We start from the raw sequence: 72089 nt of genomic DNA, 5'->3' as shown, positions 1-72089 counted from the left end.
TTTTGGCTACATGGGGATAGTGTAGGCAATAATATCCATTGGATTCCTGGACTTCATTGTATGAGCACACCACATATTTACTGTAGGGCTAGATGTTGATACACGAGCATATTTCATATCAGCCACAATAATCATTGCTATCCCCACAGGTGTTAAAGTGTTTAGCTGATTAGCTACACTACACAGAGGAAACATTAAATGATCCCCAGCTATACTATGAGCCCTAGACTTCATTTTCCTTTTTACAATCGGAGGATTGACAGGAATCGTGCTCGCCAACTCATCCCTGGCCATCGTCCTTCACGACACATATTATGTAGTAGCCCACTTCCATTACGTACTATCTATGGGCGCCATCTTCACAATTATAGGAGGCTTTGTCCACTGATTCCCACTCTTCACGGGCTACATACTAAATGACCTATGGGCAAAAATCCACTTCTCCATTATATTCGTAGGTGTCAATATAAGCTTTTTCCCACAGCACTTCCTAGGCCTTTCAGGCATACCTCGAATTTTATACTTTCCAAAAGTGTTTTCCCATTATTATTTCATTTAATTCTTAAAGCAGCCTTATAAGGAAGGCTGGACAGAAATTTGAAACTAAATTACATAGAGGGGTCATGACTTGCCCAAGATAGAGGAACAGGAAAATCTAATACAACCCACCACTGATTGTGGAATTATGCCCAGCCCCATTATACACTGTTCAATAAATAATAAGAGCTATTTTTTTCCTTGAAGAAATTTGCATCTGCTACTACCATTGGCAACAGGGAACAGAAATAGGGCAGCCAAGAAATTCAGAGTATGCTCTATTGAGGACACCTAGAAAAAAAGCAGGTGATATAAAGTGTAAGCTAGATAGGTTGAACAAAAAGAAAATTGCACAAATTCCTTAATTAAGGATTAAACTTAAATCAAGGGAAACCCACTCAAAGAGATCTTTGAGCCTCACAAAGATCACTCTCAAGACTCCTGAATACTGACAGAATAAAAGAAAGAGCTAAAGACTGGGGTTCAGATATTCCCAATTCATGATTCACCATCTTACCTTTGCAGCCTTATTCTTTGGCAACCAAAAAAATCAACAAGGATCTATTAAATACATAATATATTTTACAGTGTGCAAATAAGTAGCACAGTGGATAGAACACCAAGTTTGGAATCATGAAGACCTGAGATCAAATTTGACTTTATGCTCAGCTGTGTGACTCTGGGAAGTCACTTAATCCATTTGCCTCATTTTTCTCATCTATAAATGAGCTACAGAAGGAAATTGTAAACTACTCCAGTATTCTTGCCAAGAAAACCCCAAATGGGATCACAAAGAGTCTGACATCAATGAAATGGTTGAACAACAATATGTTTTAGTCACTGTGTTAGTTACAAGGGATAAAAATATAAAGAATAAAACAATCTACATTCACAGAACTAATGGGGAAGACAAGTAGATATCTATTAAATATAGAAAGCATTAGATGTAGAGTGAATAAATGCAAACACATTCAAAGAAGTTAAATACAAGATAAGTGGGGGAACTGGGGGATCAGGATCTTCTTGGTGAAGATGCTCCTTGAACTGTGGCTTAAAGAAAAAATGAAACTTCATGAAGTTTAAGCAAGGAAGGAGTGAGAACCAGGTACTAGGAACAGTATGAGAGACTTTCAAATATAGGTAAGAAAAGTAAGAACAGTTAGAAAAAGTGAGGAGTCAAAGATGATTCTAATGTTAACAGCCTGTGTAACTGGGAGGATGGTGGTATTCATGAAAGTAAAGGGAAGTTAAGAGGAAATGTAAGTTTGGGAAGAGAGATGAGTTCAATTTTGAACATGTTGAGTTTAAAATCTATATGACATCCAGATTGATATGTCCAATCCCCAGATAGAAAATATGAGACTTGAGGTCAGCAGTGAGGCTAGAGCTGAATAAGTAGATTTGGGAATCACCAGCATAGATGGGAGCTGATGAGATCACCAAATAAATGTATGTGCATGAATATGTAGTTAAATATTATACATAAATATACACGTACACACACATATAAACATACTTAGATATTTAAACTTATAAATTAGAAATTTTACAAAATTATGTCATGTTATGGGTCACAAAGAAATAGAAATGCAAAAATTTTAAATATGACATTTTCATATCCCAATGCAACAAAAATATAAAAAGTAACAAATGCAATTTGGTAAAAAGGTGCAACCACACATGGAAACTAAAAAGGTGACTAGAATGATTATTAAATTAAAACAATTATTTCCAACCTGTGAGATTTAGACTTGTTTTAAGACAGAATAATTGCTGGGGGCACTTTCCATTAAATAGTTCAGTATAATGAATTAATAAGTATATCTTCAATGGGATAAACATTTCACACATATTTGTGTGTATATACATGTATATATGTATGTATATACAGATATACACATATATTTCATTTTTTTCCAAATATATGTGGATTCAGTAGTCATTAATGAGGTACAAAGTAATGTAAAATATTAACTTCAAGTGATTTCATCATTATGTATTTTTAAAATCAACACTAAGAGTTATTGTTCAGTCATTTTTCAGTCATGTCTGACTCTTCATGGTCCTTTAAAAAACTTTTTTGGCAAAGATATTGGAGTAGTTTGCCATTTCCTTTTTCATAAGAGGTATTGGTATAGGACTAGTGGATAGAGAGTTGACCTTGGAACCAGGTAAAGCTATCTATCTGATATCCCATCCCATCTATGACATGTGTTGGCTGTATCATCCTAGGTATCAACCTTTCACTGCTCTGAAAAAATATTTAAAAAGCTAAGTTACAGAGAAAGCACATTTCTGTATTGCTAGAGTAAATTTCTTCATTAGGACATTCTCTATGTTGGTGAAATTACAGGTTCAGACTTTATGCTATTGCTAGTATTAGACATACTAATAAAAACAACTGTTATAACATTGATAACTTTTCTCCAAATGGTAGAAATATATAGGGTTAAAAAGTTATAGAAAAAGTAACAAATTAAAATAATTTAACCATAAAGTATAAACACTTGTGGGAAGCAACAAAAAAAGGACTGAGTCAAAGAGTTTGCAATAAAAGAAAATGGAATAGCAATGAAAATAATGGAGCAGGAAAAAAAAAACATATCACCAGAATTAAAGAGAAAATGAGAAAATCAAAATAATAAAAGAACAATGAAATTAACCAATGAAACAGTTGATTTTTTAAAAAGCAACTAATAAAGTTCTGTCATCTTATTATTGAGGGTACTCCCTCTAATGTCATAGTTTAAAATCTATCTATGCCTTCTCAGTCTATACCACTATTGTCCAAATTTTCCTACAACTCCCTCCTCAATATGTATACTTGATAGGAGATTATTGTTTGTCTTTCAACATTAGGGAGTTCAGCACCTGGACAGTTCCACGGTTATCTTCACTCTGACTAGTTTATCCTCTTTTCCAGTCTTTTGTCCTGTTTAAGGTATACTTTACACTGCTTCTTGTGTGAATTTCCTTTTGGTAATATAATGTGTTACAGTCAATTTATGAGCATAATACAGCTGACCCACAATTTTGTGAGTGACCCACAATTTTGACTTTTAAGATTATACTCTACCATAATTCTAAACCCTAAATATGAATAGGTAGAAGGATGATTTTAGGAAAAATCTCTGAGCCATTGAAAGTGCCTTTGCAATTTCCCAAGTGTCATTTACTATATTCTCTTCCTGCTATCAAACTTGATGCTATTTCACTGTCTATGATCAGCATCTGCCCAAGAGAAATAATTGCTTAATGTCCATCAAACCTCAAGAGATCATAATTCATATTTAGATAGCACTATTAAAGTTTGCAAAATATTTGAGATACACATATTTCATTTAAATTTCATATACGATCACTTTTGTATCTGATAGTATCAGGTACTATCGGTACTATTTTCCTAGTTTACTGATGAGGAAACTGAGGCTTAGAAAGGTTATATGGTGACACAGCAAGTAAGCGTAAGGGATGGGATCTGAACCCAGTCTCCCTAGTTCTAAATCCATTGTTGTATTTGTTTTATGATGCTGCCTCTCATTCACTTGGATTTTCCTGCAAGGAATTAGGTTTAACTTTTTTGAGCAGTCATAAATCTCATTTAGGACACTCTGAAATGCTCTAGGGATTCATGTGATCAATTCAATATCATCTTAAAGCAGAAATTTCTCACCTCACTAACCATAAGAAATGAATCCTTTATTTGAACTATGCACTAGAGTTCCTTCATAACAAGGCAAACACCTCTGACAATTCTAAAGTGTGCCTCATTTTAATCATAGAGTTGCAGAGTCATAGGATCATGTATTTGAGCTGGCTTAATCAATCTATCAATAAACATTATTTAAAACGTACCAGGTACTGTATTAAGTATTGAATGACCTTAGAGATGATTAAGTCTAACCCCTTCATTTCACAGGTAAGAAATGTAGGCTTGGACAAGTTAAATGATTTCCTTACAGTCACACAGTTAAAAAGAGTCTGAGGCAGCATTCAAAATCAGGTCCTCCAGATATATTAGGACCTGAATTAAAGCCTCTCTATAACATTAAAAAATACTGAGTTTAATTTCATTTTCTAGGACCATAAGCCTGGCTTTGCATAAATAGCTCCATTTTATATTTGACATAAACATCCACCCCATGAGCTTATTTTCAAGAACAAGAAGTTTGGGCATATATATGATTAGCCTGCCAACTATTAGCATAGAGCTAAGGTATGATCAATAATGTGAAATGAATTAATGAAACATTAATAGAATTGGGTACATACCAGAACTGATAAACTAGGATTACCAGATTTTGCCAAAGCAGGCAAAATCTCTACTGCAATAAAAAATGGCAGTTCCCTAATACCCTGAATATGAACCTCCTTGATCAGATAGCCAGTGTGATGACAAGCATGGAACCAGGGCAAGGATGCTTCCTTGACCTCCAGGACACCAGTATGTTGATAGCCAAGCCAGCCCTTGGGCAGACACAGTAGTTTACCCTCCAGAAGTACTATTGCCTTAGGGAATGGCTTAAATCTCTTTGCGAAATGTTTGCCAAGTTTCCTGGATTATATCTGAATCATTCTTCAAGTAATGTTACTCCAAAGACTCTACCCATGGACATAGTTTAGCTTTTAAAGAACTTATTGGACTAGGACAAAGGAGGGATTCAGTGTTGAGAAAGGGACCTAATAGGTGGCATTTCTCTACTCTGGGACTCTTGCTGTCAAGGCTTGCCTGGGAAGGTGCAAAGTTCAAAAGATAGCATGAGTTCAGATTTCTCTGGGCATAAAGTCACTTAATTTATTTTCAAAAGAACTTCACTAGAACAGCTATGGGACAGCTAGGTGGTACAGTGGAAAAAATGCTAGGCCTGAAGTCAGGAACGTTCAATCTGGCTTCAGACACTTGCTAGATTGTGAGCCTAAGCAAGTCACTAAACTTTGATTCCTGTACTTTCCTCATCTATAAAAATGATCTGGAAAAAGAAATGGCAAATTATTCCAGTATCTTTACCAAGAAAACACCAAATGGGGCCATAAAGAGTCAGACACAACTGAAATGACTAAATAGTGACGGGCTCACTGTAAAATATACTATTGCTGTTATTTAACCTAATAAGAAATCTTGCCTGACCTTAATATACATATGGGAAATATCTTGATAAAACACAGCTTTTAAGACAGAAATGTATTCTTCTAAAGCACAAGTCTTACTCTAATGTCTCACAATGGCATGGAAGTGATCCTGGATTCTCAAAAGTTATATTAAAAAAGTATAACTTCTGACAAGTCCTAAAAGGCTGGAGAGGCTCTGAGAACAATATGACTAATTGACTTTGATTTACCTTTGCGGGACCAGCCCAGGCAATGATGAAGAAGGCTGTCACTAGTAGGTGAGTGATCAGTAGGCCATTAGGTGAGCTCTGGTCATGGAAACCCAGGAAACCAGGGAAAATACAAAAGGCCCCTGATCTGTGTGAGACCTTCTGCCTATACAATAATTTAGGCTGCCTATAAATATTAATTATAGCTGGTTCATATATGAAAATTTTGGTCAATAAGCAAGGTGCTGATCCACTACTAGAGGAACTGAATCATACCAATATTGGAATTTTTGCGATTAAAAGACCTGAAGTCATAAGGCAGTTGCAGCTATATGGAAAGATAACTCATAGATTATTTTTGGAGAGGAAAATAAAAATTATGGAATTTGGTTTTATCAACCAGGAAAAAAATAGGATGTGAGTATATGTACATGTATACATATATATATATATATATATATATATATATATACATACATACACACACACATATATATGTTGTCAGACTCTGTGCTTATTATTTTTCTATGTCACTCCAAAGGGGGAGGGAAATAATAACAACACAAAGACAAAAGGCATCAATACAATGTATTTCTTTAAAAAAAAAATAAAGTAACAACAACAAAGAGCCAATATGGCTTCAAGAACAGATCATGCCAAACTAAACTTATTTCCTATTTCAACAGGGCTACTAAACTGTTAAATAAGGAGAATGTATCTCATCATTTTCAGGACCAACACTATCTTCCATTTATCTAAACAAAATAAAACTTCATGAATTCACTCTCATAGCAACCATTTAACAAAATGTATTCAGCCAATCCTCAATTGATGGTTATTCCCTCAATTTCCAATTCTTTGCCGTCGCAAAGAGAAAATCCATAAATATTTTAGAACATAAAAGTTCCCTCCATTTCCCCACCCAGATCATCTTAGAAAATATACCCAATAGAGGAATTACTGGGACAAAGGGTATACATAGTTTTATAACTCTTAGGGCATAATTCTAAGTTGTTCTCCAAAAATGCTTGGATACACAATTCCACCAACAATGTATGTAATCTGATTTTTCTACATTGCTTCCAGTATTTGTTATTTTTCTTTTCTGACATTTTAGCCTATTTGATAGGTGTGAGATGGTATCAGGTTTTTTTTTCAAAATTTGCATTTCTAATCAAATGTGATTTAGATACTTGATAGGTGTGAGATGGTATCTCAGTTTTTTTTTTTCAAAATTTGCATTTCTAATCAAATGTGATTTAGATTATTTTTATATGACTACAAATAGGTTTGATTTCTTTTATTTCTTCTTCCAGAATAACCTGTTCATGTCCTTTGACCAATTGTGAAATGATTTATTCAGTCATTTGGGGAAAGATTCTTATTCTTATCAATTTGACTCAATTTTCTACATATTTGAGATATGAGGTCTTTAACAAAGACACTTGCTATAAAAATTGTTTTCCAGCATTCTGCCTTCCTTCTAATCTTGATTACATTGATTTTATTTGTATAAACCCTTTTTAATTTAATGTAATTGATTATTGATTTTATATTCCACAGTGATAACTCTTGTTTTATTCATAAATTCTTCTCTTATCCATAAATCTGATAAGTAATATATTCCATGCTCCTCTAATTTACATATGATATCCCTCTTTATGTCTAGGTCATATATCTATTTAGTATAAGAAACTGAGCTAAAATTAGTGTCTGAAAGACTCCTTTTCAATGATCTTTGTATTTATTATAGATAATTTACTATAATCATTTACTACTGCATAGCATATTGCATATGCTATATGTTGCATAACAACTCTAGGGTCACACACCTAAGAAATGTTAAATGTTTGAGCTCAGATTTGAACTCAGGTCTTCCTGACTTCAGGGCTGGTATTCTATCCACTGCACCATCTAGCTGCCCCAGCCATTCACTGATTCAAATAGTTTTTTAGTTGATTCTCTAGGATACCATCATATTTTCAAAGAGTGATAATTTTGTTTCTTCATTGACTCTTCTGATTCCTTCCCTTTCTTTTTCTTGTCTTATTGCTAAACCTAATATTTCTAGTACAATATTGGATAATAGTGATGATGATGGGAACCCTTGCTTCACTCCTGATCTTATTGGAAAGGCTTCTATCTTAGCCTCATTACAGAGAATGCTTGCTGATAGTTTTAGGTAGATGCTTATTATCATTTTAAGGAAAACTCCATTTATACCTATGCTTTCAAGTGCTTTTCTATAGGAACAAGAACTGCATTTTGTCAAAAAAAAAACAACTTTTTTCTACATCTATTGATCTTATATTTAATCTTTTCACGTCTTTTTTATATAGATATTCAGTTATGGCTTCACAGCCTATTATGAGACTTTTCACCCCTGTGTAATATGCCAACAAAACACTCAATATCTATATAGAAATAGTATCTGCATATGTTTTGAATCAAGGAGCAAGGTTTGTCCATTACCCATGATCAGAAACAAGTTCATCAAGTCTCCATGTGAATATTCATCAAGTAGCAAACATTTTGTGTGGTCCAAGGACTAAGATTCTACTGACCAATCTATATCATTACTTCATTTCTTTTTGGTAATGGAAAAAGGAATAGCTGTTTTCTACTTCTATAACCTAAGAAAACCCCTTTTCCTTTTTTGTCTCAATTTTCCTTTCTCTACAATGAAAAGGTAGAATAATAGGTGATTTTGAAGGTATTTTCCACCTAAATCATTTTGCACCAAAAAATATGCTAATACATGGATGAATGTTTAACAATATGTGAAGAGAAATTCAAAGGGAAACCACAAAAGGGAAATAAGGGCCATTTTCCTATCTCAGAAAAGTGTTTCCCAATTTACTATACCAGCTGGGAGACCTCACCCAAAATTCTTAGAATGCTGACTTAGGAAAAAGAAAGTTCATGATTTTCACTTCTCCTATGACAGAAAGCATGTACGAAAAATAGGACGTTGGAAGTCATAGCTTCAAAGTGCTACTAGTCATCTAAAATTCCTCAGGTCATGCTCAGGCTCATGGAAGTTGCCTCACTGATGAGAGGAATATAGAAAATGTTGTAGGGAGAGGCACTGAGCCGGTAGGAAATGAGAATAGATTGTGTGGGTTTGAGGAAGAGTACCTTATTTCCTTCCTACATTTCTCTTTCCCCAAGCCACTGCAAACCCATCCTGGAATCCAAAGGAGTTGCTCTAAGAGATAATGCTATTTTGAACTGTCAAGGAACCATTTTGCTTTATTGCTTTAAGGAAGGAAGATCTAAGCAGCCAATTCCCATTCATCCTGGTTGAAATCAGTGTTCCAAATACAGACTAAGTTGATGCCCCAATCTTGGATGGTATGAAATGGGCGAATTCTTGGTGACTTTTGGACAGAGTAGAGCTCGAGGTGAGGAAAATAAGAGTTTTTTCCTCGGGAAAGACAGAGATATTCCTCTTGAATAGTCACCCCCACCTCTAACCTAATACTTAATGGATTAACTTCACCAGTCCTGAAGGTGTTGCTTAGAGACTTCTTTAGGGGAGAGCTGAACTGATCCATCACTCTAATACCCTCTTGGCATATCGAAACTGATGATAAGGCCCAGGTACCACCTATTGGTAGGCAAGTCACTCTGGAAATGTCCTTTTATTGTTTACTTTAAGGAGAGTAGGAATTGGAGGTAGAGAGGTAGACAGAACAGGCTTTGAAGGTGTATTACATTATCTTGATACCAAATATATGCGCTGTCTGGTATGTTTTTAAGGCACTAAGCTCTACATAATGTAAAAGAAAAAAAACTTAATGAAAGATTTTTACAAATCCATAATAAGAAAAATGCAAATGAGCAACTGTGAGATTTCACCTTAAATCCAGCAAATTGTCAAAAATGACAAAAACTGGAAATGGTTAATATTGGAGTATGGGAAGGACATCTAGAAGGTGAACACAATAATATACTATTGGTGGAGTTATGAACTGGAAAGCAATTTGAAATTATGCTTTAAAATATGTTTAAAATATTCAAACCCTTTGAACTTCTAAACTATTATGCTATATCTCTTCTGCCCTTTGTGGTAAAACTCCTCGAGAAAATTGTCTACAGTGTGTCTCTATTTCCTCTTCTCTCACTCTCATCTAAACTTTCTGTAATCAGGCATCTAGCCTAATCATTCAACTAAAACTATGGTTTTCAGAGTTACCAATTATCTCCTTATAGCCAAATCCATTGAATGTATTTCAATCTCCATTCTTCAGCCTTTGACAGTGTTAGTCACCCTTTTCTCTTTGATTATCTACCCTCTTTAAGTTTTTGGGACACAACTCTCTTTAATTCTCTTTTCATCCTCTCTGACTGCTCCTTCTTAATCTCCTTTTGCTACATCCTGATCCAGATCAGGCCCAAGAACCATGGACGTCCCATAGGGTTCTGTCCTGGGCCTTATCTTCTCCCTCTTTACCACTATACTTCATTTGTTGTCCTTATTAGCTTCTGTGAATTTAATGATCATCTCTATGCTGATAATTCTCTTATCTAGCTCAGCTTCTCAGAACTCCTCCAATCTTGCATCTCTAACAGCCTTTCAGACATCTTGGATTGTATCTGCAGTAGACATTTTAAAATCAACACATTCAAAACTGAACTCATCTTTTCCCTTCCCCCTTCTAAGCTTTCCCATTATTGTTGAGAGCAACACCATCTTCTCGGTCCTCTAGACTCACAATTTAGGAATCATTCTCAGCTTCTCACAATCTCTCAGCTCCCCACCGCATCCAATTTCTTTCCAAGACCCATTAATTTTACTTTTGTGCTATCTCTCATTTCCAATCCTTTCTCTCCAACACTGCCACCACTCTATTAGAAGCAATCATAATCTCATGCCTAGATTATTGCAATATCCTTCTGTTCTGTCTGTTACAAGTCTGTCTGTACTTCAGGCCACCAGAGGCAAAATGTTTTTTTCCAAAGTGTTGGTCACCCAAACATTTAATAAACTCAGTGGCTCCTGTCAGGATCCCCATGATAAGTTCACCCCTCTTTTCACTCCTCTCTTTTGACTATTAGGAGAGAACCATTGTTTTCCAGCGCTAAGGCAAGTTGTGCCCTGAGCTTGGCATAACAATAATCTTCTGAGCCTATTATAGATGAACTTTGCTGCAGCCAAATCCCAGAATTGTTTCCCACCTGCCTCAGATGGTCCCTCAGCTCAGACAAACACCTGTAGGAACTACATTCTGGTAATGATACCCCATAGGAATCAAATTTGCTTCAATGCTGCTGTTACTCTCGCATTGTCATGGCTACAGCTCACTGTGTGTTTCTTTCTCTCACTACTAGTATATGTGTCAAGGCTTAGACCCTCTGCAGTGGGCCCTCTCTTAAAGAAGATTCTGGCATATCCTTTTCCCAATGAAACAGAGTGCTTTTTGTTTATAACAACTGTTAGCTCTGGTTTTCGTCTTTTTATTTTATTTTTCATAGTTAACAGTAGTTATGGTAACTCTAGGGTTTTTTCCCATTTAGCAACAGCTGCACAACTTCTTTGGCTCTTTGGTCATTTATTTTCTGCATTTGCTACTCCCTATCACTTTCAGGATCAAATATGAAATCCTCTATTTGAAGTTCAAACCCTTCATCATCTAGGGAATTGCTCCCATAATTTCAATCTTTTTACATCTTACACTCCCCACAAACTCTTCAAAACAGTGACATTAATCCCCTTATTATCCCATAATCAAGACACTCCATTTTTCAGCTGAGACTCTAGGCATTTCATTATCCCCAACATGCCTGAAAAGCTCTCCTTTTTCATCTCAAGCTCCTGGCTTCTGTGGCTTCCTTCAAGTTACAAATGCACCATCACCTCTGATAGCCTCTTAGTTCTGGTGCCTTCCTTCTGTTAATTATGTTCTATATACCCTATGTATAGCATATTTGTGTATATATATATATATATATATATACACATATTTTTGTTTGTTTTCTCCACTAAAACTCTGAACTCCTTGAGGACAGGGTTTGTCTTGCTTTTCTTTGCACCCTCAGTGCTTAGCACAGTGCCTGGCACATAGTAGGTACTTAATAAATGTTTATTGACTGACTAACTGAACCAATGATCCCACTTCTGGGGAACTATAAAAAGGAAATCAAAAGTAGAAAGGTCCCATATAGTTCTCTCCCTTGTCCCCTCAAAATAATAATATCAAGCACATCTATAGTAACTAAGAATTGGAAGCACAGTAGAAATCCATCAAATTGGAAGATGATTAAACAAGTTATGGTACATGAGAAATGAAAAATCACTCTTTCACAAATGGGAAATATGATGAATGAATTCAGAGAATTATGAGAAGAACATGGATTAAAGCAGGGCATGTAGGAAAGGATGCACTTGGTAAGTAGAAGGTTAAATTTGGAGGGAATTTAATTTTAAAATTAAAACATTAATATAATTTTTAAAATTAAAAAAATACAGAAATTTGGTTCAAAAGTGTGGTTTTGAAAGTAGAAAGTCTTGTTCTAGTTCCATAAACCAAGTGTTAAAGTTGGTCATTTAAGGAAAGGGAATTAGCACCATCTATTGGAAACCGTGGAGCAAAACGTGGAGAAAGTAGAGAATGTTTCAAGAAATTTATAGGATTCAATAACTGGGAGTAGAGGCATCTGCAAGATCTCTAGCACAAAGGTTACTGCAATTCTGATTCATTCCCACAGGACTTTCTCTCCTATGCCACAGAAACCTTTTCTCCCTGAAAATTTATTTTGGAAATAACTTCCCATCCTGAAATCTCTCTATTCCTCTATTGGCTGGTTCCTCCCAGAATCTTCATTTTAAGGAGAAAAGCTAACCAAATCTTCATCTTTCTCTAATCTACTGTGTGAACTCTCCAAATTTGCGCACGCACACACACACACACACACACACACACACACTTTTCATACTTTTCTTTCATTAGAATGTAAGCTGCCTGAAGACCAGCCTTTGTAAGTGTTTTCAGGACTTAGTGCAGTGGCTGGCACAAAGTAAGCACTTCATAAATACTGATTAAACTGACTCCAGTATAAATGCCATTTCCTTGAACTTGTATAAGGAAAAAACATTACTATTTTGAGCCTTATGTGCCCAAGAGGTTAGTATGTCCATCCTGGATGCAAGATTGGATAAAAGAGAAGAATATCTACTCAAGCCCCTTAAGAACTGGGATTATTTCATTTTTATCTTTGTAACCTTAGAATTCAGAGGTGAACAATTAGCCTGAAAAGCAAATATTCCTCAAAGTGTACCTACACCTTTTGCATTTTAAAAGAGTTTCTGACCCAAATGTTCTAAGACACCTCCCGCTCCATCCCCACTGACCTTCTTGTTCTAACACTCCCTCCTGATTATCACAGATTATGTCTTAAGTGATAACAGAAGCATCACTTGGCACTACAGGATGCTTTTCCTTAGTTGCTTATACAAGGTTACCTTGTATGCATTTTATAGCTAGATTAGATTGATAGATAGAGGATAAGTTGATAGACAATTCAATAAATAGATTGATAGATAGATTAAAAAAACATTTACAAATGTTAGATAGATAATAAGCCGATAGATTGATAAACAAATTGATGGATAGAAAACAGTTGGTAGGTACATAGATTTATAGCTGGGGGGAAGAGAGAGGGAGAGAGAGAGAGAGAGAGAGAGAGAGAGAGAGAGAGAGAGAGAGAGAGGGAGAAGAAGAAGAAAAGAAGAACAAGAACAAGAACAAGAAGAAGAAAAAGAAGAAGAAAGTGGCTGTGTTTTTCTTTCAAAAGTGTGTTTCTATGGACTTACATGAACTGATGCAGGATGAACACCACAGATCCAAGATAATAATACTTGCAATAATTACAACAAAATAAATGAAAAGAACAATAACCACAAAACAATCAAAAGTAAATGTTGCAGAATTACAAAGAACAAGTATGGCCCCAAAGAAAAGAGCTGAGAAAACTTTTTCAGAAGTAAAAAGTCCATGGATGTGGGACATCGTACATATTCCCAAACTGTTTTCAGTTTATTTTGGGGGGCTAATTTTTTCTCTCTTCCTCTTTTTCTTTACTTTTTGTTGTTATATGGAATGGCTCTTTAGGTGTGCAAGGGGAGAGATATTGTAAGATTTAGATATTTAGTAACTTAGAAACCAAGATATCAATGAAAAATTTTAAATGTAAATCCCTTGAGGGCAAGCACTATTTCTTTTATCCTTGTATCCCCAATATTCTATCAAGATGTTTCTTACATGGTAGGTAGTTTTAAAATGCTTAATCAATTAATTCACATTCTATGCAATAAGATCCTCAACCCACCACATGGCAAATCAAGCATCTCTTTCTACAAAAGGAAAAGGTATCTTCAAACAAGAAACTCTTCTGTAAGGGCATCAAGGTTTATAACTTATAGTTAATATAAGTCAGAGTGTACTGGAAAGAAAAGGAATAAATAATTTGTGTGAAGATATGAATATAGCTCTCTGCTCAAATTTGTTTTACAGAAACAACACAGGACTAGGACCAAGGGATACAGAACTTTTCAAGGAACAGAGAAAACAAATGTTATGAGAACCACAAGAAATTTCCCAGATTTGCATAGAAGAATTAGTTCTGAATATGAAAGAATCTTGGATGAAGTAAAAGAAAATGGGGGGAAAAGTAAGATCATCACAAGTACTAGGAACATCTATGTTTTAAGGGCTAATGTCCATTTAGGGATGGTCTTGTACCAGTAGCCATTGATAGTGGCCAAAACACATGTGAATAATGTGTTAGACAGCTACTCAAGGAAGGCTCCTCCTTCCTTGTCTTGGAAAATTGTGTTTCAGAATGTTAATAGATCATTTAGCTCATAGAGTCCTTAAATTATACAGTAATGACAGGACCTTTATCTTTTATGGTGGCACTGGTAACATCTGAGAAAGCAGGTGTTAATTCTATTTATGTTCTTTTAAATTTGCATTCATAATGCATTGTTCTACAGACGTTCCTTGAGGATACATACACACATACACATATACACACATATGTATATACATACACATATGTTTTTGTTTGTTTAGATCTGTTTAGTTTTACTTTTTTAAGATTTTAATTTCCATCTTTTTCCTTTCTTCCTTTCCCAAGATATTGCCTGATGTAAGTTATAAATATACAATTATATTAAACATGTTTCCATATTAATCATGTTGTGAAAGAAGAATCAGAACAAATAGGAAAAGCCACAAGAAAAAAGCAACAACAATAAAATGAAAATACTTCAATCTGCATTCAGACTCCATAGTTCTTTTTTTTTCCTTTGGATGTGGATAGTATTTTCCATTATGAGTTTTTTGAAATTGTCTTAGATCTTTGTACTGCTGAGAAGAGCTAAGTCTATACCAAAGTTGATCATCACACAGTGTTGTTGTTACTGTGTATAATGATCTCCTAATTCTGTTCACTTCACTTACCATCTATTCTTGGAAGTCTTTCCAGGTTTTTCTGAAACCCAACAGTTCATCATTTCTTATACAACAATAGTATTTCATTATATTCATATACCACAATTTATTCAGCCATTCCCCAATTGACGGGCACTTCCTTAATTTTCAATTCTTTGCCACCACAAAGAAAGTTGTGGTATTGTACATGTATATCCTTTATCCTTTTTATGATGTCTTTGGGATAGAGGCTAGTAGTGGTATTGCTGGATCAAGGGATATGCACAGTTTTCTAGCCCTTTGGGCATAGTTCTGAATTGCTCTTCAGAATGGTTGTATCAGTTCACAACTCCACCAATATCAGTGTTCCAATTTTCCCATGTCTTCTCCAACATTTATCAGATTCACATTTCAGGTGTTTTAATTTTCATTTTTCTATTCAATAGTTATTAAGAGCATTTTCATATGATTATAGATAGCATTAATTTCTTTATCTGAAAATTGCCTGTTCATATCCTTTGACCATTTATCAGCTGGAGAATGGCTTGTAGTCTTATAAATTTAACTCAGTTCTCTGAATATTTTAGAAATCAGGTCTTTGTCAGAAACACTGATTGTAAAAACTATTTCCCAGCTTTCTATTTCCCTTCTAATCTTAGTTGCATTGGCTTTGTACAAAAGCTTTTTTTATTTAATGTACTCAAAATTATATGTTTTGTGTTTCATAATGTTCTTTATCACCTATTTGGTCAAATTGTTCTTTTCTCCAGAGATCTGAACAGATAAATTATTCCTTGCTCTCCTAAATCATGTATACATTTCAATCTTATCTTGATATATGGTGAGAGATGATGATCAATGCTAGTTTTTTCCATGCTATTTTCTAATTTTCCCAGAAGTTTTTTATTAAATACTGAGTTCTTATCCCAGAAGCTGGAGTCTTTGAATTTATCAATAAGTAAATCAATATGATCATTGACAATTGACAAAAGTGGGTACCTAACCTATTCCACTGATACACCACTCTTTTCCTTTGCAGTACTAACTAGTTTTTCAGGTTTCCATTTTGTAATATCGGTTTAGGTCTGGTATGGCTGGATCCCCTTGCTTTGCATTTTTTCATTACTTCCCTTGTTTTCTTGACCTTTTCTTCTTTGAGATTAAATTTGTTATTTTTTCTAGCTCTACAAAATAATTTTTGGTAGTTTCATTGGCATGGCACTGAATTAAGTAAATTAATTTAGGTAGAATTGTCATCTTTATTATATTAGTATAGTCTATTCATAATCAATTGGTGGTTTTCCATTTGTTTAGATCTTAGTTTATTTGTGTGATAAGTATTTTGTAATTGTATTTATATAGTTTCTGAATTTATCTTGGCAGGTAGACACCCAAATATTTATATATCCAACTTTAGTTGTGTGAAAAGTATTTTATAATTGTATTCATATAGTTCTTGTGTTCATTTTTTTTCTAAAACAGGGTTAAATATTTTATTTCCTCTTCTGTTAATCTTAGTAATTTATTTTCACAAATATTCATCCATTTCATTTACATTGTCAGATTTATTGGCATATAGTTGGACAAAATAACTGAATTATTGTTTTAATTTCTTCTTCATTGTGATAAGTTCACCTTTTCCATTTTTATATTAGCAATTTGGCTTTCTTCTTTCTATTTTAAAATCAAATTAACCAAATGTTTATCTATTTTATTATCTTTCACCTCATAAAACCAGCTCTTAGTTTTATTTATTAGTTAAATAGTTTTATTGCTTTCAATGTTATTAATTTTTCCTTTGATTTTCAGTTTCTAATTTGGCATTTAATTGGGTGTTTTTAATTTGTCCTTTTTAAAGCTTTTTCAGTTACATGTCTAATTCATTCATCTCTTCTTTATCTATTTTACTCATGAAAGCATTTGGAGATTTAAAATTTCCCCCTAAAATGACCAGCTGTGAATAATTTGTTATTCTCAGTAGTACAATCATCTATGACTACTCTGAAGGACTTATGATTTAAAATCCTATCCATACCAGAGGAGAAGGATGTGATTGTATCTGAATACAGACTGAAACATTCTTTTTCTCAATTTCTCTCTGTCTCTGTCTCTATGTCTCTCTCTGTCTCTCTTCTCGCTCTGTCTCTCTCTCTGTTTGTGTTTCTCTTCTTTTTCTTCTTCTCTCTCTCTTTCAACTTAAATTTTTCTTGAGGGTTTTTATTTTCATTAGGGTGAGAGATCTGTTTTTTTTTTCCACAGCTTGACTTTTATAGAAATGTTTTGCATAACTTCACAAGTGGTTTCTTAATTATGGGTAAGGATAAGGGAGAGAATCTAGAACTCAAACATTTTTAAAACAAACATTTAAAAACTAGGGAAAATATTAAATAAATAAAATAAAATTTCCCTTAATAACTGCTTCGGCTGCATTTCACATGTTGCCTTGTTACTGTTACTCTCTTTGATGAAATTATTGTTTCTGTGATTTGTTATTTGACTCATTTTTTTAGGATAAGATTATTTAACTTCCCATTAGTTTTTAGTCTAGCTTTCTATGGCCTTTTATTACATATAACTTTTTATTGCATCATGATTCTAAAATGATGCATTTACTGTTTCTACGTTTCTGCATTTGATTATGAAATTTTTGTGACCTAATGCAATGGTCAACTTTTGTGTAGGTGCCATGTACTATTAAGAAAAAGAACAATCCTTCCTATCTCAATTCAGTTTTCTCCAGAAATCTATCATATCTAACTTTTCTAAAATTCTATTCACCTCCTTTTTCTTGTCTATTTTGTGGTTAGATCTAACCAGTTCTGAAAAGGGGATTGAGGTTCCCCCCTTGAATAGTTTTGCTATCAATTTCTTCCTGAAACTTAATTTCTCCTCTAACAATTTGGATACTATATTACTTGGTGCATATATGTTTAGTATTGATATTACTTCATTGTCTATTACCTATGGTGCCTTTTAGCAAGATGTAGTTTCCTTCCTTATATCATTTAATTAAATCTATTTTTGTTTTTACTTTGTATAAGATCAGGATTGCTACCCCTGCCTTTTTTTATTTTGACTAAAATATAATACTTCAGATTTTTATCTTTATTCCATGTGTATCTCTCTGTTTCAAATATGTTTCTTGTAAACAACCTAGTCTAGGATTCTGATTTTTAATCCAATCTACTATCCACTTTTATTTTATGGCAAAGTTCACCCCAATCACATTCACAGTTGTGATTACCAACTGTGAATTTCTCTCCTTACTATTTTCTCCCTTATTTATACTTTTTTCTTTCTTTTCATCCTGTTTCACCAGTGTTTTGCCTCTGACCATTGCCTCTTTCAATCAGATCTCTGGTCTCTCATTCCCTCTCCCTTCCCCCCTTTCTCCTATTACTTCTTCCCTCCCTTCTATCATCCCTTCCTTTTTCTTCCTTTCTCCTTCTTCCCTATAGATTAAGATAAATTTCTATATCCAACTTAATTTGTATGTTATTCCCTCTTTGAGCAGTTTAAACAGTACTCAACATCCTCCTTTCTTTCCCTCTCATCTAAAGATGAGAAGTTGAATTTTCCAGCCTTTTGAAAAAGCCTTATTAACCTATACAATTTCTTTTTAATATTTTGATTATTCATATTTTAAAAAAAACTTTTTTTTTTTTACTATAATGAGTTGATGGAGAAAGGAGCAAATATTCTTTAATCTTCACCTTTATTCTTCTTCTTCTTTCATCTTTATTCTTCAAAATAAACATTTTGGACAATTTAAAAAATACAATTAATATCATGGAATTTGAGACTCAAAAGGGACCTCAGTAACCATGTAGACTAATAGATACTGGAAAAGAATCTCCATGACAACATACTTGATAGGTGGTCAGCTATTCATAAAGACCTCCAGTGATGGAGAATTTACCACCTCTCCAATCAACTTGTTCCACTTCTGAATGGCTCAAATTGTTTTATAAATATCTTCATGATTAAAGTTTGGTAAGGAGGGATACATATTGGACAGAGGGCTGTACATGGATTCTGGAAAATCAGAGCTGAAATCTTGCCTCACATATTTACTAGCTGTATGCCCCTGGGCAATTCATTTATCTTTCTGCTTCAGTTTACTTATCTGTAAAATGAAATAATAAGAGCATCTCTCTCATAGCTTTGTAAAGATCAAATGAGATAATATTTGTAAAACATTTTGTAAACTTTAAACTTATCTCTACTCTTCTATGCCAAAAGAATGAAATAAATAAGTTTCTATTCATTGTTTTAAAATAACAATAGCTGATATTTGCATGGCATTTTAAAGGTCTGCAATGTGCTTTGTTCAGAAAAAACCTCTATGAGGTAGGAAATGGAAATATTTTTCTTTCTTTTTTCTTTTTTTGGGAAATTTGTAAAGCCTTTTATTTTCAAAATATATGCATAGATAGTTTTCAACATTCACCCTTGCAAAACCTTTTGTTCCAAAAAAATTTTCTCCTTCCCTTCCCTCCACCTCCTCCCCTACATGGCAAATAATCCAATATATATTAAACATATACAATTCTTCTATACATATTGGAAATATTTTTCTAGTAATAAGTAGTAAGAAAATAAATTACTTGTTTAAGGTCACACAATAGGATGCCAGGATTCAAATCTGGGTCTCTTTACTCCAAGATCAGTTCCATTATATAAGCAGAAAGCAAAGATTCAAACCAGAATGCCAGAGCAAGATAGGAATTTGGGGGTTGGAAGACAGGTAATTTGGTCCATGAAGGTTGAGACATTCACCAAATGTTGCTTCACATGCAAGGAAAAGAACTGAGCACAGAGTTCTGAGAAATCTGGAAGCAGAGAAACAGATTGAGCCATTTAGTGCACTGTGTCGGATTGATCACAGACAACTATGACTCACTAGCAGGTCTTCCTCATCTTAATGGGTTCTCCGAGGGGAGGAGTCATCACATTCTCCCTTAACCAAATAGCATCTTTTGCCAGGAGAATTACTGGCTGTGTAAATTCCTCCAAGTCACAAAGGAGAACGTTTTAACTCAAGAGGGAAATAAGTTGTCCAAAATCATACAGCAAGGTTCTTGGTTGGCAATTTGGTAAAGTAGAAAAAGTAATAACACTGGAGTCAGAAGATCTGTATTTAAATCCTATCAGTGATGTTTACTACTTTTGTAACCTTAAACAAACAGGTCTTTTATCTCTCTGGGCCTCAGTTTCTTCATTTGTAAAACCAGAAGATTGTACTACTTAGAATGAAATAATCATATATTAAGCACTAGCTATGTGTCAAGTTCTGTTTTAAGGACTTTCTAGACATTATTGGATTTTATCCTCACAACTATGGGAATTGAGTGCTATTATTATCTTGAGGAAACTGAGACAGACAGTTCAGCAACTTGCTTGGGGTCACATAATTAGTGTCTCGGACCAGATTTGATAAGCTCTAGAAGACCATTATTGCTCTAAATCTCTGGTTATATGGGTACAAGTTTCTTTCCATTATGGCTTTCCATTTTCTGTAGCAGACTGGGTGAGTTTCCAGATTTCATTATAGAACTGCAGTCCCACTTCCTGATATAACTATGCATATGGGCAGGGAGGCCCAATAGTATTTCAAACACTGAGAAAGATGAAATAAGAAGTGTCAAAGTTGGTCTAAGTAAGGGTGTGAAGGAGAGGCCTTTTCTTCACCTTACAATCTATTCCCATAAATAATAATCCCTTCCTTTCTCCCTCTCTCTTTCCTTCCCTCTCTCCCTCTTTCTTTCCTTCCTTCTTTCTTTCTTTTTTCTCTCTTCTTCTTCCCTCTCTTCCTTCTTCCCTCACTCCTTCCCTCCTTCCTTCCTACCTTCCTTCCATTTTTACTTTTCTTCCTTCCTTCCTTCCTTCCTTCCTTCCTTCCTTCCTTCCTTCCTTCCTTCCTTCCTTCCTTCCCTTCTTCTTTCTTCTTTCCCTTCATCCTCCTCTTTCTCCTATCCTTTTCTGCTTTCCTTCCTTCCCTTCCCTCCCTCTATTCACATAGGATATTATACCCTTACCTACACATGCTCTTAAAGGCTTTTTTTCTTTTGGATCTCTGAACCCTGGAGTTTACTGGCTAGATTTCTTTCTTAAGAACCATGCATTAAACCAAAACCACTCTGATTCTCATTGAATGGCCACCAGTAGGTCCCAGGCCAAGTCCCATTTGATTAACTCAGATTAAATGTGAATAAGTCATTTCTGCTTAGGCCAGAAACCCTGAGAGTCTTCTCTTTCCATTTATTTAGTTAGCTGTTTTGTTTTGTTTTGTTTTTTGACTAGGTGAAATAGGAGATTTTTTTTTTACCTCAATTGCTGTCTCGCCTTAATCACGGAATGGGGCTAGCCTCTATCAAACTGACACCTGTTAAAGACCTTAGATTAAAAAAGCCATGGTCCCCCACTGTATCCAGGGTCATCTCAGTTGTCCTGATCTATATCTGACCACTGGTCCCAGAGACTCTGGAGGGGAACATGAAGCAGGGGACCTTGTGCAGTCCTCTCTCACTTAAATCCAGTTCACTTGCATGTCACAGTGTTACCTCTTTGATGTCATGGTCCTCTTCAAGAATGAATGATAAACAACAACAATCAATAACAATACCATACATTTATTTAACTTTACAATTTGCAAAGCATTTTCTTTAAAGCAACACTGTAAGAGAAGGGGTGCCAAGATTACTGTTATCTAATAGGTGAGAAAATGGAGAAGGGGCCAAAGCCAGGCAGCTCATTAGTGCCAAGATTTGAATCTAGGTAAGAGTTTGTTCCACTGAACCAGAGTAGGCAGAGGATGCAGTTCTCCCAGTTTTTTTTTCTGTCAGATTGTAGTTCTGTCTCTCACTGAAACTGTGAGCCAAGTAACCCAATCCACTGCTCCTGAAATGACCCCAAAGGGATTTGTCATCTCAAAAAGCAGTTTCATCTTTGATTGTGAGACTTCCTGGAGTCACACAGCAAATTCATGAGGTCATTAGATCAGGATACAGCTTTTCTGATTCCAAATTTAGGTTCTAGAAAAACAGAGGTTCAGTGAGATAATATGATTTAATTTTAATCATAAGATGATTTTAGCCAGGCCATATAGTGAGATAATGGTACAGCTAGAACTTGAACCCAGGTCCCTTATCTCCTAGCTCTGTGTCCTTTCCAATATATCATGAGACCTGCAAATGAGAGAGGTGTTTAGTGATGGGAAGAGTTTGGAGTAGAAGAGGCAATTAAGAAAACCCAGACATTAACTTCAATCCACAGCAACTCTGAGCTTCCCATAGCTGCCCCACATGACAGTCACTGAGCCCCATCAGACCCAATTCCTAATGGACTTACCTTCAAGGGATGGCCTTTGGACAGAAAGAAAAATAAGGCTAATACCAGTTATACCTGTGACAGAGTCATACAGAAACCTACCAAAAAAGAATCAGAAGCTTAAAAAGGTCCTGCTGGAATGAAGCAAGCTTTGTAAAGACCAATGCCAAAGGGCACCTGTGAGTGGGCAGGAGTCTGTGGAACAGGGTCAGATTTTAGCATTCTGCTTTGGAGAAACATTATGAAGAAGCCATAAAAGCCCTGGGCAATCACACACAAAGTCCAGGATCACAGAGCTCCCAATTACATGTCTCTGAATATACCATGGATCAAATCCATTTGTTCTCCCTGGGAGAAGTCTGTGTCACCTTCACCACTTCTATAACCCATTAGAATCTCAGAACCTTTGAACTGGAAGGGATCTCCTCTCAGAGGGCATTCTGTCCAATCTTTGACTGACAATGCTGTCTTCACCATCTCTGACAAGTAACCATTCTGCCTTCATTTGATGACTTTCACTGATAGGGAATTTGTTATCTCCCAAGGTAACCTATTTTTTTCTCATGGAAACAAATATTCTCATGGAATATTGTTATTAATTAAATATTTATACTTATATAGGTGAAGCATGATGCAGTAGCATATTATACAAATATAAGATTAAATCAATTAAATAGGAGGGAAGGGGAAAAAGGCTGGAGTCCACACAACTGATTAATTTTTTTTTTTCTGGAACTATCAGAGGTTTTCTTGGACAAGAGATTTAGAAGTGAAAGCAGATGTGTGATTGAGGCAAAACCTATTCTAGAATGGATGAATAATAATCACTAATATTTATAAATATAGGACTTCCCATGTACCAAGCACTGGGAAAAGTTCTTTACAATTATTATCTCATCTGATACTCACATCAATGCTGGGAAGTAAATGCTGTTATTATCTTCACCTTATGGATGAGAAAAATGGAAGCAAATTGAGATAAAATTACTTGTCCAGCATCACATAATTATTAAGTGTCTGAGGTCAAATTCTAATTTGACTGTTTCTGATTCCAGGTTTCATGCTCTGTCCATTGTACCTATTTGCATAGCTGAAATGCAATAGCCACTTCTGTCCAGCTTCATGCCTGCTATATTCCAGCCTGAGCAGAGTCCTTCCAAACCTCATTTTCACTCTGACATCTATCTCTGGAGCTTTGCTTATGCCATCCTTCCCTGTCTGTACTGAATCCTGGAGCCTGAATCCACCCAACTTTCTCCAGCTCCCTGGAATTATTCCTGACTCTAGCTCTTTCAGTCTCGTCAATACCATTATTTCACTTGTTTTTTCGCTTAACAAATGTCTTAAGCATCTTTCGTGTACAGAGGACCAAAATATCAAAAGTTTTCAGAAAACATGAGCCTTGTCTACTCAGTGGAAGCTAAGCATAGAGTTAATTCAATTCAACTCTATTATTTATTAAACAACTATGTATAGAATCCTGTGCTGAGACTTCAGGGTTGAGACAGATGCAATCTGGAAAATGCCTTCAAAGTGCTGGGTGTAGGGAATAAGCACACAAATTATTCTAATTACAGGGTGTCAAAAATGATGAAGAAAAGATCCAAGTAAAATGTTAGGGGAGCATATTCCTGACAGAGTCAACCTACCTTCTCTCAGACTGGAGGATTTGATTGAGACAGGATTGTTGTTTTTGTTATTTGTTTTCTTTTCTTTTTACTAGCTCACCTATCTCATTTTTTGTTGTAACATGTTTCCTCTGATGTTCAGGCCCTCAGCTCTTTACATATGGTTGGCCTGGGTGGTTGATGTCCCACAAATCTATCACCATTCCAGTTCATCCTCCACTCAGTGGCCAAAGTGATTTTTCTGAAGTGTGGGTCTAAGCATCACAAACACACATACACACACACACACACACACACACACACACACACACACACACACCTCAGTAAGCATTCATGGCTCCTTTTACCTCCAGAATCAAATACAACAATGTTCCATTTAATCCTTTGTGACCTTCCCACACAACTTTTCTAGTCTTCTTATATTTTACTCCCCATACACTCTTCAATTTGATGACACTGAATTTCTGCTCCCCAAATAAAATCTTCTATTTCTGGGCTCTAGATATTTTCACTAGTTGGAATGGTTTCCCAACTTGTCTCTATTTCTTGGCTTCCTTGGCTCCCTCCAAGTGCCAACTAAAATCCCACCTTCTACAAAAAGCTTTTTCTGGGCCCAACATGTGCAAAAATGTTTGTAGCAGCCCCTTTGGTACTGGCAAGGAAATGGAAACTGCATGGGTGCCCATCAGTTGGGGAATGGCTGAATAAGTCATGGTACATGAATGTTATGGAATATTATTGTTCTGTAAGAAAGAATCAGCAGAATGATTTCAGAAAGGCCTGGAGAGACTTACATGAACCGATGCTGAGGGAAGTGAGAAGAACAAAGAGAACATTGTACATGGCAAGACTATGTGATGATCAACTCTGATGGACATGGCTCTCTTCAACAGTGAGGTGATTCAGGCCAATTGGTCTTCTGATAAAGAGAGTCATCTGCACCCAGAGAGAGGACGGTGGGGACTGAGTATGGATCACAACATGGTATTTTCACTTTTTTTGTTACTTTCTTTTTTTTCTTTCTATTTTGTTTCTTTTCTCATTTTTTCCCTCGTTGATTTTTCTTGTGCAAAATGATAATTGTGGAAATCTGTTGTGAAGAATTGCCCAGGTTTAACACATATTGGATTACTTGACGTTTAGTGGTGGGAGTGGGGAGAAGAAAAGGAGAAAAAAATTTTGGCACACAAGGTTTTGCAAGGGTGAATGTTGAAAATTATCTACACATATATTTTGAAAATAAAAAGCTTTTAGAAAAAAGAAATCTGCAAGCACTACAAATCTGAAGTTGTTTTGTTGATTGTTTTTAAGGAAGTGATGGAAAAATGTGAATAATGTAGATTAAAATTTAAAGTATATAAAAAGCCCTTTCCCAATACTTCTTAAATTTGAGTGCTTTTCCTCTATATTTTCTCTTTATCCTGATTATAACTAGTCTGTGTATATTTATTTGCATCTTATTTCTAACATTATATATCTTTTGGTATTCCTAGCACTAAACACAATATCTGCCACTGTTTTTAAAAAATGATTATTGATTGACTCATTGACTTCTAAGGTCCCTTTTAGTTCTAGATCTGTGATCTTATATGTGCACGTAATCCCAGTCTCAAAGCCCACAATAATGGGTCTCTTTCCTCATTGGTGGAGATGAATGCCTTACTCTGAAAGAGAGTGGGACAGAGCTGACAAGAATGGAAAAGAAGAGAACTCTTCAGTCGTCAAGTTTATTCTACTATCTCCAAACTTTATGATACTTCAAGCCCTTCTGGCTTTTAACTTTGAGAAAATGGAAGAAGCCAACATTACTTCAAGGTGCTGAAGAAAAAGACTTTGAGAAGAAGCCAACATGAGAGAATCAGACAATCTCCATCACCACCCTATCCCCAACTACCACACCAGAAACTTCAAGAAATTTCCCCTTGGGTGAAATATGAAATTCTTTCTTGGTTGAACTGAGTTATTTCATTCCTAATGAGAGATCCCTTTTACTCTGTTTTGTGTGGTATACATTCCCCTGTAGATCTCTTCTTTGATTTCTGTTTTATTACCAATTTGGATAAATGAATTCTCTTTGATAATTGCTATGTGTGTTCATTGAGGAACTAGTATTTGGTGAGAAAGGGGTCAAGCCTTAGATATAAAGGCTGGAGTATTTTTTCCCCCACATTAATGAAATAGTGATCAGAAGTTGGTTAAACCTCAACACATCTCTAGCTTAATAATATTTAAGGGAGCAGATATGTATAAAAAGCTAGCCTGTTACTCCTTCAGAGTTGTGGCCTCTGGATCCAACTTCCTAAATCTGTTCCTGATGGGAATGTAACAGTCTTCTTTAGAGATGACTAAAGAGAGAACAGGGTAGAGATAACAACTATTCTGCATCCTTCTGGGCCACACAACATGCTCATGCTGCATGTAGGAAATGGTCCTTGCCACACATGCACTTCTTTTAAATTTTTATTTAATTTTTAAGGTTATATGTGTACATTCATTTCTTACAAATTTTCATATCATGCTGGGAAAGAAAAATCAGAACAAAAGGGAAAAAACATGAGAAAGAAAAAAAGTGAAAATAATGTGCATTAATCCCCATTCAATCTCCATAGGTCTTTCTCTGGATGTGAATGGCATTTTCCATCCAAAGTTTACTGGAGTCTTAGATAATGAAATTGCTCAGAAGAACCAAATCTATCATAGTTGATTATCCCACAATCATGCTGTTGATGTGTACAATGTTTACTGGTTCTGCTTGCTTCACTCAGCATGAGTTTATGTAAGTCTTTCCAAGCTTTTCTGAAATAAACCTGCTCATTATTTCTTATAGAACAATAATATTTCATTAGTTTCATATAACAAAACTTATTCAGCCACACCCTAATTTCCAGTTCCTCACTTCTACAAAAAGACTGCTACAAACATTTTTGTACATATTGGTCCTTTTCCCTTTTTTATATTCTCTTTGGAATAAAGAGTAGCAGCATGCTGGATCAAAGGGTATGCAGAGTTTTATAGCCCTTTGAACATAGTTCCAAATTGCTCCCCAGTATGGTTCCCCCCCATTTCACAGTTCTATCAACAATGTATCAGTGTCCCAGTTTTCCCACATCTCCTCCAATATTTGTCATTCTCTTCCTGTCATTTTAGCCAATCTGAGAAGTGTGAGGTGATACCTCAGAGTTGTTTTAATCTGCATTTCTCTAATCAATAATGACATAGATCATTTTTACATGACTATAAATGCTTTTAATTTCTTCATCTGAAAATTGTTCATGTTCTTTGACACATATGCACTTTTAAATAAATAAATAATGAATATTCTGAGATGCTATATCTGGGGTGGCAGGGATCTCAGAGGCCATCTAGTCCAATTCCCTCATTTTACAAAAGAAAGCTTGAGGCTTGGAGAATGTATGTTATGGAACACTAGGATCACACAATAAGAAAGAGAACTGCTATTCAAATGAGGTCCTTTGACTTTAATCCAGTGTTCATTCCACTGAACCAATGTTATATATTACAGTTGTCTTGTATATCACAGAGCTCATGTGTGAGCTCCATGAAAAGCAGGAATTATCTAAACCTTCTTTCTCTAGCTCCCAGCACATGCACTGTATACAAGAAGTGTAGTTGTTCAGTTCTTTTAGTCATTTTTGACTCTTTGTGACCCCATTTGGGTCACAAATACCAAAGATAATGGAGTGGTTTGCCATTTCCTTCTCCAGCTCATTTTACAGATGAGGAAATCGAGGCAAAGAAACTAGTTGTGTGTTTACACAACTAATAAGTATCTGAGACTGGAACCTAGGTCTTTCTTGATCTGAATCTGGCTGCTATCCATTTGCCACCTTGCTACCCTTAGCACAAGAAGTACTTAATATTCAGGCAATTAGTAACACCGTGTATGGAATGCTAGACTCTAAGTCAGGAAGACCTGAGTTCTAATTCTGCTACACTCAATAGTTGCATAACCCTGGGTGTTTAAACTTTTTTAGTTTCTTTCCCTTTCTCATTTTTCCTACCCATAAAAAAAGCACTAATAAACTACTTCACAGGGTTATCATGAAGACAAAATAAGAAAATATATACCAAGCGTTTTGTAAACCTTAAAGCAGTAAAAAAAAATGAAACAATCCTTATAAACAAAAAGTATGACATTCTGATGGGATAGACATTGTTTTTGGCCTTTGGGGCAAGCAGCACAAAAAGAGTCCTCAAATTCCCTTTGTTGTCCAAAATAATGCAAGGAATTAAAATAAATTCAGTTGAGCATAAGAAAAATTTATTTACTATAATGGCCATAGATAGATTATTAACAATGGAAACCATCTGGTAGCTTACCATTTTAAGTAATTATTCTTGGTAATTAAACAGTAAGCTCAGCTGCTAAAGAAATGTGCTGTCAACATGTGAATGTAGCAAAATTTTTAATTGAACAACTACTTTAATTTTTTTGGAATCTCTAAATTTTAGCACCCTGAGCCAAAGCCCTAAGTGGCTGCTTATAACTTTAGTCTTCCTGCTCATTAGTCTTTTTAAAAAGATGCTGCTACTAGGCATAGGGGTGAAGAGAGGAGATAGCTAGGGGGCCAGTCAGAGCAGCAGCTCAGTTTTTCCCTTCTCCACTCAGCAGAGCCAAACCAGCTGTCAAATGCTACCTTTAGCATAAGACTTTTTATGATCCTCAACAGCTAGTGTCATCACCCCAAAATTACATTGTATAGATGTTTCTATTATCCCTAAAGGCAGCTAGTGAATAGAGGGCAATGCCAGGAGTCAGACAGGAAGACTCATCTTCCAGAGTTCAAATCTGATCTTAGACACTTACTAGCTATGTGACCCTAGACAAGTCACGGAACCCTGTATACCTCAGTTTTCTCATCTGTAAAAAAAGAACTGGAGAATGAAATGGCAAACCACTCCAGGATCTTTCCCAAGAAAACTCAAAAAAGGGGCATGAAGGGGTTACAAAGAATCTAAGATGACTTTAATGACTGAATAAAAACAACAAATTATTGTCACCACTTTACAGATGAGGAAATTGAGGCTGAGAGAGCTTAAGAGCTTTGCCCAGGATCCCATAAGGATCTGAGGCAGGATTCATATTCAGGTCTTCCTAACTAAAGTTATTCATCTTACCCATCATGCTATATAGTACAGATCTACAAAGGCCTAAATGGTATACTTATCAAATTTGCAGAAACCTGGGAAATAGGCACCATGGTGAACTGGATAGTCAGCCTCAAAACCAGGAAAATCTAAGTTCAAACTCTGCCTCTAAGCCCTACTGACTGTGTGACCTTGTAAAGTGTACAGAAGGTGCCCACCTGCATTTAATGGAGGGGATTTCCTTACCTGGGAATTCTAAATTACCTGTATCATCTAAATCAAAGGTCTAATGTGTATCCCTAACAAAGGTCATAAATGATGAGATGTTTATGGTATTGTAAGGAAGCAAAGAAACAACTGATTTCTCCTTGGCTAGAAAAATATTAAACTTTAGAGCTCTAAGAGACTATTCAAACTTGACATTCTATGTTCTGAGGTCCCTTCCAGCTCTGACAGTCTCTGTTCTGTGAACAAGTTAAACAAAAAAAATTGCAAAATGTAATATTTTTGAAAAGCCTGAGATTTGATTAATTCTCCCTCCCTCTTTCCCTCCCTCCCTCCCTCCCTCCCTCCCTTCCTTCCTTTCTTCCTTCTTTCCTTCCTTCCTTCCTTCCAATCATGATGGTAAAGGAGACTGATGGTAAAGAAAACTCATCTCCTCCTGATTGAGCAGCAATAGACTCAATAAACAAAATAAAAAAACATTTTGGAACATGGACAATACTGAGAATTTGTTTTTCTTTTACTACATATATTTGTTATGACCATTTTGATTTTCCTTTTCCTTTTTTCAATGAAAATAGGGGAGGAAGAGAAAATAACTTTGTTAACTGAGAGGAGAAAAAAAAGATCTTTGTCTTCGGGAGCTTACATATTGCCCATCTAAAGCCAGGATTTCCTTGCAATAGTCACCCAAGGGATTCAGGATAATCCTATTGAGTCCATGCCAAAGAAACTGATAATCCCAGGTAAGTCAAATGTGAGATCAGTCAAGAAAGAAGATGATATATGGATGAGGACAGATGGTAGATGAGCAGAGTAAGAGTGCTACCCACATCCAAGAAACTTAGGATGTAATTAGCATAACATGGATGACTAAGTAGATGAGTTTAATGATCACTCTCATTTCCATACTGAGTTATTATAATAATGTAGTAATTGGTCTCTCTGCCACAAGTTTCTCCCTACTCCAAAATATCTTCCTCTTCACCCTAAAGTGATTTTTGTAAAATATACGTTTGCTGATGTCACTCCCACATTCACCCAATAAGCTCCAGTGGCTCCCTATGACCTCCAGGAGCAAACATCTGAAGTCCTTTGTTTGGCATTTAAAGGCTTCCAAAATTCCCTTTCCATCTATTTAGTCATCTTATAATTTACTCCTTTCCACAAACTCTCTAGTCCAGACATGCTGGTCTTCTTGCTATTCCTCACATTCCATCTCTATACCTTTGATCTGGCTATACCCCATGCCTTTGATTTTGTCTTATCTCACTTCTACCTCCTGGTTTCTCTGGCTTTCTTCAAGATCATCTCAAAAGCTACCTTGTTCCAGGAAAATGGGATGTTTTCCCAAATATCCTCTTCTACCCCAAGCTTTCTAATGTTACCTTCCTTCCATCTACTTTGTATGAACCCATTCTGCTTCTTTTCATTTATTCGCTCTCTTGCATGTATCTATTTATATCAGAGTTGTCACCTCTATTAGAATTTCAGCTTTCTGAAGAGATTGCTTTTGCCTTTCTTTGCATTCTCTGTTTAACATAGTGCCTACAATGAGCAAGCACTTAATAAATGCTAACTGAATGCTTTCCAAGTTACAAAATGTGGCATAAGTAGTGCATTATTACCCCCATTTAATAGATGAGAATACTGAGGCTCAAAGTAGAATAGTGGCTGGATTAGTCTTTTAGCCAGTAAATTTAGCCAGTGTAGGGATAGAACCCAGTTTTCTCAGTTTATGTGTCTGTTGTTCCTTCCATGCATGATACCATTTTGCCTTAGAATAAGGAGAAAAGGAAGAACTTTCACATTTTTCTGCTCCCTACACATACCAGTAATTCTGATTCCCTGTAGGTCACCATCAAAATCCCATTCCCCATTTCCCTATTACCTGACTTCTTATTCTTATGCTTCTCAACCTTCACACTCCAAAATTCAACTAAACACTATCCTCCACTTCAACTGTGCTCTCTGGAATGTTTATTCTGTAGGTAACAAATTTCTCATCAGCCTAAATCTTTCCCTCACCCACTCATTCATCTTCTAGCTATTACTGAAGCTTGGGTTCCCCCAATGACACATCCTCCAGTACTGGCTGCACCTTTACTCATTCTCTTTAGATCACCAGTTAAGACAGAGGAATTGAAATACTCCTTGTTCCCCATTGCAAATTCTCTCCCTACTTCCATCACTCAGTAAACTCTCCTCCTTTGAGAATCGTGCAATTCATATTTACCACACAATTGAAATCTTGGTAACTATTCTCTAAAGTCCTTCAGGAGATCACTTCTTTTTCTTCATCAATGAGTTTAGTATCTGGTTACAATTTCTCTCTCCTCCGCAACTTCTGCTCTCATATCTGGGGACTTACATACATATTGATTACATACATATTGATTCATACTTAACATACATATTGATTCTTCCTTCATACACCCTAACCACTCATTTTCTCAACTTGCTCACTTCCTTTAAAAATTTTTTTGTCTTTTAATTTTTTTATTTAAAAAAAAGTAAGAAAAAAAACAGAAAAAAAAAACAAAATAAGGCAAAACAAAAGAGAACATTGTCATATGCCCAGCAAAACATCAAGGAGGATTCAAAATATATAACAATAAATTACCAGATCAAGAAAGTATGTATATTAATAGAAGAAATTATATTCATGAATGACCATTTTTTTCTTTACTTCCTTGTAAACTATTCTTTGGTTCTTTGCTGTGCACCTCATTTACTTTATTCTTTTATCAGATCAGCAAGATCCCTCTTCTGTCTCAAGTCGTCTTGATTTTTCACAAGAATATGTTGACCATGAGGCACAAATTTGTTCTATTTGTAGTGGAAATTGGGAGAGCTTGAAATTTACCAACTTCACCATCTTCCCAGAATTCTCCCCAACTTACTCCCTTCCAATTATTTGTTCCTTTATTCACCTTAGTTACCTACAAACATTGTCATTTCCTTGATCTTTCCATCACTTGGTAATATACCACTCCCAATGTTCAAGAATTCTGAAATTCCCTTATTTGATTAGAATCTATTGGTTTTCCACCTCTTCTTCTGCCTTCCTTTACCAAACCCTATACTTTGTCTACACTATGACCTCCAAACCTTAACTCCTCAGTTCTCTCCTAAGCCATTCCTTACAATAGACACTCTCTTCTTTTACCTGTCTTGACCCTTTAGTGAACCATTTCAAATCTACAGTTTTCTTCTCTTGAGTCTTCTTGTCATATTACTCATTGCTCTCTCCAAACCCTATCTTTAGATCACTCACACCATCGATTCCTTTCATTCCTACACACATACTGCTAAATGAAGGCAGAGAAAGTCTTTGAACTTTCTGATTGGGTCCACTACAAACTTATGTTACACAGCTTCAACTGGGCTCTCACTGCTGCTAGGCAATTCTATTATCTTTCTTCATCAAATCACTGTCCCACTCTCCACAGTGATTCTTCAAATTTTTTATCTCTTATGAAAACTCTCATAGCTTCCACTCCTTCCATCCCTTTAGCTAATTCAATGGGAGTTCCCACTTCTTCTCTTTTCTTTATTTCCTATCATTTATTTATTTATTTATATGCTTTCTGCCACTATTTCCTTTTTTCTGTCACATGTGAAGAGTTACCTTACTCCTTACCAAGATTAATCCCTCTACCTGAATAAGCAATACCATTTCATGACTACTCTAACAGATTGCCCCGTCTATCATCCCAACTCTGTGAAGACTGAGTTAGCACCTTGGATACCTTAGAATCAGCCTGAGTCAGGATAATCAAAAGTCCTTGGTCTTTATTCTTGGCATGAATTGGATGGATGCAGGATCTCCACAACCTCTCCACTTCATCTCCTGCTCAGAAGTGACCCTGGCTAGTCTTACTCCACCCCCTAGTCCCTCCTACAATTATCTGTATACACCAATTATCAAGCCAGCACAGGATAGTGGGAAGGGCATTTTCCAAGTATATGCTTATAGAGTATTGTCTAATCAGTAATTAGCCTTAAGTGCTCGGTTGTCCAACCTCAGTGCATTAACTTAAGAGTTTCAGCCCTTTACACAACTCTCTCTCTTATTTTTCAATTTCTCCTTTTCTAGTGGTTCCTTTCCTATTGCCTACGTACAGTTTATTTTTCTTTACTTTCCCATACTCAAAAAACCATTAATCCTTTCATCTCTGTTAATTATCATCCTATATCTCTTCTGCCCTTTGTGGATAAATTCCTTGAAACAGACATCACCCACTCTACTAAATCCCTTAATCCAGTGTCTAACTGTTATTGCACTCAAGCTGGTCTCTCCAAAGTCACCTATGTATTTCCTATTGATAAATTCCTATTTATAAATCCAATAGCCTTTTCTTAATCCTCATTCTCCTTTGAACTCTGCAGACTTGAACACTGGTGACTAACCTCTTCTCCTTGGTAATCTCTTCTCTCTTGGTTTTCAGGATACTACTCTCTTTTAAATTTTTCCTGACTGTTTCTTCTCCATCTTTTGCTGGATCCTCTTTTGGATCATGTCTTCTAATGATTATTGTTGTTTGTTCTTCATTCTCAAAGAGGACCATGACATCAGGGAGTTTTGACATGACATGCAAGTAAATTGGATTTAAGTGAGACAAAGTCATCTCATTTTCCCTCAGATCCATATGAGTTGAATAGCCAGAGATAGATCAGGATGACTACAAATGGCTCTTCTAATAGTAGACATCCCTCAGGATTTGTTCTGGAACTTCTTCTCTTCTATCTCTATACTACTACATTTTTTGATCTTATCAACTTATATGGATTTAATTACCATTTCTAGGCTACTGATTTTCAAATCTACTTCTCCTTCTCCAACCTTTCTGCTCACCTCCAATTTCCCATCTCAAACTGCCTTTCAGATATCCTAAATTGCATGTTCAATAGACAACTTAAACTCAACATGTACAAAATAACTCACAATCTTTCCCGTTGAACCCTCCCTTTCTCCTATCTTTTCTATTCCTGTAGAAGGTAACATTCTAAGACTTGTGACCTAGGAATTATGCTCAATTTCTGAAAGTTGAAGGGCAGAGGGAAGGGGAAAAAAAGAAATCATAGCTCAGCTTTATGCCAGCTGAGCAGCAACTTATCACATAAGGAACTTATGTAAAATTTACTTTTCCCACGGGTAAGCCAGTTTGTTCCCCGGAAAAGGGCTGTCTAGCTAGGAGCCCAGTCTGTCTGCTCCTCAGTCTACTCCCACAATTGATTCCCCAAAAGCCTTCACATTCTAGCTCCCTGGGGATCCAAATGGGTCTTGGAAATGATGTCTTGCTGTCTATGAGATGAAATGTATCCACTGCTTGGTAATTAGCAAATTAGTCTCATCTCAGAGACTTCAAGGCCTATAAAGTATCTCTAGGGATCAGAACTATTTTTCAGTAATGCCCTGCAAATGAAATCCCAAATCTAAACATCTCTTAATTTATCCCCTAGCAACTTCTAATTTTCAGGGCATTCAGTCAGAGAACAGTGAGTTGATATGTTGCTTCAAGAAACTCACTTGTTCTCATTTTCATGCTACTGAAAAAGGAAAGGATAGAAATCCTTCATTATAATAATACTAACTCCCCTGAAGCAAGAAGGTGCTTGCTTCATAACAACCTCAACAATTATTTTTTATTTTATAAACGGTATGGAGGCTGCAATTAGAAGGGATCTTAGAGGAAATCTAAACCCAAAGATATTAAATAACTTGCTTAAAATCACAAAGATCGTTAAGTGGAAGAGTCAAGATTTAAACTTAAATTAACTAAATCCCACAAAAAGCAATATGGTACTCTGGAAATGAACACCGACTCTCAAGTGAGAGATCCTGATTTAACATGGTACCTGGAACATAGCAGGTACTTAATAAATGCTTATTCCCTTCCCTCATTCCATACTACTTGTATATTTAATTAAGTCACTTTACTTTCATTTACTTATATATAAAAAGAGGGTTGAATTAGTTGGCTTCTCAGATTTTCAGATCCAGCATTCTTTTTTCCACTATTTTACTTTATCTTCTATTGTCACCTGATATTTAGTCCTTCCCATTCTATCAAAAGGCTTTCTCTACTCCTCCTCATAATCTTTTAACTAGCCATCCAGGACAGCCAATTTCCACTTTCAAAACAAAAGATCATTTCCCCCTCAATAAGAAATCTCTTATGACACTTCCCTCCCTTCCTCTATGTGTTGATTAGTTTTAATTAGTTGATATTGATTAGTTTTCCTGAACTGCTTTTTCTTCTATTTCATTTTGTACAATTATTTATTATAAAGATTGGCTTTCTGGATAAAGGAGAGGAAGCAGATATATTGAGAAATGAAGGTAATTTTTCAATGGTTTGTTTGAAGGAAATGCCTTGTAAAAGAACCATAGGAACTAAGTTGTAATCCTTAGATACAACTATTCTTTGCTCTCCTTTCCTTCAACTTCCTTAAAGACTAAAAGGGAAAAATGAGGAATCAAAAGAATTTTTCTCCAGCATCTGTGATCAGTAATTTCAGGGAAAAGGGAAGAGGGTAAGAAATTGGGATGGGAAAAGGAAGATGATGAAAGTAAGAAGTGAGAAAGAAAAGATAAAGGGTGGGTAGAGAACAAGAAGAGAGAAGAAAAGAAAAGGGGAGAGAGGAAAAGTAGAAGAGAGAAAAAGAAAAGTATAAAGGAGAAGTAGAAGGAAGAAGAAAATGAGAGAGAAAAAGACATTACACCTATGAAGAGGCATCTTTGGCTTTTTTTCTCCCTCACTATCTCCCCATCCCATATATTAATACAATCAGTTGCCAAATGTAGTTTCCCTTCTGGTTTCTATCATAATAGTCTTCTCATCTGCATTCACACAGCCACCAGCTTAGTTCAGGCTCTAAACGCCTTTTACATAGGCTGTTGATGGGATCATAAAGCAGACTTGACTGAAAAACAACTCAACAACAATAATAAATAGATTGCAATATGTTCCTAATGAGATGTCATTCCCCCAATTTCTTTCCTCCAATCTATTATCCACATAGCTGCCACAACAATCTTTCCAGAATACATATCTAGTGAAAGTTGTTAAAAAATCTTCATTGACTCCCTGCTGTCTTCTAGAATAAAATATTTTATATACCAGTTAAACTCAGCTATTTGCTATTCTTCCAACTCTCCATGTTGTCTCTTACCTGTACTTCATTAAAAGTCATTTGCTCCCATATTAGGAATAAACACCTTCCTTTATCTATGGTTTCTTTAGTGTTTTCAAAAAAAAAGAATATTTTTATATACAAAACATTACATAAAAAATGGGTTCTTTAAGAAACTCAAATCTTCATTTCACATCATTTGCTTGTTGTTTTTTTTAAAGCATGTAATAAATTCTACTTGTTACTTTCAAAATTATCCTGTTGGTCTGTGCTTCCTTCTAAATTTTATTGTGTTTTCTTCCCTTATTATAATAGATACTAAATGTTTTTTAAAGTTATCTTTCCTCCCACCCTCAAAAAGAACTCTGAATTAGCAGATAAAAAGTGGGGAGAAAGACACAGTGCATATGTTCAGTTGTTGTTGTTACTGCTGCTGGTGGTGGTATTGTTGTTGTTTATCCTTAGTTATTGAAGAGAATATTAGGTAGGTGATTCCATGACATGCAGATGAATTGTATTTAAGTGAGGGTAGGCTGTCCAAAGTCACCAGGCTCATTTTTTCCTCCAGAGGTGTGGCAAGTTATAGATCAGGAAGACTGGAGATGGCCCTGGATCAGTGGGAGATCTATACCTTTTTAAGCTAAGGTCTTTAACAGGTCTCAGTCTGACAGAGACAATATTCAATAAGCGATTGAGGCTAGGTAAGAAAAAAAGACAAAAAATATCCTCTTTTGCCTTTTAAAAAATCAATTTGGGAGAGGAAAACTCTCTGGATATCTGACCAAAAGAGAAACAATTTCTATTAACATTCATTTTGAGCCAAGAACAGTTTTGCCCAATGACCAGTTCCTATTGGATCTCTAGTAGGTCAGCTCTACTTATAGAGATTGTTGTTTATCCTTTGTTTTCAAAGAAAACCATTACATCATGATAAGATGATAAGAATAATGATAAGAATAGGATTAATGCGAGGCTGGACTGTTAGTCACAAGCTGCAGTTTCTCCTCCAGAGCTATCTGAATCCAATGGCAAGATATAGATCAGGACCATTGGAGAGGGCGCTAGGTACAATGAGGAGACTGGTCTTTTAAAGCTATTCTATATTCTTTTCATATACCACCTAATTCTTAGCCTAGAATTTAAGGCCTGCTGTGATCTGGCTTCAGCTTTCTTTTTCTAACTAAAACAGTTGAGTACACACATGTTTTTACAGAATCTCTACACAAAAAAGTCTTTGGTGTCAATAAAGTCACGTAGCATCATACATTGAAATGTAGTATCCAAATGGAACCATTGCACTAAGTATCATCTGCTGAAGATGCTAATGCCCTTCATTTCTGTTTTATAGAGGCAATGTTTCAGAACCAATTACTTCCAAATTAGATAGCTAACTCCTATGATACAAAACAGCACTTGGTGTAGTGAAAATACACTTTGGATTTGGAGTCAAAGAATCTGGAACCAAATCCCAGCTGTCATTTACTGCTTGTGTGAGCTTAAATAAGTAATTTAACTTTTCCAGAACCCATTAGTAAAATTAAGGGATTGGACCAGATGATCACTAACTTACTTCCAATTCTAACTATGATTCTGTCATATGTGAGAAAAACTAGTTTACATTCAAGGGGGAAAAGGTGTGAAAATTAGACTTCAAATCCTCTATTAGCTAGAGTAAATTAATAAGCCACCTACTTCTGTGCAAAAATACAACAGTAACATTTTAAATACATATTAGAAGGTTGGTAGCCCAGTTCTACAAATGAATGTTTTGATTGGTTTTGAATATGCTAAAATTGTGTTGGGAGACACAGTCATATTTCTTTTCATCAGTGAAATCATACTTCTCGGTAGTGGGGATTCAAAGGGCAAAAAATGAACATTTTATGCAGTCTTGTTTGTTTAATCAGGATTTTACATTACAAGAAGTTCCTTGAAGGCCAGACTATTTCGTTCTTGTCTTTGTGTCCCCTGCACCTAGCACAATAGCTGTGCCCCAGTTCACACAATTGCTTGCTTGTTTGTTTTTCAATTTAACTGCTCTAGATATACTGTGTATATCTCTATCATTTCTTTGTCTGGGGATAACCAGCATCTCCCTTCATAGGTCCTTTGCAGTTGATTTTAATATTTACAAAACTCAGAAGTTTGTTGAATTGAACATCACCATATGTCTCCTCAAGGGATTTATATTTGCAGCAGAGGTTTTCTAATCTTTGTTGTGTTTTTTTAAAAGTTTGATATATATATATATATATATATATATATATATATATATGCTATCATGCAAAACATCTCTATATTAGTCAAAGATGTAAAAGAAGAAACTTATCAAAAGGAAAAACACAAAAATAAAGAGAGAAAAATATGCTTAAATCTGCAAATGAAGATTTGGGTTTCTTAAAGAACCCACTTTTTATGTAATGTTTTGCATATAAAAATATTCTTTTCTTTTGGAAAAAACTATATAGTTTTTACAAACTTAATAGCCATTAAAAATAAGCAAAATAATGTAATGGATGGGAGAGCTGGGTTCTAGTCACTGCTCAAATGACTAGTTAGCATCAATTCCTAGGGCAAATCACTTTGCTTCTTCTCTTAGACTAGATGAACTATAAGGTTGTGTTAAATTTTATCATAGTGTTAGAACTAAAAAAATTTGATGCTTAATCATGGCATTTAGTTAATCAACTTCATGCTTACACTCTTAAGAAACTGAGCTGATCATATATACATATTTTGTATTTAACTTATGTTTTAACATGTTTAACATGTATTGCTCAACCTGCCATCTGGGGCAGGGGGTGAGGGCAAGGAGGAAAAATTGGAACAAAGGGTTTTGCAATTGTCAATGCTAAAAAATTACCCATGCATAGATCTTGTAAATAAAAAAGCTATAATAATAATAAAAAAAGAAAATGAGCTAATTTTTCTTCCACACCACCAATAAAAAGGGTGGAGGGGCTAATTGGAGTGTTATTTTACAGTCTTGAAATTTTCACCTAATTTTTTTTCCCTAAGAAGTAATGCATTTCCTTGAGTCTCAAACAATCTCTTTTCCATTTTATTTCACATTTTTCTCCTTTACACCCTTAAATCTTTATGTACTTTTTATGCTAGCTAAACTCAATTATTTGCTATTGTCCCATCTCTACATGCCATCTCTTATATCTATACATGATCACAAGCCATCATAAAAAGTAACTTTTGTTGTTATTGTTTTTGTTGTTGTCATCATTGGGTTTGTGGATTTTTGTTTTATTTTGCAAAGTAATTGGAGTCAAGTGACTTGTCCAGGGTCACACAGCTATTAAGTGTTAAGTGTCTGCAAATCACTATTGATCAGAGAAATGCAAATTAAGACAACTCTGAGATACTACTTCACACCTGTCAGATTGGCTAAGATGACAGGAAAAAATAATGATGAATATTGGAGGAGATGTGGAAAAACTGGGACACTGATCCATTGTTGGTGGAATTGTGAACAAATCCAAACATTCTGGAGAGCAATCTGGAATTATGCCCCAAAAGTTATCAAACTGTGCATACCCTTTGACCCAGCAGTGCTACTACTGGGCTTATGTCCCAAAGAGATACTAAAAGAAGGGAAAGGGTCCTGTATGTGCCAAAATGTTTGTGGCAGCCCTGTTTGTAGTGGCTAGAAAATGGAAAATGAATGGATGCCCATCAATTGGAGAATGGTTGGGTAAATTGTGCTATATGAATGTTATGGAACATTATTTTTCCGTAAGAAATGACCAGCAGGATGAATATAGAGAGGCTTAGAGAGACTTACATGAACTGATGCTGAATGAAATGAGCAGAACCAGGAGATCATTATATACTCAACAACGATACTGTATGAGGATGTATTCTGAGAGAAGTGGATATCTTTGACAAAGAGAAGATCTAATTCAGTTTTAATTGATCAGTGATGGCCAGAAGCAGCTACACCCAAAGAAAGAACACTAGGAAATGAATGTAAACTGTTTGCATTTTTGTTTTTCTTCCCGGGTTATTTTTGCCTTCTGAATCCAATTCTCCCTGAGCAACAAGAGAACTATTCAGTTCTGCACACATATATTGTATTTAGGATATACCGTGCCATATTTAACATGTCTAGGACTGCTTGCCATCTGGGAGAGGGGGTGGACGGAGGGAGGGGGAAAGTCTGAACAGAAGTGAGTGCAAGGGATAATGTTGTAAAAAATTACCCTGGCATGGGTTCTGTCAATAAAAAGTTATTTTAAAAAAAGTGTTAAGTGTCTGAGGCCAGATTTACAGTCAGGTCCCCCTGACTCCAGGGTCACTGTGCCCATCCAGCTGCATCCAAAAGTAGATTCTTTAAGAAATCTAAATCTTCATTTTACATCACTTGCTTTTTTTTTAAAGAGTATGTAATAAATTTTATTTGTTACTTTCAAAATTGTCCTGTTGGTTTCTGCTTCCTTTTAAACATCCTTCTGTTTCTTCCCTCATTTTAAAAAATGTTGAAAGACTTTTAAAATATCATTTCTCCTATTCCCAAAAAGAATCATCAATGAACAGAGAAAAAGTGTAAGAAATAACAACTTGAAATAAATAAACATAATAAAGCAAAATCAATCTCTTCTGCAGTCATTACCAAAACTTTATGTTTCCTTCTTCAACTGGTGTCAATATCTCTTTATCAGGAGATAGGTAACTTGCTTGATCATAAGTCTTCTAGTCAGTACTTTGATCATAATTCTTAAATTGATCAAAGTGTTTTTCTTTACAATATTGCCATCCTTGTATAACTTGTTCCAATGGTTCCACATCCTTCACTTTGTTTCAATTCACCCTATCCAGTATTCTCTGAAAGTATTTCTTTTGTCCTTTTTTATGGTGAAATTATATTTTATTCACATACCACAATTTGTTCATTCATTTCTTAATTATCTAAGAAGTAATATATTCTCTTATTTTTGCTTTTCCTTGTTCCTAATTTTATTTTTTTTCATGATTAGGATGTTTATTTTGGTTGTGATTATTCTCTCGTTGGCATTATTTTTTCTCTCAAAATATCTCCTCATTTTTTTTTGAAATTTGATGTATTTCTACAATATACTATTAGTGTGTATACCTCTGTATACAATCCTTCTTTATGTCAGATAAAAGTGAGGTTTATCTGATGTCTGCTCTTGCCCACCTCCTTCTTCTGTGCTTGTATATTCTACACACACACCCTAAATGTAAGAAATATCCATCCTCTTTTTTCTATTATTACACCAGTGTATTCCTGTCTCTTCTTTCCCTTTTTCAAACTCTCAGACAGAAGCAATCTAGCCCACAAGAAATATGTTTTTCTTATTTAATTCCTTCAGGATACTCTATGTTAAGATTTTGAAAGTACATATTTTATTTCTCCTATTAGAATGTTGGCACTAAATGATCATACAAATCCTTCTAATTTGTCAAATAAACTGACTTTTCTAACTTTCTCTAGACTTGTGTTTGCATTTCAAAGTTTCTACTTAGCCTTGGTCTTGGTAAAGAAATCACAATCAAGACCAAAAGGTAAAGAGAGAGTTTAAGCTGAGTATAACCCTACAGGAGAAAAAAATAGATTTTAAATGTAATAGAGGATTTTCAAAAATAGAATTTTTGAAATTTTCAAAAAGATCATATAAAAATTAAATGAATATTTTTAAAATTTGTTTTTTTTAAAAAATTTACCTACTAATAGTAGGTAACTAAAAAATGAAAACTATGTGATTGAATATGCTTCATTATTTTTTAAAGTTCTTATATATGTCCTAAGGGTAAATAATAATTTTCTTAGTATATTGGATATTGGATTGGAGTATACTTCATGTCACTTCCAGGAGAAATGTCCTTAATGATTAGAAAATGGAGTTTTGGAAGGGTGAAGTATTCCCTTGATCCTTATGACTTACATGAGAAGATGTATACAAAAAAGGGATGGCCACTGAATCGGAAAGACCTGTGTACTTTAGCTTACTAAATTTTAAATTTAGTAAATAAATTCTACTTTTGTTTTCTTTCTTTCCTCTGGTGTATGTGATATAAATATTTTTTGGGCTTCCTAAGATAGAAAAAAAAGAGGCCCAAACTAAAGTGGTAGCTGAATAAAGAGAAGGAGATAGATGTGTTACTGTGATTTTGGTTTTCTAGATAGAAATAACATGCTTTGGTCACAAATAAGATGGGGGGATTGGGAGGGGGAAGAGGGGATTAAAAGTGAGAAGCTGAGTTTGACTCCAAAGTTGTGAACCTAAGTGACTTGGAAGGATAATAGTTTTCCAGACAGAAATGAGAAAATTTGGAAGAGGGGTAGATTGGGGGAAGGGAGAGGGGAAGGCAATATAATTAGATTTCTGATGTATATCACAACTTGTCCATGTGTATTTATTCCAAGGAATGAAAAGTTTGAGAGAAGGTCAGTCATTGTCTTACCGGTCACTGTTTTTGAGATCATAACTTTCTCCCCTTCCAACCTGATTCTACTTATAGCCAGAAAGTGGTCCCATAAAGTGGGGTGGGAAGAGACAGTATTTTCCCAAAGACATCTGCACACCTTTGGCTGTGTATAGGTCCCAATTTCCCTATAATTTCCCTGAGAGGCCAACAATTCCTTGTGTAGAAAAGGGGGATTGAGAGCTTGTACAGCAGCAGGAGAGGGAGGAATGGGGAAATGTTGGCAAAGAACGAAGAGAAATATGATTATGTTCTCAATAAACCCCACAATTTACAAAGAATGAAGGATGTCCTCCATCTTCCTACCTTATCACTGATTGATCACATTTCCTGGGGTCACTTTGGAGACTGCTGCTCTAATATAATTCCCTCATTTTATGAATAAGGGAACAAAAATCCAAAAAAGTTGTCCTTAGTCACAAAGATATCACATAACAGAGCTACGATATGAATCCAGAATTCTTCAACTCCAAATCTACTACTCTCTCTGAAGTATGTCAAATCAAAAGATAGACAAACCTGAAATGTGTGAACATGTCTGAGGACAATGTAAACCAGGACAAGAGGGATAATCATTCAGTTTTTTATTGAGTCATTTGGGTGTGGGGGAGAGATTTATTGGATATCCACAAGGAAAGAGGAAGAGTACATGGGGCTAGGGGAAGGAACCCCCAATGGAATGGAACCAAAATGCAAACAACAGTACACAAACTCCAGGAGAAGCCTGCTGTCCTGGAGAGCAATAGATGTCACTGAAAAAGTTAATTCATACAGAGAAGGGCATGGCAATACCAAGAAGAACCAGAACTTGGAATCCACAGGCTGAGTCCCACAGTGACACACTTATCTTCAGCAAATCCGTGTCATAGGACAGAACCAGAGAGATCCAGACCATGGGAGAGAGAGCCCAGCTACTGTGTTTAATTCTCCATCAGAAATGAAGCCTTTCCTGCAAAAGAACAATCTTTCCATATCCAGCTATGACTCCTACTTGTCAGTTCTCGTCCTCTTCAGTTTTTAATGTACTGGACATTGGATCCCAAAAGCAGAAAGTTCTAGAGATAAAAGTAGAGAGAATACAGAAGAGAAAAATCATCCTCTACTTCCCAAAGAGACAATTCTAATTTAAGGAGAGACAAGTCATTTCCTTTGGAAACCCTTAGAAAATGGAAAGTCCCATTCTAACTAAAATGAAATCAACCCACAGAGGTCATAAATACTCCCCAGACCCTGTGATCTTAGTAAAACACAGTCTCTGTCAGCTGCTTCGCTATTTATCCGTCATTTTATAAACGGATGCCTTTCTGGAGGACTGGCATAAATGCCACTTTCTGTCATCTAAATTTTCCTTCCCAAGCATACAACAGCAAAATTGTAAGCTGTCTGGCATTACACTCCTGCCTCCTGATTCATTTCCCTTCACCCAAAAGAGAATCTATTTCTAAAACTCAAAGCAATGTCAGCTGTTGTTTACTATTGGACAATAGCAAGTGGACACCATTTTCAGCTTTATCAGCTTTATCATCATCATCATCACGGCAGTTTGGTAACAGTGGAAAGAATTTTGACTCTAGAGTCAGAGAACCTGGGCATAAATTCAGCCTCTTAGGTTTAGTAAGCAGCCGTATGACCTTGGACAATCAATCCACAAGCATTTATCAAGTGCTAGTTACATGACTGAGTGAGGTACATAAAGGGGACATAAGACAAAAAAAAAATGTAATAATCTCTACTCCCAAGGATCTTCTAGTCTTTCAGAAAAGTAACAGCCTCCCTCAGGCTCAGCTCCCTCATATGTAAAATGAGGATACTGGACTAATTGATCTCCAAGATCTGTTCAGCTTTATACCTGAGTCTACATTGTAAGTTTCTATTAATTATATGCTTCCAAGTAGTGTACCCAACACAACTGAATAATGCCAGGGTTACCTGGCTTTTGGAAATAAGAAGTGAGAATGTATTTGCTGAATTTCCTTTGGGTATTAAGCTCATTTTGCCATTTCTTCATCCATTGGACTGATAATGGCTAATGGCATGGAAAATTGATCAATATTTTAATTCTTATTTTGACACTCAGTTATGTAGAGTGGTTTTTTATATGTTCCTTATTTCTCATATCATTTCTATCCTTATTCATTCTATCCAGGCACTAAAGAAGAGCTGAGAAAATGCATCTCTCTCCCTTTTTTACAGAGTTGAGAAACCATAGGTATAGAATGTTACATATATGGTTATATTCAAGTCATGCAATTAGTTTGCTGAATTGTTCTTTTTTTCCTTTATCATTTGTTACACTGAATGGCTTGCTGAATAGTAAAGGAATATTATAAAAAATAAAGGTGAAAATAAAACTATCAATAAACATTTTATTTGACTCCTGGGTACCGACTCTGCATCTTTGTAGACAGAGTGGATTAGGAGTGTGGAATACAATACATAATGTCAGATTTAACTGATGGTGATTAACTTTGTTCCCCTTTCTCTCCATCCCCTTCTTTTTTATTCTTTATCATAAGGAATGGTCCACCAAGAAAGGGAACAGGGAGGAAAACATTAGAAAATATAGTTGTGTTAAAAACAACAACAAAAAAATGCTAATAATTTTTAAGAATCCAAGGACCTTGTCTGCAGTTGTTTCAGGAGTTATTTCAAGTTCTATTCTTATCCCTTCTTCTTGGGTCCCCCTTCAGTTTTGGGTTCTTTTGCCAATTCAAAAGTTCCAGTTCCTAATTCTGGCACCTAGAGAGAATATGCCTCTGAATCTGAGCCATTTTCTGGAACTAAGGCAGGTGTGACAAAAGACAAGCTGAGAGCAAAGATATTCAGATCAGTCTCCCAGTCCCCTCTTAATAGTAGCCCAAACATCCAAACCTAATTCCTCCTTGAGATTTCCCATGCTGCTATTTTCCCCTTTCCCTCAACCCACCCATCCCATCTTCCACTCTTGCCACTCTTTTCATAATCCCCAAAGGAGCCCCCTCAAATACACTCATACACATTTTTCCTTCTTGGAGTCCAGCATCTTCTCACTGACCTGATAAGGTTGAACAACAAGGTCGTGCAGGTGAATATTTCTTGGCATAGGGAGAGGAAAACCTATCTCCAGATTTTCTGAAAATTATCACATAACAAAGAGATTATTACACAGAGAATTCAGGAAGGGTAGAGATATCACCAAGAGTTGCTTTGTTCTATAAGTAAATAGAGCCCACCTCCTATCCACTTCTTTATTTCAGTATTTCAGAAGTTGTAAGATTTTTACAAGTGTCGCTGTTAGTCACTCTACCAATGCATCTTCTATCTCCTCCCCCTCCAGATGATGAGCCTCCCATTTAGCAAAGCTAGTCACTGGGCCCATGCTCAAAATCTTTCCACCTCAGCTGGACATGGCAGAATCTGTGCTCAGCTTTCTCAGTCCTTGAGAGCCCGGAAGATATTCCACACACCCAAAGAAGACACTCCCCATGTGGCACTTGGTACTTCTTAAAAACATAAATAATCTCAGTGAATGCCACAAATGTTCTGAGAGGAAAGCTAGGAGTTTCTAAACCCATTTTATAGATGGAGAAGCTGACAATTTGCTTAAGGTAAAGTGAGAAGCAGAACAGGGAGTAGAACTGAGACCTCTTGACTCCCTGACCTTTTCCATGTCCCCCACCCAAAGGGGATAGACCAAAGAAGTCTTCCCAGCTGCCTCTTACCATTAATAGCAGGTAACAAAGTGCTCAGAGCATAATAATTGAGGATAGCCTGGATTAAGGGCACCTGGAGGAGACAGGAGATGCGAAATAAACATACATACAATACATGAACTGAAGCAAAGGAAAATAAAGAGAATCAGGAAAACAGTATTAACAATAGCAACAACATAGAAAAAAATTAAATGGGGCACTATTTAATTACTAAATTTGGTCATGAAGAAGGAAAAACAAAATATGCTTCCTTCCATTACAGAAGTGGGGTACTACAATATGAAACACAAAATCAATTAATATATTAATTAGTTTTGCTGATTTTTTTTCCTTTCATTTTTATTTCTGAGTTCAAATCTGATCCCGGATACTTACTACCTATGTGACTCTGGCAAATCAGTTAATTTCTGTTTGCTTTAGTTTCCTCCCCTGATACCTGGGGATTATAGTTATTTATTATTTCTTCTTACAAGTGTCTCTGAGAAGGGAGGGGGAGGGAATCTATATAAGTGGTATAAAAACAAAAGATATCAATAAAGTTTAAAAGAAAAAATTAAAAAGAAAATCCACACACAATGTATATGGACTTAATAGTTAACGGGAATGGCCCTTAGAGATCCTCTCATCAAGAAGTGTAAAACTCAAATAGAAATGAGAGCCACGATGATTCTTTTTACAAAGAAATATTTCCAATGGTATGATCACAAATAGTCGGGTTGTCAAGCATCTGTGACTAGTAGTAGAAGTTGCCCCAGTGGGAACCCAATTGGAACTAGCTATTTGGGCAACAAAGCTCTTTTCTTTTCTTTTTTTTTCTTTTCTTTTCTTTTCTTCTCTTTTTTGTTTTCTTCTTTCTCTCCTGTACCTCTATCTACATAAGGTACTATATTTTTACCTATAGGTACTCTACTCAAAAGAATGTAAATTTTGATTTTTGAAGCCTCCCAATGTCTCTTGGTATTTACAGGCTAGACTTCTGTTTTAAGGACCATGCCTTAAACCTTAATCACTCTGGCTCTCATTGATTGGCCAACAATAAGTTCTAGACCAATACCCACTTCCTCATTGTTTGGGTCCTTATTTGTTCAGAGTGAAATCCTGAGAGTCTTCCCCTCTCAAATTTATTTTTTTATCTAGGAAAAAGATCCATTTTCTGCCTCTTTTATTCCCTAGGTTTTTTTTTTATCAATGATTGGGTGTTGTCTCAGTCAAACTAAAATTTGTTAAAGATTTTTAACAAGATCTCCCACTGTGTCTAGACCATCTCCAGTCATCCTGATCTTGACACCCACATGAATCCAAAGGAAAAAGTCAGACTGGCAACTTAGCACAGTTCTCCCTCACTTAAATCCAATTCACTTGCAGATCATGGCAGCACCTCCCAGATATCATGATCCTCTTTGAGAATAAAAAACCAAACAACAAATACAACACTGCTTAATTACTCACTCAAACCCCATCCTCTAGAGGAAGACTTCCCAAATCTCTCCCCTATATTCTGACTTACTCTGAGATCCCAAGACCCTGATTATCTGCTCCTTCATAAGGCCTTCTTTAGTCCCCTTATTCAGCAACTCCTTCTTCCAACTCCACACCTCCTACAACACTCTGTTTCTACTTTTCTCACATTTATCAGTAATGTTGTATATTATGGTTCCCTATATTTGCATTTTGTCCCCTCCTAAACTGGGAAGCTCACTGAGGTCAGGAATCAATCATGTTCTTTCTAAACTAATCCTCCCATTACTCTGAATAAAGCAAACCTTTAATACATGTATGCTGAATAAATGAATATATGTGTTCATATCTTCATTTTTAACTCTTTATTCTATGCTAGTTTATATTATTTCTTATCTTCTTTCTATCTCTATACTCTGTTTCTCCAATTAAACTATAATGCTATATTCTATAGGAAAGAGTAAATCTCTTCCTTCTCACTTCCCATTACCATAACTCAGAACAGAAGTGGGCACTGAAAGGAGATCAAGAAAGATGTAGAATGAATAATAAAGAAAAAAGATAACTTACATTGATTGGACCGATGTCTGAGTGTATTAGTTTCATGGTCAATGAACTATGTGAGAAAAGAGAAAAGGATATGAGTTACCCCCACAAAGTAGATTTTGCCACTACCAATATATGGGCAATCTCTTTGCCTTCAATTCACCTCCACCCTTAAAGAATTCTTGGGAAGAGTGTGTCTGGCACTATCAGGCCAGAATGTATGGAGTCCTAAGAATTTTGTTTCTCATGTTAGTTCCTGCATTCCCTGAAGATTTCTATGCTTTAAGAAAAGGCATAAACATTTGAGGACGAAACAAAGTAAGATGTGCATCAAAGAAAGTCAATTTTTACTTAGACACCTCTAGAGAATCAACTAAAAATTAATCGAAACAATTTAACAACTTCATCAACGTTACAAGATATAAAATAAAACCAAACAAATCATCCACAACATTATGTTACCAACAAAATCCAGTATGAAGAGAGAGAATGATAAATTCCATTTAAAATAATGATAGATAGCTTAAAATACTTAGAATTCTATCTGCCATGTCATATATAGGTCCTATATAACATAATTGCAAATATTCTTTATGATAATAAAACAAATCTAAATAATTAGAGAAATACTAATTGTTCATGAGTAGGATCAAATCAATATAATTAAAATGACAATACTATTTAAATTAATTTGTTTATTTAATGCTATGCCAATAAACACTACCAAAGGTACTTTATAAATTCACCTGGAGGTACAATAGATCAAGAATCTCAAGGGAACTAATGGGGAAAAAAAAGTAGAAAGAAAGTGGACTTAGTAGTACCAGATTTCAAATTATGCTACAAAGCCATAATTATCAAAAACAATTTGTTTTGGGGTAAGATATACAGAAATTAAACTGTGGAGCAGATTAAGTATGCAAGGAAATGAGCACAGTAACCTAATGTTCGATAAATCCAAAGATCCTAGCTATTGGGGCAAAAAAAACTCACTCTGACAAAAACTTCTAGGAAAGTTGGAAAGTAGTCTGGCAGAAACTAGGCAGCCTAACATTTCAATCATATATCAAAGATAAACTCAAAATGAATACAAGATTTAGATGTAAAGAGTGGTATCATAAGCAAATTGGTGAAGAATGGAAGAAATTTCCTGTCAAATCTATGGATAGGAGAAAAGTTCATGACCAAATAAGAATGAACTTATCTGAACAGCCCTTGACTATACAATGTCCTATGTCAGGGAGCAGAATTCAGAGATAATAAGACAAAGATTGTTGGATAGGATGAAGGTTGGAGAAAGGCTAAACAAATCAGGGTATTTTTGAAATATTATTGTGGAGTACTAGTGGAATATTACTGAGAGGTTAAAAAATGACTATAAGGTGTATAGGAAAACATGGAGAAACTTAGAAGAACTAATGCAAAATGAAGCAAGCACAACCAGGAAAACAATGTAGAAAAGAGGTATTGTGATAAAAATAGAAAGAATAACAACAAAAATCAAAACTGAATACTGAGAAATTACATTAAGCAAGTTCAGACCCAAAGAACAGATATGAGAATCTATCTCCCTCTTGCCTTTTTGGAGATGGAGAAATTGCACTATATATAAGGCTAGATTTTGTTAATGCAATGCTTGTTTTTTGAGTAGTTTTTATTTTTTAATCATTGTTATAGGCTTTATGGGTTGGAAAACAGTTGGAAAAGGAGGAGATATAAAAAATTTTGATGCAGATAAAGTCAAGAAAGATCAAAGAATGAGGTAGAAAGGACAAGTGTTGCTCCTGCATCAAAAGATCAAATCAAGACGGAATCTATAACAGTGACGGATAGCATGATGAAGGACCTAGAGACCTTGTATAAGGATTGGTTAGAAAAATGGGAAAACTGGTCTAGTTAATTTGGAATTGTACTTCAAAAGTTGCTAAATTGTGTATATCTTTCAACCCACCAATGCCACTAATTAGGTCTAAAAGAAATCAAAGAAAAAAGAAATAAGATTTTACAGACAAACAATTTTGAAAGACTAAAGAACCTTGGTCAATCAAATGACCAAATAGAAGGTCCATGGTGAAGCAAACTATCTACTTTCTAGCAAAGTGGTGTATAAGCTCATGTTGCAAAATAAGACATATTTGGGGGCATGGAGTATCATGCACATTTAATATTATGGTTTTATTTTTCCTTTTCCCAATTAGAATACAAAGAGGGAAGAGAGATAAAACAGAGTCTTATTCATTGAAAAAAATTAAGTTCCTTTATTTTTTAAAGAATATAAAGGAACTAGGAATGTTTACCCTGAAAGAAGATTTTGGAGACAGAAGAAATAACGCTATATATTTGAAAGCCTGACATATGGAAAAAGTTAAACTTTGGCCCCACAGGATAAAATTAGGAGCATGGAATGAAAATTGCAGAAAAACAAATAGATTTACACTCAATAAAAGGAAAAAAAATTAGTTTCATCCAAAAATGGAATGGGCTATCTCAGAACATTCATAATAGGTTCCTTTTTCTTATTTGTTTCCCCAGATCTTAGTATAGTGCCTTCCACATAATAGGCATCTAATAAACGTTAACTGATTATTGATTAATTGATTGGTTTTCTTTTACTAGGCAATCTTCAAAAGGTCAAGTAGTCACTTATCAGGAATACTATAAAGGGGATTCCTAATCAGGTATAGTTTGGACTTGGATGTTATGTGAGGCTCCTTATAAATTGAAAAATCTAAGGTTACAACCTAGAATTTTTTCTAGAGTGCTAGGACAAGCCCCCAAATTTTAAATTTAACTAATTTTTGCTGGTACTAAATGTGTCCATTCCTCTAAAGGAAAGTTTACTTATTATGAAGTCTTACTGAAATTGCACTTTCTTTTCTTGAAATACACCAGAAAATCCAAGATGTATGATTGCCAAACCCTCCTCTCACCATCCATTCATTCCATAGCCATTAGAAAAAAAAATAAGCTAGCAATTCCCAGAAAAAGCACAGAGGCTAGTCAGATATAAGGAAGAAAATTACACTTGTTAGAGGAGCAGAAAGATACAAACTTTCTTTCTCACAGTGGGTTGACAGTAATAACGTATTGGAACTATTTTCATTGTCAACTCACCAATCCTGGGGAATTAGGTATAACTTTCCACAGCAAACTGTGGAAAATTGAAATTATGAGTTATGTGTAGGTAATTTATTGTTATATATTTTTAATTATATTCTGCTGGACACATCAAAATGTTGTTTTGTTTTGTTTTGTTTTGTTTCCCTTTTCTGTTTTTCTTTTTTTAATTCTTTTTAACAAAATAAAAAAATGTAAAGTGTATATAAATAATAGCTACAAAAAAGAAATTATGAGGTTAGAAAATAAAATAAGAGGACCATCCCTTGCCGTTTACCTTCCTGGATTCACAGAGGAGACAAGTCTGCTGTCATTCACATCCATAGTGGCCCAGACAGTGGTTGTCTAGGAATAAGAAACAATCTTGTTAGCCCCTACACTTAATCTGTGATGAGAAAACTAACATAGGGATCTGGTGAGCCCTCTGGGAATAAAACTTAGAAAATCAGTGAGAAAGGAGTGGAACAGATAGTAAAGTAACATCTATATAATCCTAGATAGTCAGAACTGAAAGGAACCTGAAACTATGACTGACAGACAGACAGATAGGTAGATAGATAAACAGATAGATATAAATAGCTATATAGATAGAAATCATATTGATATATAGAAAAATAGATCAAATCTTAGAACATAGAAAGTCAGGTTTAAAGGATAGTAGAACATAGCTTTTTATATATTTTCACTAACTTTAACCAAAATTTAGCATTTCCTTCAATTATTAAAACTTTTTAAAGCATGATTCTAAGAAAGGGTTCATAGCCTTTATCAGATAGCACAAAAAAGTAAAGATCACCTAATCTAATATTTTTACATTTTACAATATGTTCATTTTAGAACATGTTTTACAATATATCCAGAGACTATCTTGCCTGAGTTCTCAGAGTAAATTAGTGTTGGACCCTGGACTAAAACCTAAATCAGAAGCAATAGATTTGGAATGATGGGGAAATAGATTTGAATACTGATATGGCAACTCCCTATATGACCTTGGAGAAATCATTTGACTTCCCTATATTTCAATTTCCTCATGTGTAAAACAGGAGTGTTGAATTAGATGATTTATAAGGTCCCTTAAAATTCTTTATCCTACTAGTAGCAAGCAGTCTTGTATTCTTGTCATCTCTGCTGTTTAGGCTAAGGCTGGTGAATCATATAAGCTGGGGAGTCCTAAGCTTCAGTAAAGCTAAAATTGATGGGGTATTCACACTGTGTGTGAATATGGTGAGCAAAGGAGACCACCAGGCTGCCTAAGGAGAGTTGAACCAGTCCAGACAAATAGCTGAATAAATTAAAGTTTTCACGCCAGTCAACAGTGGCACTGTCCCACGAGTGGCTATCATACTTCCACCCTGAAATAAGGAGAGCCAAAACAAACAAAAACTCCTCTAAATCCCATGATCCCAGTGTATTTTTTCTTTATCATCTTTATCATGTCTACAATTTCATAATTGTATAAAATTTTTTAACTCAGCAATATTAGAAGGGGGTCAACAAAATCATAATTGAGGGAAGTAAACATGCGATTTTGTAATTAACTGCATGTATGGAATATAAATAATTCAGTTAATTAGGGCACAAATTAGGCACTTCTATCTACCTGGTAGAAGTTTATCCAAACAACAGGAATGATGCTTAGAAGAAAATAATCTCTAGTGCAGCAACTTGCAAACCCAAATCAGTGACAGCAAATGTCAGTACTATTGAAGGACCCTACATCTCAGGGATTTGTGAGTCAATCCTTCCCATATTGGCTAATCCCAGACTGACCATACTGAGCAGGAATAGAGGCACCCGGACGGAACTGGGTAGAATGACAAAGGCCTGGAGCTCCATTTCTGGTGTGAGAGTCACGTTCCCTTGACTGAAGACCATGACGGGAGGAGAAGGAGACGATATCCGAAGTTCCATTTGCATGTTGGGATACAGCTTGCCCAACTACAGAGGTTAGAAAAGGAAAGTCAAAGACAAGGGCAAAGGAAAAGGGATGCACTGCATGCTTCAGACAGATTCATCCCTACAAGTTCTCTAGAAAAGTAAGTCTTCATTTTTTATAATCTTTTAAAGTAAAATAAATCTATGAGCTATATCCCAAAATTAAGTTACTGGTAATAAGATTTTAAAAAAAAGGGAATTGGCACTTAAATAGTGACTAATTTGTGCTAGGCATTGTATTAAAGGCTTTATGAATGTTATCTCAGTACATCCCTGCAAGGTAAATACTATTATTTTCCCCATTTCATCTAAGGAAACTGAGGCAGATGATTGACTTGTCCAGAGTCACATAGCTGATTTGAACTCAGATTTTCCTGACTCCAGGCCCAGCTCTCTATCTACTTGTATGACATAGCTGCTACTCTTAGTAGTTGACAAGGAAAAAAAAAACTTAGGTTTCACATCTAACTATTGATGTCTATCTGCTGTGTCTATAACTAAAGTCAACCTTGATCACATTAGTCAAGAGAATTTAATAAAGTTTACTCTTGTCCAAATATTGTGATTCTGCTACTTACTATTTGGGTAGCTTTGAGTAAGCCATTTATTTTCTCAAGATTTCATTTTCCTCATCTGAATGAATTCAAAGGTGATTTCCAGCTCTAATCTACAAAGTTTCTACTGGAAATGAATTCTTTTCAACAATAGCACATTCTTGCAGAATTATGGGAGCCCCAGGAGGCAATAGACGGAGTACCAGGCGTATAATCAGGAAGGCTAATCTTCCAGAGTTAAAATTTGGCCTCAGACACTTACTAGCTGTGTAACTCTGGACAAGTCACTTAATCCTGTTTACCTCACTTTCCTCATCTATAAAATGGACTAGAGAGAGAAATGACAAACACTTCAGTATTTCAAAGAGTCAGACATGACTAAAAAATGACTGAACTGAAGGAGGCTAAAGGATTTTGTTTTAAAAGGACTTTTTTCCCCAGGATCACCAAAGGTTTGGAAGGAAATGTAACTGCTTTGAGATTACATGAGTCTGTGTTATTTCTTCTGAGAATGGAGCCTTACCTGAGGGATCAGAGCTCGGAAGGAAGAGGTGACCAGTCGGATGTGAAAATTCGAAGGAATCTGGACCAAAAGAAGCATGGTAGAAATTAGAACTGGCAGAGGGCCCAGAACCCTCCTGCTAAGAAGGAGAGACTGTCAGTTGTCTAGAGCTAAAAGAATTGGGATGAGCTGAAGGTTAGCAACCTATCTCTCTCTCTCCCACTCCCAATCAGTGGATGTTGCTGTGGTAACCGGAGAGCAGCGCTGTAATTACTGGGATAAGGGCTCCCACCAAAATCCAACATATTCCCACCCACCTTCTCCTTCTGGTTAAAGGGGGACAGATGATCTAGAGAGACACATTTTTACATATAGGCACTTTCCTTTGCAGTTGACACATGGTCTTTGAGTTTATTGTGAGCAATAAAATCTTGGAAGGAGTTTTCATCAGACACTCATTCCAAGAGCCCTAAAAGCAAGATACCGAAGGTCTTCTCCCTCAGCTTCCCTATCATCCTCTACCTCATCCTTAGGCTGCTGGTTAAAGTCAGATTTTCTCTGAGAAAAAAATAGAAGTCCTTTTGCTACTCCACTTTCTTAGGAAAATGTTTGAAATTTCAAATTCATTTTCTTATCCAAACCCATAATGATCACAGAATCCTAGGACTTCAAAAATATAAAGGAATTTCATCTAGTTTAATCCATACCTGATAAATGCATTTTGTAACTAGAGTGCTCTACCTCCCTCTCTTCCTCCCCCCTTCTGTCTCTTTCTTTCTCTCTGTTATTGTCTCTCTCTCTCTCTCTCTCTCTCTCTCTCTCTCTCTCTCTTCTCTGACTGCCCCCAAAACAGTATACAGGAGTGAAGATCCAGTTCACTCATAGCATAGAAACCAGTACTGCCCTGGATGAGGGAAAGAACTATCTTTCCCCATTCCCTTTTAAGCCACATGACCCTGAGAAACAAGCATGGGGTTTTGTTTATTTTAATCTGTCCCTTTCAGTTCTAGCTGCAGGTAGTGAAATTCCTGGAATTGTACCCAAACCATGATGTCTTGTTGACAGGATTCCAGACTGAGTATTGCAGCTGGCTCAGCAAGGAAGCTTGAGAAGCCAGGCTTACTGGGACTCAACCAAGAAAAGCTGCAGACTTGGAATGTAGTGGGATTAAGCGAGGTAGGAACTGAGTTAATTTATGAATTTAATTCCCCTACCTGCTTAGAGAATCAGGTGGTACATAAGTATACTACCACATATTGGAAAGTAGGTATGTGTATATTTGTGTTTATCATACTTTTGAAATGAATATTCCTTTGTGAAAGTTAATCTGACTGTTTAGTAATTAAATGGATCAGCATCAATAGGAGTCTGGGACAATAGCAGAGAGATTTGACTCCCTTTTCCCCTTTTAGGGTACCAGAGAACCCTAGGGAAGGGTTGAAATATAATATATCTATTCTTCAGGGAGTCAGTGTTACTTATATTTTGTATATACAAAATTGTTTGTTTATTCTCTTCCCTATTATTAGAATGTAAGCATAAGCAGGGAATATTTTTTGCTTTTCTCTATCTCTCCTGCACTTAGGAAAATTGTCTCATAATAAGTACTTTAAAAATGCTTATTGACTAGTCAATTTTTGTACCTTCCCTTCCACCTTAGATTATAAGCTCCTTGAATAATTTATATTAACATTGTAAAAATGAACAATTCTAAAAGACTTGAGGACTCTAGATAATACAATAGCCAGCCATGATTCCAGAAGACTAATGATACAGAATGGTACCCATCTTCTGATACAGAGGAGTTAGATTCAAGATAAAGAATAAGCCATATTTTCATTGTTGTTGTTGTTCATGACAAACATAGGAATCTGCTTTTCTTGAGTTGGAAAAAGGAGGCAGGTGGGAGGGAGAAAATATAAATTCCTGATAACTGGAGAGAAAAAAACCCCTAAAAATATAAGGTACTTCCAAATCAATGTCCTAGCTATCTTTGTCCCTTCTAGAGCTGTAATTTTAGGAATTCTAGTAACTTGCTGTGGTCCTTTCTGGTAGAAAGATAATGGGACTTTAGTCCCAATATAATCAAGCTCTGATTGTACCTTCTGACCCTAGGGATCACTTCCTTTAAACCTCCTTCCTTACCATGTCATCTGTGATGGTATAGTTCATGGTGCCTGCCTCCCAGTAAATTTGGCTGGCTGTATTGAAGACGCTATCAGAAATTCCAAAGTAAACCATGAGATCATGGTCTTCAGGGAGATTCATGGCAGCAGGTACAAAGGGAACAGAGGATCGATGACTTTGCCTGAAAAACTCTCCCTGAAAAAGAGAGAGAAATATCATTAGCCAAAGGCTTTCATCTGAAAATGCTTTTAGTTTTAGTAGTTAGTTTTCTGAAATCATACTAATACACAGAGTAGGTAGTCACCCATATTGTTTTGATATGAAGGTTGCCTTACATGACTGCCAAACTCTCTGTCCTTCAAAATCTCCCTCCTCTAGTGCCTACAAGTCCAACCATTAGAGATCTATTCCTTTTCACTAAGTATAATCTTGCTGTCTCAGAGCGTTAGTTTTTTTCTTCTATAAAGTAGCATTTGAACTGTCTACCTCACACGGTTGCAGAGAGGAAAATATTTCATAAACCTCAAAGTGCTACAGAAATGGGAGTTATTATTGCCATGTCCTGAATGAATGTGGCCATTCCTAGGGATCATTATATGCCTAATTATAGCACACAGATAAATTCTTTCTCATATTCAAAGGTCAAAACAGTCTGGAAAATAATTCTTTCACATAGTGCTTTGAGACGTACAAAACCTTTTCTTCACAACAAATCTATGAAGTAGTGGCAGAATTCTTATAACCTGTTTCATGGATGAGGAAACTAAAGTTAACAAACTAATTGCCTTGCTTATCACAAAGCTTATAAATTCTGGAACTACAATGGATGGAACTTCCAGTGCTATTTCCTCTATATCTCAGTTCCTGAGTTCCTGAGGGTGAGGAGAATCTGGAGTTACAAATGATATCTGAGAGGGATTTTTATCTTCTCTAGTCCCAAGACCACAGGACAAATCAGTGAGCAGTAAAGGAAGTCTATAACCCAGGTCTTCCAAAACTTAGGATGGCTCTATACTTCAAGATTCTGATGTGCCCTGGGGCAGAACTAATGAGAGATACAGTCTCCTAGGTGAATAGCACCTAAAGATGGAACCATCTCAGAAGCCACCTAGTCCAAATCATACCCAGATCGTGAATTCCATCTTGATCATTCTTAACGGTTATATGATATACATAACTTGCTCTGTTTCTTTTGGCTTGCTTGTCTGACATTTTTTCTTAAAGTTAATATGTAAACATACAAAATTCAATTCATCAAACATTTAAAATTCAATGTAAACATGCAAATGTCAATGCAACAAATCCTTTTGTGCAAGATTCCATATGAGGTATTCCTGATAAATTAAAAACTTATCAGCCCCTGTGTATAAGGAACTTATTTTTTATTGGGGATGGGGGAGAAAGCATGTAATATAAAAACAGATAAACGTGTTAAGGGATACAGACTGAAAAGGGAGGCAGATAGAGCATTGGGCTTGGAATCAGCAAGACTCATCTTTACGAATTGAAATCTAACCTTAGACCCTCAATAGTTGTCATTATAGCAACTCACTTAAGCCTGTTTGCCTCAGATTTTCATCTGTAAAATGAGGTGGAGAGGAAATGGCAAATGACTTAAGTATTTACTCCAGGAAAATCCCAAAAAGGGGTTCACAGAGAGTCAGACACAACTGAAATGCCCGAATAACAATAGCAAGACAGTGGGGAAGCCATGATCACCCAGAATATTTAAGAGCCCAAAGAGCTAGGGGCATTAAGGAAGATTTTACAGAGAGAGAGAGAGAGAGAGAGAGAGAGAGAGAGAGAGAGAGAGAGAGAGAGAGATATACAGGAATAATAAAAGAAGGAAGACATTACAAGTAGAAAACATGGTTGATATAAATACATGGGATCTTAAGTTTAGGCAATAGCCAAAAATACAGTTTAGTTTAAAATATAGAGTGCATGAAAGAGAGTAATATAAAATAGACTGAAATGTTAGTTCATATCTATATTTCAGAGGATCTTAAATGTCAAGTTAAAGAATTTGTATTTATGTTGAAGGCTATCTTTGCATGTGTTTAGAAAGATAAAATACTATTGAGAAAAAGAATTTATATTTGCTGTGGAATCATAGATCTTGAATTAGAAGGGACCTTAGAGGTAACTTAGTCCAAAATCTTCATTTTATAGATTAAGAAGCAGACTCGGGGTGTCAAATATGCTGGGTTATGACTTCAGAAGATTCGCAAGCCTTTTGACAAAGAGGGAGTGTATTATGGTTACAGAATATGGGATATTCTTAAAGACGTGGCTACTGTGCTTATATGTTATGAAAGGGGATTCTTGAAACAGCTAGATGTTGCAATGGATAGAGTGTTGGACCTGGAGTCAAGAAGATCTGAATTCAAATTCAACCTCCCTTTATTATCTATGTAGTAAATTAGCTCAAGTGAGCTAATATTTGTAAAGTACTTAGCGTAGTGCCTGGCACACAGATGTTTGTTCCCTTTCATTAATCATTGTGAAACCCTGGACAAGCCATTTATCCTTTGGATGATTTAGTTTCTTTATCTATAAAACAGAAATAATAATATCTACTTTCCATGATTATTATGAGGATTAAATGAGATAATACTTTACAGTGTTTGCTCCCTTTCATTATTCACTGGGCAACCCTAGACAAGCCATTTATCCTCTGAACGACTTAGTTTCTTTATCCATAAAATAGAAATAATAGTATCTACTTTCCATGATTATTATGAGAATTAAATGAGATAATACTTTACAATGTTTTATAAACCTTAAAGTGCTATGTAAATGCTATCATCTTCGTGTCATCATCATCATTATTTTTGGACAGTCTTTGGTAAATAGCCAAAATGTTAAAAAAAAAAAAAAAAAACATCAATAAAACTTTTTTTGAAAGAAAGTGGAAAACAGTAAGGGGATCTTGAAAAGGACAGATAGGAAGCAAGGCACAAAAACCATGTCTCATGTCTTCCTTTATCGTACCTACTTCTAGGTTCTGCATAGTGCAAGTCCTTAGTCAATAATTCAAACTGTGGGATATATAGCAAGGCAGCCTGGTGACTGGGAATATAATTTCTCCAGCTATGCTCTTTGGGGAGGACAGGATCATCAGGAGGATTCTCTTCCTGCCTTAGCTTCTCAAAGTCTGCCGAATGGAACTCCTCACCTTAAAGAAGGTGTCCAAGCTGTGGGATGAGGCCTGGGGAGGCCCAGTCAGGGAATAATCCATGCCGGCAATTTGGTCAATCTTGGCAATGACTAGAAACAAAGAAAGAAAAATACAGTCAGGTTTTGTCTGTTATTCCCAATATTCTCATCTGCTCTGTCTGACCTGTGGTTCCCACAAGTCCCACCCAGAGCCTAGATCTCTGTTGGGCCAAAAGTAGTCAATGTATCATCAACATTCTATTCCCCCATTCTATACATTATCCCTAGAAACTTTACAGAAAAATTTTCGACCTGTCTGTACTAATCACCACCAAATGCCTGCTCCTCCAGACCTACCTGCTCAGCCAATGATGGTTCTTTCTGAAACTATATGATGGAGAAGAGTCTCCATTAATCATTTCTGCTTCGGAATAGCTGGAAGCTTTCCCTGGTTCTGCCTGAGGAAAGCAACCTCTCTACCAGAGTTGAGTACATGACCTTCTTTCCCTTTAATGAAGAGTAGGGGACTATAGGTATGAATATTGCTTATACAGTCAAATGTGATGACGTTCTGGTTAATTTTGCTAGACTTTTTTCTTTTTAAATCTGTGTATATTTAAATCTGTACAGGGAAGAAATATGGAATAATGATAGAGATCTGGTCTTGAAGCCAGGAAAGTCTAGGTGTGAGCCTTGCCTCTTACACATACTGGTTGTGTGATTCCAAGCAAGTCACAACCTCTAAGTTTTAGAGAAGGTGCCAACCTGCACTGGTAGAGGGAGTTTCCTCATTCAGAAGTTTCCAAAATCATTGAAGTCATGGGTCTAGTTCCTATCTCTATCACAGAGTCCTAGACTCCATTACACATGACCTTTCCAAGGAATTCCCTTCCTGCACAGGTTTAGAAGAGATTATAATCAATGAGTCTCCAATCAATAAGGAGAAGAACTGACCTCATTGTTTTAACCAAACAAAAATAAGAAGAGAAATCTGGTGTGATTTAATTCCCAAATTCATTACAAATGAGATTTGATATCCTTCTTATCTGTGCCCCAACTTCCACGTTATGGATAATGGAACGATAGCTTTCATTTCCCACACATAATCCAAAAATGGAGCCAAGTGGGATCCATACCTGGGAGAGTCTGAAGATAGGGTTGAAGATCTGAAGCAACTGACTTCTTGACTATCTCGCAGATCTAGGGAAAGTGAAATAGGTCATAGAGTCAGAAGCAGCAGGTAAAACTGCCCTGGGAGCCAAGAGGACCAGGCTGAAGATCTGCCCTTGACCCATATTGATTGTGTAACTCTGAGTAGTAGTTATTCATTGCTCTAATATGAGTTGAGGAGAAGGCACCAGAGGGACTCCATTTACCTGGGAGTTCCCTTTAACAGTGAAATCATAGATCCATTACCAATTATACAGCCAGAGATGATTAGAACCTGAAAGAGCCTTGGAGACTAATTAGTCCAACTCCTTCACTTTATAAATGGGGTAATTGAAGTCCAATGAGGGAAAGTAATTTGCCCAAATTTATTCATGTAGCATGTTATCTGCAAAACTGGGACTAGAACCTGAGTCTTACTCCCTTTGCAGAATTCTTTCTACTATAACTCTGATCCATCCTTTACAACCCTTTGTCCTCCCTAATGGTATTTTATTTCTTTTTTTAAATAGTATTTTATTTTTTCCCAAATATTGAGACAATTTTTTAACATTTTTTAAATTTAAATTTTTTAGAGCAATGTTGAGGCAAGGTAACTGAGGTATATGCCAGTCCCAATGGATGGCATAAAGAATTCTAGCCTGAATCTTCTCCCATCCCTGCCCATCTCTGATCTTTACTGAGAGGCAGCAGTGGAGAGAAGAGAATGTGGCCACTATGAGCAAGGCCATCAATGTTATCAGCAAAGGTAATAAAGATGAAATATGGTACAGGAGAAGAGTGACGCTGGTGTGGGGAGACCTAGGCTCAATATCACCTCTGGCATTTACTACCTGGGCGTATCTGGGCAAGTCACTTAACCCTCAGACAAATCTTTGTATCTGTAAAATGAAGAGTTAGACAAGATAGTGCCTGAAGTCCCTTCCTGCATGAGATCTGTGATCCTATGACCTTGGTACTCTGCCATCTCATCCTGGTCACTGTTTGGATCATCCCAAAGTACTTGGACAACAAGACAAAGAGTCTCTGTTCTTTTGACATAGTGTGTTCCTGGAAATCACATCATAAAGGGGATTGTCCTAAAATAAAATAGAAATGAGTAGGTGACACTGAGGATAGAGCCTCAGACATTTTTTAATGTGTGACTCTGGAAAAGTCACTTTATCTCTGTCTTCCTCTGTCTCATTATCCCAGGGATAATAATAACATCAAACTTCCAAGGTTGGTTGTGAGAATAAAATGAGATAATATTTATAAAAGGCTTTATAAACCCAGAATTCTCCCCCTCCTTAATGCTATCTTCTGGCTTCCTTCAGGTCCCAGTTATAATCCCACCCTTTGTTAGAGGCCTTCCCTTCATGTGAATGCCCTTCCTGTGGTTATCTCCAGCTTATTTTGATCTTGTTTGTGCTCATTTTATAGATGAGGAAAGTGAAGTTCAGAGGGAATGATAATACTGTATATTTTACTTAGCGTTTTAAGAATTCCAAAGAGTTCTCCTTTGAAAAAAACTTCAAGGTAGGCAGTATGGGAATTATAATTTCCATTTGGCAGCTGAGAGGAAGGAAGGGTCCTCACTCATAAATAATTCATGGTAAAGATGGAAACTTCAGCCCAGTTCTTCCATCTTGTGCTCTTTCCACCCCATTAGCAGCCTTACTAGGTAGCTCAGTAGATCTGAATTTAAATGTCACTTTAGATATTTTGAAACATTGGACATTCAGGGAAATAGCACCTATCTCCCAGAATTGTTGTGAAATACTCTGCAAACTTTAAAGTACTATATAGAGCTCACGTGCAATCATAGTGCCCTGGGGTACCATTTTGTAATTACAACAATTGGTTCTGGAGGAAAAGGTTTGAAAGGGCTTAATTGTGGTCCAGAGCTCCCTTCAACTTGTTACCTTATCTTCCAAGAGTCTTCTGAATTTGGACTCAATATGGTGTTGGAAGAGGTTCAGCAGCCACCTGAGGCAATAAACATAAGTATTTAAAAGTCAAACACAGACCAGAAAGATCCACCATGACCAGAGCTGCTCTGGATATAAAGAGGGGAAAAATCCAAATCATCCCCTAGCTGTGACCAAGTCCCATCTGGAGGGAAAGGGCATCCAGACGACTTTTCCCAAATGTAACAAGTACTTGGGGAGGCATATGAAACTTCAAATAGAACCAGCACATTTATTCAGCACCTCCTACAATATACTGCAGTGGCAGCTGAATTAGGATGTAACCTGGGGAAGAGAAAGAAGGGAAGGAGTCAAAGTTCTACCTGGACAGGCCTTGGGACAGGGTGATAAAAGGACACTAAAAACTAGAGAACACAGGCAGAGATAGGCCCTTCGATCCTGAAAGATCTAAATGACATTTCCCTAGAAAAGTCCAAAGTGACTGTGAGATCCCAACCCTGATCGAGATCCATAACTACATCAGTTGCCAAAGTATCCAGCCTGTTGCTATGGACCTATATAGGATTTGGAGACAGAAAGGATATTAGACATTATCTAATCCAATCTTCTTATTTTACTTAAAAAGAAACCAAGGCTCACAGAAGAGAAGTAGCATGCAGGAAAAGGTACACATAGGCATTCAGTGGCAGTGTCTATGGGATTCCAACTCATGCCTTCTGACTCCAAATCATTCTTTCCATCAGAAAGCTGTAGAATGGATGACTAAAAAATTCATTTTCTTTTCTTTTTTTTTTTTTGCAGAGGTTAGATACAAATCTGCAGATTGATTGCCCACTGGTCCAACTCCCATGAACCTTTAAGAAACACTTTTGTTGACTTGGTCATTTTATACAACACATACCAGAACAAGAATCCTCTTTAATACATTCAACCATTGGCCATTCAGCCTTTGTGTAGAATACCTCAAGTGAGGGGAGAATTTACCGTTATATAAGGCAACTAGTCTATTTTTGGAAAACTCTCAAGAGGTTTTTTGCTTATTTGTTTTCTCAGATATTCAATCTTAAATTGCTTCTTTGCAACTTCATCTTCCTGGTGGCTCTCCTTTTCAATCTATACATATTCCTAAAATTACATGATCAAAACAAATCATAGTACTCTAGATGTAATATGATTAGGGCAGAGTATAAAGGGGCTATCATCCCAGGACCTTTGCCTCTTAGTGCAATCAACTTACTCTCTCAGCTTTTTGGGCTTCTAGTCTGTCAAAAACTCCAGGCCTTTTTCAAAGAAACTATTACACATGAGGCTGATTTTTTGAACCCAAGTTTAATACTTTACATTTATCTACATTTTGCCATATTAAAATTTTACCTCAATATTCTTTATCATGAACTTTTGGATTCTGACTATTGCCTATTATCTTGGCCACCAGCATCAAAGAGGACAATGATAGTTGATCTTTGTGCCCCTATTAGAGGAAGAATTGTGAGAAGGATAGACCATGATATTGACCCACAGAATAATTCTTGAGGATTATAAGAATTACCTACCCAATTTTCCCAGAAACGTCGAGATCAACGTCCGCAATGGAGCTTCTACATTGTTTGTTGGTGACTGTGGGTCTCCCAGAACTATCACTGCTCAATGCCAGAGATACCGAAATGGAAATACCTTTAACTTGCAGATCGAAGGAACCGCTTACTTTCCTAATGAAGAAAAAAGAAGAGCTAATGATTGGAACCAGGAGGGACTCTGCCCGAGAGGATAGATATAGTTGCGCATATGGTGTTTTGAGCATTGTTCAAGAAAAAAAATTCCTCTTTATAGCAAAATTTTGCTAAATTCTGTAGCCATGGAAATGACCCCTAGGTTTTCAAAAGCCATACCAGTTGAAAGGAGCTCTAGCAGGACCAAGCTGAGGAAACTGAGTAAAAAATGACCTTTTGCCATCATTTGAGAGCCAGACTAAGTTTGGAGATGTTCTTTGCCAGTTTGATCACCGGGGGGTGATTTTTAAGTACAGAGAGATTGGTATCTTCATTAGCAGAGGGAGGTCCATTTTAGGGATCTCAAGCAGCCTTGAAATTTTGCCAGGGACTTACTTCTCTGCTGTAGAGATGCACAATGATGACTAACAAAGGGTCTTTATAAGGAAGAACCATGTTTGCTCCTGAACTGCCACCTTCATTTTCCCTCACCCTAATAGTATCACCACCACTATGTTTGTCTTCCAGGATCACCTTGCCTCATTGCCATGTCAGTGCACCCATAGCCTGGGAACACTGATGATGGTGGGGTATGCTGGCCCTGGGTGCTTTAAGGCTCTTTCTCATTCTCTACCTCTCCAAGATTAATTCGGCTGAGATTCCAAGAATTCCTCCTTACATATTACTATAAAAAGATTCTTTGAGATTGTTTTCCAATTCTTCTTTCAGGAAATATGGTTATCATAAAATCTATAGGTTCTATAAACTTCCCTGACTCATCAGTCTATCATAATTCCATTCCTTCTCTTAATTTGGTTAAGAGCCAGGGACAATGAATGGGGAAGTGGGAGGAGGGGGAAGAGAGAGAAAAAACTGGTCTTGTAGACATGGAAAATGTGAGTCAGTGATGTAAATAAATTCTGTTAATGATTTGGTTAATATTAGGAAGGTCTAAGGAGAAACATCAAGATGCCAGGCCTGAGGAAAATGAGATGGAAGAGAAAGGGACATGCTGAAGATCAATTTTATGGTTTTGCTGTGAGTAGGCCCCAGTTGGAACATGAACATAATGCCCCATCAGGAATGATGGGTCTTACTCAGGAAGGCACTAATCCCAGGCAATGATGGTGGGCCTGAGCATTTTCAGAGCTGGGACTGTGGGAAGAGCTCATGTGATAATTTCTTTACTACTTCCTCCATCCTGAGAAGATTGATTAGTATGAAAGTAGAGTTGAGAGTTTAAGATTTTGGTCCTTGTTCTGCAACTATCGACTATGTGACCTGAGAAATTTTTTTTTTTGCATTTATTTCCTTGTCATTAAAATTGGGGAACTGGACTGGATGAGCTCAAAGGTCACTTCCTATTCTGACATTTTGTTGTTAGATCCCTTCCAAGTCTGATACTTTTTTAAATAAAAGCTTTTTATTTTTAAAATACATGCAAAATTTTGTTTTCTTTCTCAGGTTTTTTTCCCCCTTCTTGATCCGATTTTTCTTGTGCAGCAAGAGAACTGTATAAATATGTATGCATATATTGGATTTAATATATATTTTTACCATATTTAACATATATTGGATTACTTGACATATAGGGGAGGAGGTAGAGAAAAATTGGAACACAAGGTTTTGCAAAGGTTAATGTTGAAAAATTATCTGTGCATATGTTTTGAAAATTAAAAAGCTTTAATAAAAAATACATGCAAAGATAGTTTTCAGCATTCACCCTGAAAAACACCATGTTCCAAAATTTTTCCTTCCCTTCCTTCCACCCCCTTTCCTAGACAACAAGCAATTCAATATACGATAAACATGTGTAATTCTTCTGTATATATTTCCATATTAATCATGCTGCACAAAAACGTCAAATCAAAAAGGGAAAAAAGTGAGAAAAAATTCAAGTAAACAACAACAAAAATAGTGAAAATACTATGTTGTGATCCACATTCATTCCCCATAGTCTTCTTTTGGGTGCAGATGGGTTTCTCCATCCTAAAACCATTAAAATTGACCTGAATCACCTCATTGTTGAAAAGAGCCACGTCCATCAGCAACTCTGATTTTTTGTTAATTCTATTTTTTAAGATCCTTACTTGTTTTGACCTCTTAGATTTCTGTGACTAGGAATCTTCAGCCTAGAGAAGAAAGAAAGAATCACTAGAATAGAGAGACTACTGTGAAACTAGAAGCTTACAACAATACCCAACTTACACAAAAGACTTGCGTGCTTTCCAATCTCCATCTACATGGATAAAAGAATTGGAGATAGAGGCCTTTAGGCCTTCACCAGGCACCAGATTCAGTTTGATGTTCTTCAGTTCAACATTTTGTATCCTAAGGCTAAAAAAGAAAAACATATATGGTAAAGTGAAGGGAAAACAAGGCATGTGGGAATGGGCCTGAGCAGGAATATCAGGATCCTGAAATAGCCTCTGGAGGCTCATTCTGATGGTCTTCTTCCTTAAAGAGCTTTCCTTAGGGAGTTACAGAGTCATATTCTTAGTAGCTTGCCCAGCATGTTAATAGCTCAGGTTTTTAGAGCTTTAAAGTTTATGAAATGAACTCTATAGTGATTGTTTTATCATTCATATTTTACCGATCAAGAAAGTGAGCCTAGATGATAGGAAATGATTTGTCCAGGATGACAATGAAGGCCAGAGTCAGGATTTGAGCTTTGGTCAACTGAATCCAAGACCAGTACCCAACCCATGCAGACCCTCTACTCTATTACTCAAGCACCTCTGAAGCACATCATTTTTTCACTCTCTTGCCTTCAATGATATCTCTTTGAAATCAGGTCAGAATGAAGACCTCTGAATGTTCAGGAAAAAATAAGAAAATAACTCATAACAATCATGAGAACAGTTTGCATTTCTACAGCACTCTAATACTACAAAGTACTTCCCTTAAAATCATGGTTCCCTCAAGTGTAAAAGGGAATAGTAGCATTTCATTAACTCTGATGATGCTGGGCCTATAATGGTAGGAAGCATATGAGCTGACTATTTTTATAAAACTCCTCCATTCATTTTTTATACTAATTCTATCCCTCATTAGTTTGCTCTTCTGTGTCTCTTTAATGTCACCAGAAAGAATCCCCAAAATGAGAGCAGATGATTACCTTTATTCACCATTCCTCAGAATGAGTTGGGAATCAATTACTTTGGAAAGATAAGCATGTTTCCAAAGCTTCTTCTGAACCCTATATCCAAACACTAATTCTAGAGAGCTCCTTGATCCAATAGAGAAGGATTTTCTCTCTTCTCTCTTCCCTATGAGTGCCCAAGACCAGTCCCTCTGTATTTGTACCTCTGGGTTCCAAACTTACCACCTTACCTCCTGAAATTATACTCCCCGTGTCCAAACGGTTTGATCTTAAAATCCCCCTTAAAATCAGGCAGAGTCATCATCAACAATTCTTTTTCCAAGGTTTTCACTCCCTCAACACCAGCTGCAGAGATAAAGAGTTGAATGGTATAGGAGGGTAGGTAAATGAGAGTTGTAAACAATTGCAAGTGCCAAACGAGGAGTTTCTTTGATTCTATAGGAAATAGAAAGCCATTGGATTGGTGAGTAAGAGTATGTGTGGGTATCTGCAAAGCTATGTTTATGTATACATAACATACATATTCCATTTACACACACACACACGTACGTATACATGCATGTGTGTGTGTGTGTGTGTGTAAATAGAATCCTTGAATCTGAGTTTTAAGAAGGTTTGGAATTGGGCAGACGGGAAGTACGGAGGCTAATTAGGAGACAACCACAAGAGTCTCCCCAAGGGGTGATAAGGATCTGAATGTGTGTGGTGGCTATCTGAGTGAAAGGAAGGGGACATATTTGACATGGTGGGGAGCTTGGTTATCTGAATATATAAATAGGATGCAGAAGAGCAGGGAGGTTACAGGTGCAGGTGACTAGAAGGATGGTGGCATTCAGTAACAAATTGGGTTTGGGAGAAAGACATAAAGATGAAAGCTAGAGATAAATGCATGTATATGTGTATAAATATACATATATGTAGGTATATAATATTATTCATATTGAGAGAAACTAATAGGGTTACATGTTTATAGATAAATATACCCATATATATATAATATTATATATATATATATATATATATATTACATAAGCTGGATATATCTGTCCCTCGTCTAGATAAATACATAGACACACACACACATATATATATACATACATATATGTAGGTATATAATATTGTCAAGAGAAATTAATAGGGCTACATGTTTATAGATAGATATACCCATACATAAATAATATTATATATATATATGTATATATATATATATATATTACATAAGCTGGATATATCTGTCCCTAGTCTAGATAAATACATAGATAGAAATATATATACATATATGTAGGTATATAATGTTATCCATATTGAGAGAAACTAATAGGGTTACATGTTTATAGATAGATATACTCATACATAAATAATATTATATATATATATATATATTACATAAGCTGGATATATCTATCCCTAGTCTAGATAAATACATAGACATATATATACATATATATACACATATATTACATAGGATTGGAGATGGATTAGATAGATAATCAGACATATGCATGTTACATATCCATATATTACATAGAACTGGAGATACATAAATAGATATCCTATAGTAGTAATATGGGGGGGTAGGACCTATGTGTCCATCTCTGACCTAGCTGATGGTTAAGCAAATTTCACCCTATTCTTCTTCACCATTGGGATTTCTGTGTAATGAGGCTAATATTTAACTGCCTTCCCTGCTCAACCCTCATCCATTTCGAATCCTAAAGCTGTAGTCTAAAGTGTCCTGTACCTTTGACCAATCTCAGTTCACATCTGCTCAGAGCTCAGGACTAGCTGTCAGAAAAGCTGCATTCTAATCCTACCCCTGACACTAGTGACTTTGGACAAATTTCTTCCCTTCTCCAAAGTAATGAAGCACTTAAACTCCAATGCTCTCTGATGTCCCTTCCTGCTCTGACAGTCTGTCTTCTAAGCTGGGAAGATAGACTGCTAGCTAGTAACTGGGAGGAACTAGGTCACTGTTGGGGATGTTGCCCAACTATTGCCTTGGGACATCCTCCTCCTCTTTCCCCATCTCTTTTTCCTCCTCCTCTTCCTCCTTCTCTGTCTCTGCTTGTCAGTTTTATCTCCAGACTCCTTTCTTTTTCTCTCCCTTTACTTAGCCATTCCTTTATTTTAATAAAAGTCTCTGGGAGGATTCATCTTGGATTTTACATTTCTTTGCTTAGCTTCCATCTCACAAAACAGTTAATGAGAACTGTTAACATTATATACTATTTCATTTTATTCATCCAATGGTCTATTCTTGAGAAAATGGCTTCCTTTGAGTTCTCAAATGCCTCCTCTTTCCCCTCCCTCCACATGCCAGGGCACAGATTATTAATCTTCATTTGACAGAAAGGGAAACTCAGAAATGAGGAAGTGACTGATTGAAGACTATAAGATTTAGAGTTGTAAGGGATCAAAGGAGATCGTCTAATTCAACCCTCCCATGTTACAGATGAGGATACTAAGGACCAGAGATAATATAGTAAGTAAGTAGCAGAGTTGGGATTCAAATCCAGACCCCCTGACTTCAATTAAGTCTCAGTCTAACTTCCCATGCTGCTTTCTTAAGATGCTGACTAGGTAGAGAAAAGTAGAGAAAAAAAAGGAAAAAGCACATATTAAGGGACTACTATGTGCAAGCACTATTGTTCCATGCTTTACAGTATTATCTCATTGGACCATCACAACAACCTTGAGGGTTAGGTGCTACTATTATCTCCAGGAAAACACACAGTCTACAATAAGTGCTTGAGACCTCATTTGAACTCAGGTCTTCCTGTCTATCCATTACACCATGTAGCTGTGCTAAAGTCACTAAATTACCTTGAAGGACTAATAAGAAAACAAACTACAATGTCAGACATCCAGTCAGTAAGACTGAAACCAGTTTCTCCTGATAATTTTTCTAGTGAAATAGCCCTAGAAAGTTACGCCATATATCTGTAGCAACCTTGTGGGGGCAGGTAGAAGAAAACATAGATTTTGTATTTACAATGAAGAAAGTGAGATTCTGAGAAGGCAAATGATCTCCTTTGATCTTATCATGCTAATAAGTAGCAAAGCTAGGGCTAAAATCTAGATCTTTTTTTGCCAACCCTACCCCATCCCTTAACAGGTTTATCTGTGCAAGTAAGATATGGGAAGCCCTCAGAGATGTTCCAGTTCCTTACCATAATTCAGACCCTTCTGGGTGATCCTGGCCACTATTCCTGGATTGCTGCCATCAACCCGAGAACACAGAACCTCCAAGAGCACCAATAAAGACACCAATACGCAGCTCTGGGCCCTCATCATCATTTCAAGGTTCTTCCTTATAAAAAAGAAGTGAAGAGCCTGCTGATGTCTCCCCCAGTGTATGGGGAAGCTGGAGGACACTGTAATTTATAGCAGGGTGGAGGAAGGATCTGTAAAAGGGAGGGCCTTCCTGAATTACTCTGGAAGTTCCAAGGTTCTGAAATGAAAGATTATGGGTGAAAAGAAAGGGAGAATAAGGGGGAAAACAAAGGGAAAGTGTATTTATACTTGGAGAGTTTACTTAGCACCTTGCTAGTTTGGTCCTAAGGCCAGAGACTATGTTTGCTTTGGCAAAAATAGCTCCCATAATCCTTCTGTCTCTGGGCAATTTCCCGTTAGCGGTCCTAGGGAAATTGCAGAACAGAGGAATTAAATTCAAAACATCACTGCAAGCGCCAGAGACTGTCAGAGCTCCAACCCTGGTCCCCAGCTTTGGAATCAGACTCTCAGAGTTGGAAGGTACCTACCTTGGAGACCATGTCTTCCACAGAAAATAACAAAAATCCCCTCCTTTAATAATATAATAATTTTGTCTTGGTCCTGCAGTCTTTGCCTGAAAACATCCAGCAATGGGGAACTCATTTCTAGAAGCCTATGGTAGTCCATCGTATTTGGATAGTTTGAATTTGTAAGATTTTGT

At 36.1% G+C, this 72089-nt stretch overlaps 1 protein-coding gene across 1 annotated transcript; it reads right to left on the bottom strand.

Annotated features, from left to right (window-relative positions):
- Nucleotides 1-43745: 43745 nt before the first annotated feature.
- LOC100934317 (lipopolysaccharide-binding protein) lies at nucleotides 43746-71654 on the bottom strand. The gene is made up of 15 exons (XM_003759063.3): nucleotides 71326-71654; nucleotides 68386-68500; nucleotides 67261-67389; nucleotides 64897-65052; nucleotides 63338-63401; nucleotides 61403-61466; nucleotides 60286-60377; nucleotides 57126-57302; nucleotides 55002-55061; nucleotides 53760-53927; nucleotides 52267-52334; nucleotides 48897-48942; nucleotides 46878-46941; nucleotides 46211-46287; nucleotides 43746-44231 (listed from the first exon to the last, which is right to left on the bottom strand). The coding sequence occupies exons 1-15, from the start codon at nucleotides 71450-71452 to the stop codon at nucleotides 44187-44189; spliced, it is 1452 nt and encodes a 483-aa protein (XP_003759111.1). The 5' UTR covers nucleotides 71453-71654; the 3' UTR covers nucleotides 43746-44186.
- Nucleotides 71655-72089: the final 435 nt, after the last annotated feature.

This window comes from Sarcophilus harrisii, chromosome 2 (genome assembly GCF_902635505.1).
Source record: "Sarcophilus harrisii chromosome 2, mSarHar1.11, whole genome shotgun sequence".
NCBI lineage: Eukaryota > Metazoa > Chordata > Mammalia > Dasyuromorphia > Dasyuridae > Sarcophilus > Sarcophilus harrisii.
The sequence above is the reverse complement of the archived record's forward strand: the minus strand, read 5'-3'. Positions and strand labels throughout refer to the sequence as shown.

What these genes read in the sequence shown, in the direction of transcription:
- LOC100934317 (XM_003759063.3), bottom strand. Translation starts at nt 71,452, where the DNA reads ATGATGATGAGGGCCCAGAGCTGCGTATTGGTGTCTTTATTGGTGCTC. An exon ending in GGGGAGTATAATTTCAGGAG is followed by an intron (nt 67,390 to 68,385) that starts GTAAGGTGGTAA and finishes TTTCTTTTTTAG; the next exon opens with CCTTAGGATACAAAATGTTG. An exon ending in TCCGAGCTCTGATCCCTCAG is followed by an intron (nt 53,928 to 55,001) that starts GTAAGGCTCCAT and finishes TAACCTCTGTAG; the next exon opens with TTGGGCAAGCTGTATCCCAA.